Below are 72,089 nucleotides of genomic sequence, written 5' to 3'. Positions count from 1 at the left end.
AAAATACATTCTCCGAAGTGAACACTAGGATACCGAGAACCACAGGATAACCTTCGCAGCCAAGAATGCTTGATCAAGTGTGAAAGTAGTTTCATTAAGCCTCATGACCCATGTCCCGAAGAGATTATAGACTTGACGCCAGCCTTGGTGTTAGTCGAAGGGTTATGTAGGAACATGCGCTTTCCGCACTAGAATAAACCAAAGTCTTAGAGATTCATTGGATCATTAGGTGTTCCACGAATACTATCTTGCGCAGAAATAGTAGAACCACCTCCTGAGGTAGTCCAACACTCGGCTAGTGAAACCCTATCTCCCCGACCCTAAGGGTTTCTGCATCTCAAGATTTGTTAGTGCAGGTTCATTGTTCACGAGCTTGAGATAGACACTCTACAACAGACAGATAACCGTAGATACGCAACCATCCGATGACCTAGAAAGCCTCTAAAATCCAATTGACAGGATGCATGAAACCAAAGACAACCCGAGATTGTAAGAACCAACCTGAAGGACTACACATTCAGTACGAGTGAGAACGTTAGGAACTTCAGAATGGCGATCACACCAGTGATGATCTTGCCATAGAAGTACACTATGTTCTAAGTACTGAAAAGCTATACCCTTCCGAGAGCTTAGGACCATCCAAGAATCCTCACGGAGATTGGTCCAACACTCGTCAGACCACTACTACCTTCGGATATTCCACAAGATTCACACCCGATCGATCCACTTCTTAGACCTAATACGTGATTACCCGACGTCACTCTTCGTATCTCACTCATCCTGATAGAAACCATTGAGAACCCTAACCTTGTAGGTACACCAGTCGGAACCCACTAACTACACGAGACAGAGTCCACATCCCGTAGGTGAAGGTTTGTTGGAAAGACAAACACAGACCAGAGATCACTTGGGAATGCGAGGCCAAACAGAATAGGAAGTACTCTCTTACCTCTAATTGGCCATTCATACCTACTTCCTTGCCTAGACCTGAATTTCAGGATGAAATTCCCTCTAACGGGGGGATGATGTGACAACCCAAGTTGTTACGTTACATTTCCCCGTTACCGTTAACGGAATATTCCAGTTTATAAAAGTTTCGTTAATTAGAGGTCGTCAATTAAATAAACATTTCATTTGTTTATATTTAATATGTCGTTAAGTCGTTATAAAAGGAAATAAAAACACATAACACACATATTCCATTTATTCGGAAAAAGTTAGTTTTTATTATTACAACCACTAAATCGAGTGCGACCAAAAGCCCCGTTTAACGGTAGTATCGGGTAGAATTCCACTGAGCTCCAACTCCCACCCATATATAAGGGGGAGTAAACTCCATTTGGAGCTTTTCCACCCTCTCTCTCTATACTCTCTCTAGACTCGTTTTCGACCTGAATCCACAACCATCCGCTTCCAAATCGTAAGTCCTCTTATCCTAACTTGTTCTAAACATTATGATTCATGTTTATAGCTTAAAATCGGACTTGGAAGCTGTTGAAAAGGAGTTTACGGCCCAAGATTCTCCTTAGGTCGTAAACCCCTTAAATGAGGCCAAAAAGACCCTAATTTGTCCCTAAAAGCTTGAAAATAAATTGAGGATTTAGCATAGGAGTGTTTGATCAATTAAAACAATCATTTTGAGGCATAAAAGAGAGTTTACGGCCTAGGCATATGCCAAGGCCGTAAACACCTCTAAACCTTGTTAAAATGCCCCCAAAACACTCCCAAATCACCGTTGGACTTATTACATGATTTAGTGACTTGATATTTCGGTCTTAGATAAATTAAACACAATGAAATGAAGGGGTAAAAGGAGTTTACGGCCCAGGCATGTACCAAGGCCGTAAACACCCCCAAATGATAGTTTTAATTACCCCAAATGGCCTCACACTTCATTATAAATTACTAGAAGGGTATTAAGGGCTTGAAACTTTAATAAACTCAAGGAATGAGAGTTCACGGCTGTGAACTCCTTTAGGGATGGTTCATGGGCCGTAAACTTCCTAATGAAGCCCTTAAAGACCTTAAACTCACTCATGCCTTTTAGATTTGGACTTAGAAAAATTCCACTAACAAGATAGAGCCTTAAAACACACTAGAACCCCTCACCATGAGTTTACATCCGTAAACTCATGGTGAGATGTCACTGGGCCGTAAACTAAGCTTTGGGAGTTTACTCTCGGAGAGTAAACTCCATTCCTAAGCCATACACACCTTTAGACGCTACCCAGGACACCCCAAACATTTAACCAAAGTGTTTTCCACTCTTTAGGGTGCGTATACCTTTTTAATTAGTATTAAATATACTAATTGTATGTGAACATATGTTATCATATGTTAAATAGGTCACTAAGTGTGTCCAAGTCTTTACTTGACACCGAGCACCCAACCGACGCCTCCATCGGACCTACTTACACCAGGTGAGTTCATACCCCTGAATGAACCTTTTAAATGTTTTTTTACATGTTTTATAGGGGGAATACAAGTTAAACATGCCAATTATCATATCAATCACATGTGATTGATAACCCGCATGCACGAGATTTTACCACACTGTACACTGTTTTACCGAGTAGGATACTATAATGGTTTCAAAAAGGTTTTCAATTGTTTCAAAAATCTTATTTGTACTGTTGTATCTAAAATCATTTCAAACTGGTTTATAAAGGTTCCAAAGATTTCTACAGGTTTTCAAACTTATTTTACCAAAGAATACCAAAATGTGATTTTCCCAAGTATAAAGGTTTTCCAAGGTTTTCGTCAAATTTCTCTTTCACGTCGTATACTTATACTTGTTAGTTACCGCTGCTTCGCTTTCACTTATTGTAAACTCCTACTTGATAATGCATTCACTTCCTGATACGCTTATACTTGTTATTGCCTCTGTTTCGCTTATACTTGTAGTCACTTATACTTGTTAGACGCTTCTACTTCATCAGTTGTCGTTTCCACTTCGTGATACACTTATACTTGGTACACTTATACTTCATGATTCAATTATCCCACACTGTTGATTTACACTTTACGATTTGGTCATTCCACACTATTTATTCACACTTGACGATTTAGTTATTTCACACTATTCGCTCACACTTTATGATTCAGTTATTTCACACTATTTGCTCATACTATATGATTTAGTTATTCCACACTATCCGCTCACACTGTACGTTATACATCACGATTCGGTTATTCCACACTGTACGTTTACACACCACGACCCAGTTATACATCACGATGCGTTTCCACTTGTTACACACTCAATCGTAGTTAGATGTATGTATGTACTTGTATAGGTGCATATAAATAATGATTGAAGGACTTAGGAAGGCTTGTCCGCCCTATATCCTTTTCTTTGTTGAGATGTGGTCTGGTTGGATCGGATGGCCGTCCGAAGGTCATTGATTCATTAATTGTATGTTATGTATGCAAGCATAGACATATACGTTTACTCTAGTCAGTCCAGTTATGAGTCTCTACCCCTAGTTCAGCACTTACATATGAAACCCCCTACCCACTATTTGGGATGCATCTTCGGGACACGAACTTCTCCGTCGTTTAGTTGGTAACCAGAGTCTCCTGTAGAGAGAGCGGACATTGTGTGAATAGATATATACGGGATTGACCCCCCCGCTCCCTGACTGCTACCTACAGTCCACGACCCACCAAGCCAAGGGGTGACAAATGTCATATTTATAGACGCTTGTAGGGCGTCTGGAACTCTAGTCAGTATGGTTACGAGTATCCTGGGTTACCTTATAATTCATGGCCTTAAGGTAACAATATTTCACCGGCAATTTACACTGTATGCTGGTAACTCATTTTCAGAGTCACACTGTTTTGACCTTGCAAGATGTATATTTCATTTGATACTATCTGCGGTCTGTCTTCTCTGTTTTGACCTTGCAAGATGTATCTTTCATTTAATACTGTCTGCGGTTTGTATTCACTGTTTTAGACCTTACCAGTTGTACCTTTCATTTGGTACCTTCTGAGGTCTGTGTCTCCATTTGTTAGACGGAACCAGGCGTGTCGATCGTTTGATATTCTCCTGGAGTCTATAAATTCCCTTGCCTTAGTCAGCAGTCCTCACTGCTGAGGCATATGTTATTTCCCTGACTTCTCTTGCTTCCTTTAATAATCAAATTCAGTATTTTGATAATGACAGCGATTAAGGGAAAACTACTTTTTACCACATAACTCCGTCCAGTCTTGGTAGAAGGCTGCTTTTATTAAAGAAAATATAGGATTTTCTGGAAAGAACTCTAATACATTGTAAACTCTTAAACTACTACATTATAAAGTTATTTGAATAAAATGTCACTAATTACTTATGAACTCACCAGCATTCGTAAAAATGCTGATACTCGTTTTTCAAATAACTTGTATTCACAGGTTAGCATTAGACAGGTACATCCCCGGAGTTGTTGATGAAGATAGCTTAGTACCATGTTGTTCCTATTACATTTGTCTGTATTACTTTGATACCCTGTTATGTAAACTATGTAAAACTATTACTATTAATGCAATGTTTTGTTGTACTTTGATTACTGTAATGCATGTGTTGTGATACTTGACATGACGTCATCCACCCTAGAACGTTTCCGCCGTTCCGGTTTTGGGGTGTGACAGGTCTACACACTCTATTCATAAGGTCTGTGAATGCTCTTGGGGCATTGGTGAGTCCAAACGGAATCACCACAAACTCATAATGCCTATAGCGAGTCCTAAATGCCGTCTTCGGTATATCCTCATCCCAAATCCTCATCTGATGGTATCTTGACCAAAGATCAATCTTGGAAAACAAAGATGCACCGTGTAGCTGATTGAACAAATCATCGAACCTAGGCAACAGATAACAGTTCTTCACCGTTAGTTTGTTCAGCTCCCTATAATCGATGTGCATCCTGTGCGATCCATCCTTCTTTTTCATGAAAAGGATTGGTGCTCCCCACAGGGAACTGCTCGGATGTATGAACCCTCAGTCTAACAGCTCCTGAAGCTGCATAGATAATTCTTGCATCTCAGGTGGTGCCAACTGATATGGTGCCTTTGCTATTAGAGCGGAACCAGGCACCAAGTCGATGCGAAACTCCACCTGCCTCTTCGAAGGCACTCCAGGTAATTCTCATGGAAAACATCTCTAAATTCCTTTACAACCGGCACATTTCCCACATATGTCGTGGTCTCCATCCTCATATCTGTGATATAAGCCAGAAATCCTATACATCCTTGCTGCAAAAATCTCCTCGCCCTCGTAGCCGAACAGAGGGTCGGCGCCTGCGAAGCCCTCTCACCATGAATAACCAGTTCTTACCCACTTGGTGTTTGAACCTTAATCAACTGGCACTCGAAATCAATATTGGCCCCATTAGCCCCCAACCAATCGATCCCTACAATCACCTTCAGCCCTCGTAAAGGTATCATAACTAGATCCACACGAAACCCTTTGCACAACACATTCAAGACACAATCCAGATACATCCTCACAACACTCACAATGTGATCGTCTGCAATCTCCACCTCGAGTAGGGAATCCAAAGTTCTTGGCGTATCCTGGAACCTCTTGTTGAGCGCAAGCGACATGAATGATCGGGTAGCACCCGAATCAAACAAAACATGAGAAAACATACCATTGACCAAACAGGTCCCTATACAAGCATATAGTACACATAAGTCATAAAATTAATAAGAACATAGAATAATACCAGTCACAAAATCTGGACGTTGCCGGAGCCTCCTCGGTAGTCAGTTGAAAAGCATGGCTCTTTACCGTCGGGGCATCCGCCTTAGCAGGGCGGCCATCAGTGATCCTCAGAGTGGCGGGTGCAAGCACCATCAATGCTCTTTTCCCTCCTTGCAACTTCGGACTGTCGGCCATTTTATGGCCTGTCTGGTTGTAGTGAAAACATATCAAGCCCTTCCTGGGGTAGTCCCTGCTCATGTGGCCCAGCTGACCACATGTATAACACACCGAGTTCGACCCCCGACAAGCTCCCCCATGAGACCTCGCACACTTGGCACACCGGCCACAGCCCTACTGATGCTTACTAGATGAATCTGAGGTCTTAGGCTTTTTAGCCTAACCTAATGCTGCCTGTACCTGCTCAGGCATCTACTTGGTGCGGAAGTCTAACTCTATCTCCCGCTCACATGCTTTCTCCACCATCTCATTCAGAGTTTTGCACCCTGTGAAGCTCATAAACTCCCGGATATCATCCCTTAGCATGGAATGATACCATGTCCTCCTCATGTCCCCATCAGTAGCATACTATGAGATCAACAAGGCTCGTTCATGAAACTTTGCGGTAATCTCTGCCAGAGTCTCGGTGGTCTACTGAAGGTCATGAAACTCCCTCACAAGTCGTTACACCTCAATAGCTGGTGCAAACTCCAAGTGAAATCGCCGAAAAAATTTGGCCCAGGTCATCTCGGCCATACCGACTGCTCCTACCTGACTGGTCACCTCTGCCCACCAATCCCGGGCTCTGTACCTCAACATACAGGATACAAACCCCACCTTCTCCACTTCAGGGCAAGAACTCATGCGATGGGCATTTTCTATGTCCGCCAGCCAGCATCGGCTGACGACGGGGTCCCTGACCCCAAAAAACTCTGGCGCTCCACACGCCTCGAACTCCCGAAATAAGAGAGTTCGGGCCCCGGCCTGTACCGCAGTATTCTCAGTCTTAAACGACCTGAGCCTCTCCTCCATGATCTCCATTATACCCTCGTTGACCTTCCCAAAGATCACTGGGGTAGCATCAAGGAAGTCCTTCGTAACCTCTGCTGCAATGATCTCGTGCAACCTCTTATCCATGGGCTCGACACTGCTGCCCGATCCGGATCCAAATCCTGATTCCGATCCCGATCCCCGTGTCACCACCATGTTGAACTGAAATGACATAAACTATAATAATCAGGATATATATATACACACACACACACAAGGGATCTTGCTACACTGGTCCTCCTTGGAGCTATCAGATCTAACATTGGTTCGGGTCCAGGTCCTGTGCTTTCAGTAGTACGAGCCCAATACAACCTTCCACACCTACATGTACCTTTCCCCAATGCTCTACCTGATAACTCCAATTCATTCCATAACTAAACCATATCTCACAAATTACTGCATACATCAAATCTCAGGCTGTCCTAAGATTTAATATACTCATATCAATCAAACCAACCATGTCAGGTTGCCTTTATGCATGCAAATTATACAAAAAAAAGGATCATATAGACTTTCAAATAAAAAATTCTACCCTAGGCCCACAACCAAACAAGGAACATGAAGTAAGGCCAAATTGATCATTCTGAGGTTATAAGCTCCTAACCGTATACTATTTTGAATGCATACACATAGCAAGTTCAGCAAAGCTCAAATATCAGCATAACATGGCTAACATATTTGGGAGACTACTCACTTGGCTCAGCTGATCACGCGCGTTGCACTCTTATCTTTTCATTTCTGAAAACTTTTTACGTTATTTTTGAAAACAATTTTACCGTTTCCTCAGTTTGTGTCCTGACATATTCGAGGGTGTGTTCGGATCCCTCAAACCAAGGCTCTGATACCAACTTGTAACGACTAAATTTTTAAAAGAAAATTTCCAATTTTTATTTATCCAAAATGTATGCTCGTCATCCACAAAACCAATTACAATTGTTTTCAAAACCATATTCATTACAACTTCATTTCCAAAATATCAGAATGTCCCATAATATGTCGGTGAGAGAGTGCATGTCGCGCCATCACTCCTTGCCCTTGGCCTTAGGCTCAGATGTACTTGAAGCAAATCCACAAACTATAAGCTAATGCTTAGTGAGTTTCCGCAGAGAATACCCCACACACAAACCACATAACACATATCAAATTAGCTATAAACTACACATATCACATATGCCATGCATACAACATATAAGGAAGCCCTGGAAACCCTCCAGGGTCTTACACTTAATGCCACGGGAACCCCTGCGTGGTCTTATCTTCCATGGGAACCCCCACATGGTCTTCTTGTGTTGGGAACCCCCGCAAGGTCTTCCTACCTTGGGAACACCTACAAAGTCTTCCTACTAAACAAGACATAATGCAAATTATACAAGCAGATATACAAGGTTGCCATGGAAATCCTCCAAGGTCTTATACCAAGTGCCATGGAAATCCCCACATGGTCTTTCATGCCAATTTCATATTATCATATCGCCTATTCAATCCATAATCTACATAAAATGGGTCAGCCTTAGTGCCTTAGACCCATCGGTATGGTGAGACGACTCACCTCAGTCTGTTGAATGTGAAAGCTGCTCTCCTAATAGTCGGTAAGCTCTCGTGCTGAATGATAATATTAACCCATGCTAGGACATCACAATAAAAGGGAAAACTCAAACCCTTAGTCCCTCCATGATGGCCCAAATATTCTTTCTTTTGCTAACAGGCCCAAAGTCGGTGTCCAAAAATTATTAATGGGCCTCTTGGCCCAGTAAGACCCAATCATGACACTAATGTCCCAAACAGATAAAATGGCCCACCATTCTCAAAATGCAAAAAAGCCCAAAAACCAAATGAGGCCCAATAGTCCAAAAGCCCAAAATAGAACCAAACCCAATTGTGATGCGTACGCTTAGTGTAATATCCTGGTACACCCATTGTACTACTGTTCTGGGGATTACGAAGAGCGTACACTGGGTTACACCTAGTGTACTAACATATTAAGAACTTTTTTCCAATAAGTGCTTAATACTCGATTCTTTTACGTCAAAAAGTCAGAGCTAACCATATTAAGACGACCTAAGGCATAGAGTTCGCAACTGTATGCCTTTGCATGTCCCATAAGCTCCCAACACCATAATTAAGATCTTTTTAAATCTCTTAATCCATGCATGAGGTCAGAATACCCACGAAGACTCCATTTTTATGTTGAAAAGGGATTAAGGGACCTTAGATTTGTCATTTCCATCCTCTGGAGTTACTTAGCTCACAAGAGGAGGTCCAAAACCAATCAAAGGGAAAAAGTTAGAAAACCTAACTAGATCTAGTGATTTAAATGGAAAGGTGCAAGCTTTATAACTCCAAAAGCTCCTCAAGGTCGATAATATGAAGGTTCTTGAAGCCAAATGATACTCCAATCTTCCTTGACAACTTCTTCTTTTTGTATGAACACTAAAAGGACCAAAAATGCCCTCTTGAAGCTCAAAATGCACTCACAAATTATATAATGGTTTTCAGAGGTGTTTGAAGGTGAAGGAGGCTGGTAAGGGTGAGGCTCAAAAGAGTTAAGGGTGTTTAGTGTACTCCTGGTACGCCCATCCTATGTGCTGCCTCTCTGCGATCCTCCTTGCCAAGTTTGCTAAGCGTACTCATAAGTACGCCCAACGTATTTAAGGTCCTTTTATGATATAATAGAAATACTTCAAGGGTTACAGGGTCATACCTGATTAGGAGCGTTACAACATCAAACCAAATAAAATCTAAAATGAAACCTAAAACAAACTTACTGAAATCAAATTCATGTAGGCGGAAAAGCACCGAAAGGATTTCAACCAAACTCTACAAAATCTGAACTTGCAAATTGAATTCCCAAAAAAAAATTGGGTTCAACAAGAAGGACTGGCTTGGCAGTAGGAGCTGGTAACTGGAGTAGCAAATGCTGGTGATGGAGATAGCAAAGATATTGGCCGAAGATGGGGTATGCGGATTGAGGGGGACTGGAGATGAGTCGAACATGGCGTGAGTAGCAAAAAGAAAGAGGGGAAAAGAAAAGATGTATTTGATTGATTAGCTGACAAAATGGGTAAATGGTTATCTTTTAGGATAACCGGTGGGACCCATGTAACATCCTAGGTTTTCAGGTATTTTCAAATCCTTCCTTTGGTGAAACCCTAATTTCTAGTACGCTTGGCGTACACATATGTACGATGGGCACACCCTAGTACGCTCGGCATACACATATGTACGATGGGCGTACTAATGTCAAGGTGAAACCCTAATTTCTAGGGTCTAAGGAGTATTTAAACACCTATATGGATCATTTTGCCTCATCCTTTCAGCCTCCAAGTCCTTGAGTCGTTCTTAGAAAACCCTAACCCCATAAGAGAGTGTTTTGAGCTTAAAGTGTGTTATTTTTGCGCTTAAAGGAGAAGGAAGTGCATCAAGGAGTCTAGGAAGGAAAGAAAGCTTGTAGATATTGGATCATCATCTTCTTAGGAAACTCTATAAGGTAAAAAGTTGCTACCTTTATGATTGGTTTGCTTAGATCTCATCTTGGTAGCTTTATGTTGTTTTGTGTCCCAAAAAGTCCTATTGTTGTGCATGCTTTGTGTTGGACGTTTTGGGTTGTCCTTTCAGACCCTAGGAAGGGTTCTAAGCAATAAAAATGAGGTCCCTTTAGCTAATTTGGCTCCATGCTTCTTGTAGAAGGCCTTAATAGATTAAGACCATGTATTAAAGACTTTTTGGACGTCTAAAGTCATAAAGTTGAAGACTTTATGACTCTAAGGTGCATTTGGACCATTGATCAGAAGTTTGGGCTTAAGTGCTTAAGCCATTAAGCACTTATTGAAGTTTGGACTCTGTGAGGGTATGCCCCGCGTAAGGAGGAGTACGGTTGGCATACTCGATCAGTCACGCACTTGTGGGTCAATGTGAGGCTCAGTGTACGCCCTATGTAGTGAAGGAGTACGCCTCACGTACACCTTCTGTCGGATGTTAAATTTTGGGCTTCGAGCTTTGGGCCACCTTTTGGGGTTGAATGCTTGAATATTGGTCTACCTACGTTGATGTGTGTGAACTCAACTAGTTTTAAACCTACTTTTAGTTATAAAATTAACACATAAAGGCAATGGACCTATCAATTGTGGTAAAGCTAAATAAGTAGGGTATCGAACACAGGAAACGTTAATTAAAACTAAAAACTAATTTTATCTAAATCTAAATAATAAAAGGTGTTTTCTTTAGTTTTACAAGACTAGAAACTTACTAACTATTACTTAAACTAAGAACTAGAAAAGCAAAGATTAAACTAAACTCAATGACGAAGGAGGGTATTAACCCTATGGTTGATATTATGGTAATATTGCAATGGATTAATTCTTCTATTGGCTACCGATTCAAGTGATTAGCTTCGCGCTCACTGCACTAATCCTTAGAGAACAAACTAACTCAAATAGTGATCAGTTGTCTAATTTAATTTAATTCACTAGGTTATTTTTTCGGGTTAATTTAGACTTGTATTAGCTAACTAATTTGGTCCTTTAGCTCTCTCCTGACTTTGATTCGCAGTTTGCCTCTCCCCAAGGGTTCCAGAGATTTTTATATCGATCTGGAAAGCTATATATATATATATATATATATATATATATATATATATATATATAGATTCGAACTGACTCGCCGAGTCCATGTCCGACTCGCTGAGTCTATCACTTGATTCTTGTGCACGGTAAGTCTTAGAGTTCTTATCTTCTCCTTATCTTCTCGATCCTTCGACGCGACTCGCCGAGTAGTCGACCCTACTCGTCGAATCCAATATGTTTTTAACATTTCTTCTCATTTGTTCAACTCTCGAGCTCCCAACCGCTTCTCCTGCATCCTTTGGCTCCAATGCTTTGCTTTTGGTCTGAAAACACAATTCAAACACTTTTAAGTATCTTTTATCCATAATATGCAATAAATTAGCTAATAAATGATAAAAATCTATGCTTAATATAAGACTAAATATGCAAATATCAAAATACCCCACACTTGAATTTTGCTTGTCCCCAAGCAAAACTGAATTTTACACATTAGAATCATATAAGACAACTCCAATCGAACCCAGCCATTATGCCAAGACCGCAACGCATGCATTTGTGTCTAAAATTTTCCTAATAACCCCCCATACTCCAAATACTCACAATCCTCATAAACATTCTCCCACTTTTTCTGAACAATGCTCATTTTATGCATCCCTCCGAATCCATCCTCAGAAAACCTCTTAACCTCAAGGTATTTTTGGTTGAGCAACCCAAGCATACATAATCTAGACTATTACAATTTATGATACCACTATGGAGCTCTTTGGAATTCCTCACTTCTTTGACATTTAATCTTTGATTTCTTTGAATTCACCACTTTGTTGTTTGATTTTTGGTATCTTCAACTTTTGAATTCCGTCAGAATTTTTGATCTTTGAACTTCGTACTTTAACTTTGATGCTCAAAAAATTCTTCAAACTTTTTCTTGTAATTCTCTCTTTTTTTAACATGTAACTCACTTTATTCACTCAAAACCTACATGCTTAAGCAATGGCGCTCAACTTCAACCTTTATTGGCTAAAATTAATAATGTTCCTGGATACATTTCTCGTACACGATGCTAAACATATTGAATCCTTCAAACTAAGCGAGGTTGTGTTCTTGTCCCATGATTTCACTGGAATAAGGAAGTCACAAATACACTAGAACGTATATAGGCTCAACAAAACATTTGGGTTTTCATGCAATCATCAACATAATTCTAACATATAATCCTAATTACTTTTTACCAAAATTTTCTAAATTAAGTCCTAAGTAACATTTTTGGTATGCAAGAGCGCAATTTTTTTTTTAAACAAACCTAATTTAGGATAAAAAAACCCTAATTTAGGATATTATGATTCTAAATTTACTAAGATGACATACAACCCCCTACCCTACACTTAATTTATGCAATGTCCTCATTGCATGTTATGCATGAAAAATAAAAACATGAAATATAGAGAGAATTGGAACAAACTCCCCTGGGGTAGCAGTTGCTAGGTCGATATCTCTTCTCTTCAACTCCATCTTCAATCGACTTTATCCATGGAAACAACGGATCCATGTTTCGGACATCAAATCTCATTTAGGTAGCGTCAAATGTGCAGGAAAAATTGTAAAAAATCTCCAGGAATTGATTGCAAAGAATACATGGTCAAGTAGTGTAGCCACCAACATCGAATCAACAGTCTTCTTGGTATACAAATAAGTTACTCGTCGAGTCATATAAACGACTCGTCGAGTATAGTCGTGGAAAGCCTCGAAATTGTAAGTATAAAGTGCGAATCATCGAGTGGGTTAGTTGCACTCGGTGAGTCATCACTGGGTGAAAAAAAATAAATTTCTGCACTTTTTCCAGCTGTTGATAAATCTCAAGAACTTCCCATAACTTCTAGAATTATTTACTCAATCCCCTTAGGACTGGACTCGACACCTTAGCTCCAAACTTCTCCCTTTCTTGACTCTCTTCCACTTTTTTTTTCTTTCTATCAAACTCTAAACCCTTTATGCAAGCATTCCTAACCCAAAATCTGAAAGTCACCAAGGCAAATAAAACATCAAACACATAACTTAAAGTCTCAACCAAGAATTCAAAACACACCAAACAAAACAAAAACACAAATAAATTGAAAATTGTTCCATAAGACATAAAAAAACTAATCACCCTCTTCCTCATCATTGCCATGTGCAGCCCTGCTCCCACCAGCTCCACTTCGCCGTGTATTAATGATCTCATCCCACGAATGAATGTAGGGAAATCAACCCCCATCAATGTGTGGAATATGGAAATGGTCAAAAAGCCGCATGTGGGATTCGTTGCTAAAATTAATACCCCTCGCCATTTGATCTTGGAGCCTCCTCGTCTCGACATTGTACCAATCCATTGTTACTTCATCATTGTCCACCGGAATCACCGGCGGTTCCTCCTCCACTTCCCGCTCATGTCTCGATCTAACCCTCCTTCTTCACTTCCCGCTCATGTCTCGATCTAACCCTCCTTCCCAGTGCCTTGGGCCCGATCACCGGATCGTCACATGGGATAGCATAATGACCACCGCTAAAGTCTTCAATAATTCTTTCCCTCCGAAAAAGAATGGGATTAAAGGGAGGGGCAGGAATCGTTGTCATCAAATTCCATGCACCGCGGGTCATCAACCCATATGAGCTGGCTAGTCGGGTCACGAACATGCCACCGTTTATTTTGGAGGTTTTGCGATCCTTGACCGCACCCTACGACAACTAAGATGCCAAACACCATGGAATGTTGTAGAAAGTGCCGGGTGTGATGATACTCCAAAGATAAAATACGTTAAGGTTGGACACCTTGTCATCGTCCTTCCTTTGATTGATTGTAGTGGATATAAGACGGTGTATGAGGCGGTGTGTGGGTTACCTAATGCTCCATTCTTGAGCCGATTTCGGAATATATACTTTGTTGGCGATTGTGTTCCACCAACCAGTACTTGTAAAACCGTCGGGAAACACCTTATGAGATTGTTCCAAGAAGGCGCGGAAGATAGAAGTAGTAACCAATGGTCGGTCGTAAATCCCCAACCGACATGCAAGATCAATGAGAAAAACATTGATGGAATTCACCCCGAAGACAAAAACTCAAAATCGTGGGGTGGCAACAATCATCTCCTCATCGGAAAGATACTGTGGTGAAAAATTCCCAGCAGAGTTCTCGAAATACCGGCTCTTGAATTCTGAAAACCCAGCTCCATCCATCACATATAATTGTCTCCCCTTCGTAAGTAAATTCCTTCAAAAGGTAAGGCGCCAACTCTTCTTCATACCAGACATTATGTAACCAATCACAATCAACCCTATGAGGTACATAAACCTCCTTCTTCCTGACATTAGCCAACCTCTTCTTCCATCTTATCATTATTGAAGCAAATTCAATCGGAGGGAAATTCAACCAAGGAAAATCTCCTTGGTTTCCTCTTGAAAACATGATCCCTGTAAAACAAAGAACAAACAACCTAGAAAATACAGAAAAACATTAAAACAGAATTCGTCTGGGTCCCCGACTGGACTCAGTGAGTCCGTGAACGACTCGACGAGTCGTATGAACTGTGCGAGTCAGTCGACGGGTGGAGCAAAATTCGACCATAAAATCTCGAAATTTTTTCAAGGGTTTTGTCCATGGACATTCCTAAGATGTATTAGTGCAAGAATAACCATCGAAAACAACACAAATAATAGTAAATCAAAACCCTAAAAATTCACTAAACTTCAAAATCGGGTATTTGATGAAATTGACAACTTAAAACATCTAGAAATCATGGCTTTAACAAAATTATGGAAGAAATTAAGTACCTTTGTTGATAGAATTCAAGAATTTTGAAGAAAAAGTGAATAAAGTTGATGAGTGCTTGAGAGAGAAAAAGCAAGGGGCACACGTCGAGTAAGGAGGAAATACGATCTCAATAGGGTTAAAAAGCCTAATTTTACTATATTTAAAAAGTGATTTTTAATTAATTTTTTTCTTCTGTAAAAACGACTCGTCGAGTCAGGGTCAGACTCGGCGAGTCAACTTCAAATAATTCAAAAATTATAGCAATTCTTCATTTATTCATAAAAATTCCACACCACACTTAGCCCATACACACTCTCAAGCAGTCATGTCTGATGATTTAGAAGACGAAAATAAAATCCTAAAAAAATAAAAATCAAACTAAAAAGAGAAAGATAAAAGAAAGCAAACTCTAATAACGGGTTTCCTCCCGCCAAACGCTTCTTTTTAAGGAGTCATTAGTTGGACTCCTTCTCATCTACGTTTCTTCATTTCCTTGCATCGGGAATGCACGCCTAATCTTTTGTGGGTTATACTTTGTTTTGTAAGCGTGTATCTTCTTCCTGTAAGACCGTCTCAATTCTTCTCTCCTTTTCCTTGTAGCATCATCTTCAACTGCATGAATTTCCATTTTCGTCACCTTCTTCTTCTTTACCCCATTTTCTTTAAACTTCATTACTTCATAGTTGGTGAAAATTCAGGCTCGAGGTTTGGTAATACGTGACTCAATGAATGGGTCATCAGCATCATCTTTTATAACTGTTGCATTTTCCTCTTCTCCAAAGCTTGCCTTCTCTTCAAGTGGACTGTCTTCATCTTCTTGCATTATTGTATCGAGGCACGCCACTTGAACGTGTTGAAAATCACCATATGCTTTAACAATTTTGCTTACTGCTGCTTGATCTTCTAAAGATTTAGAGAAAATCTTCATGTCCAAAACATGCAAGGAGCTGGTAACAAGCAGATCAAAATCATCCAAGTTGCTGTGATTTTCGACTGGACTCGTCAAGTCCATGAAAGCGACTCGGCGAGTCAGAGCGTATTCCTCACATCCCAGTGTGTTTCCTGAATCGGTTCCTTGCAGCAACTTTTCTATCTCCTCCAAGTCTTTGTCAACATCATCGTTTCCTCCAGAAGATAAAAACTTACTTGGATCTTCTTCTTGTAAGAGTGCAAGTTCTTTTTGTAGTATTTCATCACCCAAATCAATGAAGGAAACTTCTTCTTTTCTTCCTTCTTCTTGCTTAATCTCTGGTAGAGCTTTAAACACTGCTGACTCATCTCTTACCCTCGATGTTAGTGTTGACTCGCATACATCTATTAATGCACCCGCAATATTCAAGAATGGTCTCCCCAAAATAATTGGAATTTTGGGGTCTTCTTCCATACCGAGCACTACAAAGTCCACAAGGAATATAAATTTATCCACCTTGATGAGTTGATCTTCACAAACACCTCTTGGACTAATAATCGTCTTATCCGTCAAATGGATCTTCATATTCACAGTCCTTGGCTCTGGTAAATTCAGCTTCTTAAAGAAAGAAAAAGGCATTAAGTTAATACTTGCACCCAAATCAGTCAATGCTTTAGTAGCAAGTGTATTTCCAAATTGACAAGGAATTGTGATGCTTCCCGGATCGCCCTTCTTTTCTGGTAGCTCTCTCAGTACTATCTCCGTGACTTCACCCAAATCTTTTCTAGCAGCAAAAAGACCCTTTAGCAAGTTCAAGTATTTGGGTGTTTGAAGCATTGTTTCCACAAATGGGACCTTGACTTGAAGGGCTTTAACGTGTTCCATGAAAGCTCTATATGCCTTGACCCTTTCATCAGGTACGGTTCGGATTGGGAATGGTAAAGGAAGGTTGTAAGGCTTTAAGGAAACAACTGATTTGTGATCAGGGCATGGACTAGTCGAGTCCATTAGAGGGAGTCGGCGAGTCTGGTCGGGTTTAGCTGAACTCGACCCTTCTGTCTTTTCTGCATGCACAGTGGTCATAGGAGTGAAAATTTTTCCATAGCTAGAGGTTATAACATTCACATTCGCCATTCTTGGATTAATCTCAGTTTTACTCGGAAGTTCACCCGGTCTTCTCTCATTCACTTGATGTGCAATTTGACCTAGTTGTTTATCAATGTTAAGAATAGATGCTTGCTGATTCCGAAGTATATTTCTGGTCTCATGTATTGCAGCATCATGATCACTGTGTCTTTTCTCGGATGCAGTTATGAATCTTGTGAGCATTTCTTCTAAATCAGTTCTTTTTTCCATAACCGGTTCTTCCTTTTGATAGAAACCCCTCTCTTTTTGCTTTTATTTCTCTTCCTTTGCCTTTTTGCTTGTATTTCTCTTCCTTTGTCAATTCTCATCGTATCTGTCCCCACTTGAATAGAAAACTTGCGCCTTTTTGTTTCCATTATCATCCAAATCACAGTCTTTAGTTATGTGCGGTCCCCTACAATATTCACATCCCACCCGGATAGCGTGGATTGTTTGATCCATTTTCTTCATTCTTCTGTCTAAACTATCTAGTTTCACCATCATTGCCGCCATGCTGTCGTTGACCGTGTTCACCACCCCCCTACTTACATCATTTCGTGGGTTGTGGTATTCTCTAGAATGTTTAGAGATTTCTTCAATTAATTCTTTGATTTCCGGGGGTGGTTTCCTTGTGAGCGGGCCTTGCGAATCAAGGAACTGCCTTATGGTGACATTGACTCTGTTGGCTATTAAGGTCATGGTGCGGGCAATTCCTTAGCAGGCTATTGTACCTCTCCCACGCTTCATACAGTGACTCTACAGCTTGTTGTTCAAAGTTAGCAATGGGCTTATTTAACTTGACTATTTTAGAAGGTGGGCAGAAGTGCCCTATAAATTCTTCTTTCATCTTGGCCCATTTGGTGACTGACCCGGGAGGGAGTGACTTGAGCCAGTCTTTTGCAGCACCTTTGAATGTAACTTGGAGCATGTGAAGTAGCTGAGTCTCGCGAGGCACGTTTGGAACATTAAAGTAATCCGCTACATCATTGACTTCTTCCAAATGTTTGTAAGCATCTTCGTGGTCTTTTCCATAGAAAGGAATCTCCTTAATTTGAGCGAGTATGTGGCCGTTTAGTTCGAAAGTAGCAGTAGCGGGAATTGCGGGTTGCACAAGTCCCGGTTTGGTGTCGTCACACATCCTCTTCTTCCATTCCCCCATGGGGATTTCATCAATGTTAGCGATGACAATGGCTAATTCGTCTTCAAAGTCGGATTTGTGCCCGAAAGTAAGATATTCTCCTCCCTCAGTCTTGTACGTGGCGTCTTCTTTAATCGGGTCTTCGATTGCTAAAGAGGCGTTGGATGCTCCTAATTTGCTGCTCTTCTTCTTGCTGAAAACGGACTTGAGGTTCTTTAGTGGCGAGTTCTTTGAAGAAACGGATTCTCCAACAGCTTTTCCTTTGTTCTTCCTTAGTGCGGATTCCGGGTCTTCTAGAGGAGGGACCACAGGTGTATCAGATCCTCGGGTCATGAAACAACTGCAACCAAAACAAGAAAAACATGTAAAAAGAACAAAAATAAAATAAAAATTAAAACTGTGAACAGCGATGGACTCGCCGAGTTGTCATGAGTGCACTCGGCGAGTTCAAGGCAAAAACAGAAAAGTTTTCTAATTAACCTACTAAAACAGATATTTATTAAAACCTTTACTAACTACCAAATTACCTAAGAATTAACTTTGTGTGAGATAAATCCCACACAAAGGATCGATTAAAATAGAAATTAGTGCTAATTTAGAACCGCTCATTGGCAACGGTGCCAAAAACTTGATGTTTGTGAACTCAACTAGTTTTAAACCTACTTTTAATTATAAAATAAACACACAAAGGTAGTGGACCTATCAATTGTGGTAAAGCTAAATAAGTAAGGTATCGAACACAATAAAATTGGTAAGTGTTGCATATCAGGCTCTTGGTGCTTGTTTTAACCCATAAACTGCTTTATCTAACACATAACAATGATCAGGAATTGAGAATTGATAAAACATGGTGGTTGTTCACCGTAAAATGTTTCTTTGAGAACTCCACTAAGAAATGCACACTTCACATACATTTGATAGACATCAAAATCCTTGTGTGCTGCATAGAGATCAAAGGTTTCTTCATAATTGTTACCTTCTTGTTGCGAATAAACTTTAACTACAAGCCTAGCTTTATTTTGAATAATATTGCCTTCTTTATCAGTTTTATTTTTGAAAATCCATTTTAATCGAATCAAAGATGCATCATCTCGTTTTGGAACTTATCTCCAAACTTTATTTCTTTTAAATTCAGCCAACTCAGATTGCATAGAAACAATCCAATCTGGATCTTCCATAGCAATCTTGACTGTTTTTTGTTAAATATTAGAAATAAAGACATTAAACATACAAAATTGTTGATGAATTTTGAGCAGCTCATTTTTAGCACGAAGTTGAGCTCTTGTAAGAACTCCATCTTGAGGATCACCAAGAACTTGTTCCATTGGATGATTTCTCATCCATTTTTCTAATGGTGGATATACTGGATCAAAATCCAATGGAGCATCTTCGAACATATTATCATTCTCTGAAATTGAAAGAGAAAAATTATCATTAACATCCATAAAAGTTTCATTTGGATTATTATTCGACACATTAACCTCCCTCTCGACAATTTTATTTGCTTATTGCTCCCCATCAACATTATCATTCATTCTCCTATTATCGCCCTCGAAAGAATCCTCCCCCTCAACACGAGAATTCATATGCAAGTTCTCCTCCTCTACTTGATTATATGGCATGCTTTTGTGAATTTCAGGAGAATGAGATGTCGAATTTACATGAGTAGCTTCATGAGTAAGTGTCGAAAAGTCAGAATGCTTGGTTGATTCATCAATTGATTATCATCAACATTGATTTTGCATCAGCCACCCTATCTGGAACACCAAAAATTAAATCAAAGTCAAAATCAGACGGATTGACACTTTTAGATTCATTAATAATTATCTTTTGGTCGAAACATTTTTCAACAAATTTGATATAATAATCATCAAAATTTAAGTTGAATGTCATTTCAATTTTTTGTGTTCGTCTATTCAAGACCCGATAGGCAACTGAATTCTAAGAATATCCAAAGAAAATTCGTTCATCAGCTTTGGATTAAAATTTCGAAAGATTATCCCTGAGATTCATGATAAAACACCTGCAGCCAAAAACATGAAAGAATTTGACATTAGGTTTTCAATTATTGATAATTTCATAAGGAGTAATATTGAATCATCGGTGAATAAATGAGCGATTTTGTGTATAACATGTAGTAAAGACTGCTTCAGATCAAAGGTATTGAGGAAGATTCGTATATGTAAGCATCATTCTTGCTGCTTCACAAAGAGAATGATTTCACCTTTCAACAACACCATTTTATTGAGGTGTGTAAGGTGAAGAAAAATTGTGCGAAATTCCTTTGTTAGTTAAAAATGAATCAAGAACATTGTTCTTAAAATCTAAACCATTATCACTCTTGATTTTTCAAACTTTCTTCTTCAAACTTGTTTCGATTTTCTTGATAAAATCAATCATGACTTGAGCAACTTCATATTTTAACCTAAGAAAATAAACCCAAGTAAATCGAGAAAAGTCATCAACGATAAAAAAAATGTACAATTTCTTGTTGAGAGTTTCAACAGTCGATTATCCACAAAGATCAATGTGAAGAAGTTCCAATGGTTCAACAATTTTCGAATAAATTACAATTGGAAGTCTATGTCGATGTTGTTTTCCTTGTTCGCAAGCTGCACATAAAGTATCATTATCAAATTTTAAAATAGGTAAACCTCGAACATGATCATTTACCACCAAGTTATTAAGATTTTGAAAGTTTAAGTGTGAAAGGCGCCGATGACAAAGCCAGCTAACATCTGAAGAAGCTTTCGGAAGTAAGCACACCGAGGGAATTCCATAAATCGGTTTGACCCTAAAAGTGAACATATCCCCATGTCGTTTGGATTTAAGTAGAATTTGGTTTGTGTTGAGATTCAAAATTATACTTCCTTATTCATTGAACACCACTTGATTGCCAATGCCCACAACAAGTTGCGAAAAACTTATCAAGTTATGTTGAAGACCTTCAACATAAGCAACACGATTGGCAGTAAATTTCCTATTTGTTACTTTCCCATATCCTTTAACTTGACATTTTTTTATTAGGACTTTCTCTGACTTTCATCTTTTGCTTTTCAAAACCGAACGCCACGCCTTGACTGAAGATATCGAATCTTTTGACAATGAACTAACATTCGACATTTCGTTCAAATACTTGTCATAGCCATTTTTGATTTGTTCTTGAGAGAAATTTCCTGTTTGATAAGATTTCCCTTTTCCTTCAAGCCAATGATCTATGTTTTTCACATTTGATCGACCCTTGGTATATGAGACTTTCAAGGCTTGTTTGGCAGGAGGATTAAGAAAATTTGGTTGCCAAGGTGTGTATTTTGGATTCCATTTTGATTGTAATTTTTCAACATTTTTCTTTTCATCTTATGTTCCAAAACCTTGTGGTGTATGATTTCGAAATTGATAAGATGTTGAGTTGTTTTGGGATTAAATTGACTTTGAAAACCCAATATTGAAAACCATTTGATTTCTTGTTTGATTAGTAGATTGAAACTTCTTGAACGATTGAAATTTTGAAACTCCTTTCCTTTCAACTTTTGATTATGATTTTATGAAAAAAAGAACGTTGTTTCTTTATTTTATATTTTTGAAAAATAATTTTGTGATGTTGATTTAGACTCATTTTTTTAGACAGAGCCGGATTTTTCTTGTTAACTGACGTTGATCAAGATTTTGTCTTAAGCTTTTCAAACACTTTCTTTTTAGCTGTTTTCTTTGTCAAATCATTTAGTTTATTTCGAGACTCAAGCATCTACCAAAAAAATTTCTTTCATGCTTGTCTCTTTGAAATCCCATTTTCTTTTGAAAATTCGGCAATTTTCGCTTTAAACTCTTGTGAATTTAAGTTATCTTTTGAAATCACAATTTCAACGTCAACTTGTTTCTTTGAAATTTTTGTTTTTTCAATCCATTTTCTTTGTGGTTTTTGTCTTTGAAATGTGTATCAATTCTTTGTAAGATTGTTTTCGACAATGATTTGATTAGAAAAGAACACTTCATTCGATGTTTTCTTATCATCTTCTTCTACCATTTTTTTAAACACAGGTTTGATCTGATCAAGATTCCTAGTTGTAACAAACATTTGATTTGGAAAGATAACATAATCGGAACACATGAAATTTGGATACACAACTAAACGTGTTTCTAGGAAATGGGCACCTTTTTCATTCATCACTTTGTCAAAAAATTTAGTTCCACCGTACACCTAATCTACAACAACTCTTGGTATTTCAGTTTTTTTTCGAAATTTCATCAATATCCTCCTCATCAACATTGTTGTCAGTTTGACTATCTCTGACACTTACATATTCATCATCACAAACTTTCGAAGTTGAGGGTTGGTCAGTGTCACTATTGTCTAATGAATAATTACATTTTTCATTGCCTTGAGCTAAAGATGTGACATTAATGACAGACAACTGAGAACAATCGATAGACTCTTCTTGCTCAATTTCACTAATTACACTAATATTATAAGAATTATCGTCAATATCAACAAAATTAGATTAAGTGTCAGCTTTCGAAGTCTCAGTCCTTTTCAAAAACTTTTTTTGTTTATTCTTGGTTAATGTTTCATTCACAATGTCAACTAATTCATTAGCATCCAAAAATTCATCTATTTTTACAATTCCATAAGCAAATATATTATCAGGCACTTTATCAAACTCAGCTATTGTCTTTTCGCAATCATAAGACACACAATCAATCTTTTCTCTTTCAAAAGCTAATAATGGTAATAACTTCCTATGTTGCTCTTTGCTTATATTAGAAGAGTGATGTAAAGCAGTTAATTTTGCATAAAGTCTCTTAGCAGAATTACAATATATGTTTCTTTGTGGTAATAACATGCAAACTTCATTATTCAAATTGTCCCTATCACACATAAGATTGGTAATTCGTAACTCAAGATATTCTACTTTTCTTTTCTTCGAATCCAACTGCTTCTGAACTTCTAGTAACTGAGTACTAGATTTCTTAGCCTCATTACTAGCAGAGATAACCAAATTATCAAAATAAGCAACAGTATCATCAAAAGCAATTAATTGAGAATCATAAGCACTTAAAGGAACATTGAAACATTGAAGAATACAATGTACCTTCGTTGGCATTCGTGATTTGTCTCCATTCTAGGTCATAAAACAACAACCAATCACCTATTCTTCCTCATCTTCCTCAAACTTATCATACATTTCCCCATGTGTAGGATTACGTATCCCTTTGTCATCGGAGCCAGAACACCAAATTTGATACGTTCCTTCATCCTCACCTTCTCCTCTTGCCACCAATGACAAACCTTTTGCCTTTGCTCTCACTTCTTCCAAACGTTCGTGTTGGTGCATGGAAATGCTCCACAAATAATGAGTGTTTATTAGGTTGTATTTTCCTATTATTGTATTTATGGTGTAGGTACTCTCCCTCCTATATAAAGGGAGATATGGTCATTTCTTACTTTAGCTAGCTCATTTTTTCTTAGTAAGTGATTAGAAATGCACTTCTCAGCATGTAATCTCTAGAGAGAGAAAGTTGGTGTGTTCTCCCACCGAGGAGAGTTTCTCTCCCACCATGTTCTTCATCTAATATTATTATTATTATCTCTCTTTGTTCTTAGCCTTCTTCCATGAACTCATAATGTGTTCTTCGTGTTCATACTTTCAAAAACACGATTACTCTCAAGATATCTTGCTTCCGCATTCACCGTTCGTATAAAAATGGGTCTCAACAATTGGCATCAGAGCCGTACCTTGAATATCTCATGATTAGTTCAAGGGAATGACTCCCGTTCGGTGATTATCTTGTGATTTTTTCGTGTTTCTGCAAGAAAAATTTTTGGGTTTCAATGCACCACAAATAATGAGCATTTATTAGATTGTATTTTTTTTTTCCTTTATTGTATTTATGGTGTAAATACTCTCCTTCCTATATAAAGGGAGAGTTGGTCATTTCTTATTTTTAGCTAGTCCACTTTTTCTTAGTAAGAGATTAGAAATATGTAATCTCTAGAGAGAGAAAGTTGGTGGGTTCTCCCACCCAGGGAGAGTTTGTCTCCCACCATGTTCTTCACGCAATATTATTATTATCTCTCTTTGTTCTTAGCCTTTTCCATGAACTCATAATATGTTCTTCGTGTTCATACTTACAAAAACATGATTAATCTCGAGATATCTTACTTCTGTATTCACCGGTCTCAACAATTGGTATCAGAGCCGTACCTTGAAGATCTCACGATTAGTTCAAGGAACGATTCCCGTTCGGGCATTATCTTGTGATTTTTCCGTGTTTCTACAAGAAATTTTTTTGGGTTTCAAACCGAAATTTTTTTTATGAAGTTCGTTCTTAGTTCTATTTTTCTAGGGTGATTCTATCTTAGTGAAAATAAAATGTTGCTGCTGCTGCTCATTCTTTTTTCTGCTAGAAAATGATGTTCTTGAAGTTCTTAGTATTTCTCTGTTGAAGAAACGAAGAAAAATGGGAGAAGAAATTATTTTTGTGGTCTCCAAAATGTTGAAGAAATTATTCCGGGAGGTATTTGTTCATGGAAATGAGAAGACACAATTAATGGGCTTATTTTCTTTGAAGTGGTGCTTTTTTTCCCAGCAACTTGAAAATCTTCTTTTATTCCTCTTTATTCTTGCTCTGAATCTTAATTTTAAGAAATCTGGATGTAATATGTTTTTGTCTAAAGCACCTTGTCCTTATTACTCTTTTGGGTAAAGAGTACTCCACTATTTGCTCCCTCAAAAATACAAAAACCCTGTGACATTGTGCAATCTCATCACCTTTTGTCTTAAAACCCACCTGCACACTCTTCTTTTTGTCTTCCCAATACCCGCTTGTTGACTTAAAATGCTTTAAAAATATTCCCCTCAATAAAATATGAATAAATATGTAATCTCTAGAGAGAGAAAGTTGGTGGGTTCTCCCACCCAGGGAGAGTTTCTCTCCCACCATGTTCTTCATGCAATATTATTATTATCTCTCTTTGTTCTTAGCCTTCTTCCATGAATTCATAATACGTGCTTCGTGTTCATACTTACAAAAACACGATTAATCTCGAGATATCTTACTTTTGCATTCATCGTTCGTATAAAAATGGGTCTCAATAGTTCAACATAATACGCTTCGTCTTTGATATTTCTTTTTCTTCTCCTCTTTCTTTCGAAGCATACAGTTACTTGCCATATGATTTGCACCATGACAATAGTGATAGTCGACACCTGCATCACCTTTGAGCTTCTTTTCAACTTTCGAATCTTCAGTCTTTGATTCTATCTTCTCGAACCTTGTCTCCTCATTCACTTTTCCAGGAAATCTCACTTCGTCACACCAATCCTCACTTTTCAACCAAACGGCTTTTTATAAAATTTCTTTACTTTGATGTTGGAGTAAAAAGCAATGGCTTCGTCATCTGAATTAACAACCACACCTTCATCATCAGTACTCTCTTTTTCAGTAGCTTCTTTCTCAAATACTTTCGAAACTAAGGCAAGTCATCCTCCCAAGCCTATCTTTTATTCTTCATTCCTTTCGATAACCTCTGGCTCATGAGTTTTTAGTTGATTATAAAGATCATTCAAAGTTGAGGTATCGAAGCTCTGTTGAATTTTCTCCATGAGACTAACATTTCACCATTCTTTTCTTAATCCCATAATGAATGTGGGATTAAATTCCATAATTTTAGTTGTTATTCCATTATGAATGCATTTGTAGATGAGTTCATTCAAGGGATTGTAATAATGTTCGATAGATTCACCTTCCTTTTGCTTGAATTCTTTCAACTCAACCAAACAAAGCTTGACAAAGTTGATTTTCGTCTTTTCATTCCCTTGAAACTTCTCTTTGAATGTATTCCAGATCTCTTTTTCCGTTTTACAACTACAAACATAGTTATAAACAACAAGAGGAAGTGCACCACGAAGTTTCCTCATACATCTTTTCTTATTCTTCTTCATCCTTGTTGATTGATCTGTAACATATGGTGTCGAATCAGATGAACTAATTCCTTGAACATTTGTAGGAGAGATTACATTGCTTTCAATACATCCCTAAAGCTCTTCATCCAGTCCCTTCAAGTATTCTTCCATGCGATCAACCCATTGAAATTTGCATAGGAATCTTTGTTAAAGATCCTAATATATGAGCAAAAGACGTCATCGTGTTCATGCTGAAATTTTCCATTGATGTACGGATGAATTCTCGGAAACTTCAGAAATTTGAAAATTAATGGATGAATTGATCAGAAAAAGCAATTAGAACACTCGATTAAACAAAACTAGTTGTAGAATCGAATCACAACTAAAGATCAAGGATGATTTTCACTATCAAAAGTGTGGAAACTTTTGAATCCAATTACGAGATTCAAAATACAATTGACACAAAATGAAAATCAGGTCATTGCAGTATGATTATTGGCTCTGATACCAAATGAAGTTGTGATTTAATTGAGAATTGAAATGAGATTAGAAAACAAACAGATTCAAAACAATCAGAGTAAATAAAATCTTGTTTCAGCTCATATTATGCTTTCCAATACAGAGAGAGTCTAGACAAAAATGATGCAAAATTTGTAGTCTATCTACTGTACCTTCCCTATTTATATGAGAAAGAAAGCATGCAAAAAATACAAAGGACTTGACCATTAAGTTTCGAAACAACTATGCCTTTGTAAATAACATTACCTCACATAACGAACTATATTACAATTTTTACATCTTACTACTAACTTCGACTCCTACAGAAACCCTAATTTTTAGGGTTTGATGAGTATTTAGACACCTCTATGGATCATTTTGTCTCATCCTTTCATCATCCAAGTCCTTGATTCGTTCTTAGCAAACCCTAACCCTATAGGAGGGTGTTTTGAGGATAAAATGTGTTATTTGTGTGCTTAAAGGAGAAGTAACTGCATCAAGGAGTCTAGGAAGAAAAGCAAGATCATCATCTTCTTAGGAAGCTCCAGAAGGTAAAAAGTTGCTACATTTATGCTTGGTTTGCTTAGATCCCTTCTTGGTAGCTTTATGATGTTCTTTTGTCCCAAAATTCCCATTCTTGTGCATGCTTTGTGTTAGACATTTTGGGTTGTCCTTTCAGACCCTAGGAAGCGTTTTAAGCCATAAAAATGATGTCCCTTTAGCAAGTTTGGCTCCATGCTTCTTATTGAAGGTCTTAATGGACTAAGACCATGTATTAAGGACTTTTTGGAATTCTAAAGTCATGAAGTTGGAGAATTTTTGACTCTAAGGTGCATTTGGACCATGAATCTAAAGTTCGCACTTATGTGCTTAAGCCATTAAGAACTTATTGAAGTTTGAACTATGCGAGGGTACGCCCTGCGTACTCTGTCAACCACCGCGCGTACGCCTTCTGTTGGATTTTAGATTTTAGGCTTCGAGTTTTGGTTCACCTTTTGGGCTTGAATGCTTGGGCCCATATTGGTATACCTGAGTATGAGTGTTTTAGGCTAAGTGAAGAGTTGGACGTTAGGATAAGGCCCAATAAGGAGTTTGGGACCAATTTGGAAAATTTGGTTAATCATGGGCCTTGTATAATTTTGGGCTTTTGAATAAAGAATTGGGACTGGGTCTTGGTCCAATTATGGATAGGGTAAAGTGCAATTTACTCAAAGTTTGGGTCATTAGGTCAGGATTTTAGTGGGCTAGCAGCCGGAGGTTTTCTGTGTAATTCGTCACTGTGAGGTGACTATTCCTCACTATACTTTTGGGTTGAAGGCACCAAGGCTAGCCCCTTTTGGATGGTTATCCTGTTTATTGCATGATTGAGAGTTATATTGATATATTAGATATGTATCATTGTAGATAGGATGATGCTATGCTTAGTGATATGTAAGATCAATCTATTTCTTATTGGCTGGTTAATTGAATGATTACCGATTATATATATATATATATATATATATATATATATATATATATATATATATATATATATATATATATATATGTCGACACGGGTATGAATGGTTGGGTTGAGGCGGACCTGCTTTGTGCAGAAGACCAACAGACCCAGTACGTCCTAGATAGACTAAAGGCCAGTGGGGGCGTACCAGTTAGCCCGAAGGCGCGGAGAATGTTCCAGATAGGAAGAACGCTCGAAGTGGTGTACCAGTTATGCTGAAGGTTCTGTGAGCTTGCCAGATAGACAGTAGGCCGATGGGGCATCCCAGTCAAACTGAAGGCTTTGTATGCATGTTCTTTATTGTATTATTTTGGTTTTATGATGTGTTGGTACTTTGGGTGAAACTCACTAAGAATTGGGATTACAGTTTTGGATTATATTTTAGGTACCTCAGAGGATTGCGGAAAGGGGAAGGCGTGATCGTGCACCTCCCCATGTTTTGTTTTGGGATTTTAGGAAAAACTCTGATGACAAACATGTTTTGAAAACTATTATGTAAACAATTATGTTTTTTGTTTGGTTTAGAAAAGTTTATATTTTTATGAAATTTTATGAATGTTACAACCCATTTGATTTGTTAAACAAATTTTTTGAACAGTAGATAATTATTAAATTATAAAACAATTAAAAAGGACAATAGAGTGTTTTTAGGTCTTGAAGGGTCCAAACGTTCAATCAAAATAGGGAAATTAAGTAATTTAACCCTTATAAACAACCATTTTAAAACAATTAAAAGGGAAAATAGAGTCTTTTTAGGTCCTGTAGGGTAAATAGGGAAATTGAGTAATCGAAGCCTTATAAACATCCATTTTAATAAAAATAACAAAAAATATATTTTTCTTTTGGAAAAATGACCACTTGAACCGAAATACGATATTCCGAAGCACGAAGTTTTGTTCAAAAGGTATGATCTGGAATACAATATCCCAAAGAATTCATGATTTTGTATTAGAGTGGGTGTCAGTTGGTGGGGATGACGTCTGGAATCTGACATGTTGTACCTTCTAGAATGAAAACGGGTCTTCCGGTTCTGGAGTGGTATTCCGAATAGCTAGAATTAGAGTTTTTCTAAAAAAATTTCTTCCAAATATGCAATACATTTGTGTTTTTAATATATTTGTGTGTTTGATACATTCTATAAATGTTCCAGAATGAATACGTATACGGATTATTTTTCCCGAGTCAAGTTTCTAGTCGACCGAAATGGCAGCGTATCGACAGATGTATGTAGTATCTTGCTCTAGATTACACATGGTTTGGTGTAGATATAAGAAATGATATCAACTAGATTAGGTTAGTTATGTTGGAAGCATCCAAGTCCAGGTTACATACTAATCAAAGTAATTTATATTTTCAATGTCCTTGATCAAGTATAGTTACTTAGATTCTTGACGATAGTGATGATAGATACTTTCTTGGTTTTGTTACTACCATGCCACCTAACACAGTACAATTGTTTGTTGTTAATAATGCTATAGAAAGTGGTAATAATCGATTTCCCGTGGAAAATCATTCTGTAAATGGTTCGTCTGGTGCTAGAAGTAACCAAATTTGTAATTTATTATCTATAACAACCAACCATGTTCCTTCTTAAAATCATTCGGTAAGGTTATTGTTCACGTTGACCTTACTGTTGATCTTGATGAATCTGCAAATGATGAGGCAAAACTAATGATGTTGGTTGATGATGGTAATATAATTCCACATGGAGAGCCAGTTGAACATTTTTCAGATTTACACTGAATTTAATGGGGATGAACATGACGATGGAGAAGAGGAAACCGATCCCTTACAACCCCGAAAATTAAAACTGGAAAAGTTTGCTTTTTATTTTTTCGATTCTGAAGAAACACAAACCAACCATTGTTTGTATTACTGATGGCCATTAGGGAAAGGTAGAGACACCTTTGGTGATGACCATAGAATTTTGGCTAACCATCCGCGAGGCTCGTGCAACACCAGATCTGGTTACTAGTAGGTGACTTTATCATATCTCTTACTGCTTTCTTTATTCTTGCTCAATATATATATATATATATATATATATATATATATATATATATATATATATATATATATATATGATCTTATATAAGGACCTTTTTCCTAAATGGTATGCTTGCGCATGTGTTGTTTGATTCGAGTGCTATCCGATCCTTTTTATCTCTTATGCTCAACAAGAAGTTAATTGATGCTCATGGGATTCTGGATTATCTATTGGACGTCAATATTGGTAATGATAATTCTATGAGTGCTTCAAGGATTCATAGGGGGTGTATCTTGAATCTGTTCCACCAGAGATATGCTATTGATTTGGTGTCGATTCCTCCACGAGGGTCGAAGATTATGATAGCCATGGACTGGTTAGGTCCCAATGGGGTCATGATTGACTGTGAGTGCCAAATAGTGATATTTTGAACCCCAATTGGGGGATTAATGGTTATTCCCAGTGAGGGAGGTTCGCATGGGCCAACACTCTATTCAGCTGCGAGGGCCAAGAGAATTCTACAGCAGGGTTTTATGCGTTCCTGGCTTATGTGGCATATCCTCAAGTTAAGGGCTCCATGGCATTGAGTGAGGTGCCCATTTTTCGGGATTGACCTAGTTCTTGATGCAACTCCAATAGCCAATGCACCACATTTCTTAGCAGTATTGAAGCTGCAGGAATTATCTATGTAGCTTCAAGAGCTGCTAGACAAGGGATTTATTTGACCGAGTAGCTCGCCTTGGGGAGCATCAATCCTGTTCATGAAGAAAAAGGAAGGCTCACACAAGATGTGTATCGACTACCGGGAGATGAATAAGCTAATGGCGAAAGACATTACCCACTCCTGAGGATCGATGAGTTATTGGACCAGCATCAGGGTGCGTATTGGTTTTCCAAGATTGATTTACGATCATGCTACCATTAGATGACAGTCATGGATGCTGATGTGCAAAAGATGGTCTTCATGATTCTTTATGGTCATTACAAGTTTGTGTTGATTCCATTCGGCGTCACCAATGCACCGGTAAAATTCATGGGTCTCATGAACAAAGTTTGCAGGCTGATGGTGGTTCGGTCGGTGATAGTGTTCCTAGATGATATTCTGGTCTACTATAATACCAAGGAGAAGCATAAGGACCACTAGTAGGAGGTGTTAGAGACCCCGAGAAGAGAAAGGTTGTATGCCAAATTCTCCAAATATGAATTATAGTTGCCCGAGGTATAATTCTTAGGGCACATCGTCAACCAAGAAGGTTTCTTGGTCCATCCAGCCAAGACCGAGGTCATTATGCGATAGGAAATTTTGAGGACTCTATCTAAGATTTGGAGCTTACTAGGTCTCGCAGGGTACTACCAGAGAGTATTCCATGAGTTCTCCAAAATTATAGTACCATTGACCCGCTTGACGAAGAAGAATGTCACTTTCCGATGCGGGGCAGATCAACAGTTGGATTTTGAGACGTTGAGACAAAGATTGTGCAAGGCCTTGATTCTCGTGCTCCGTACGGTATGGATGATTTTGTGGTTTACTGTTACACCACTATACCAGGTTTAGGATTTTTTCTTATGCATGGTGGTCACGTAATTGTTTACGCTTCGAGACAACTGAAGTTTCATGAGACAAACTACCCTACACATGACTTGGAGCCGGGGGATATGGTTCCGACCCTCATGATTTGGAGGTACTATCTGTATGAGGTTAGGTGAACTATTTAGACTGACCACAAGACTTTGAGGTACTTGATGGACCATCTAAATTTAAATATGTGACAATGGAGATGGTTGGATGTGGTAAAGGAATATGATTGAGTGATCCTGTACCACTGTGGGAAGGCCAATATGGTGACAAATGCCTTGATCCATAAGGAAGTGAGTACTCTGATCGAGGATATTTTTCTGAAGATGGTTATTATTTTGCCTTTTTTGGATATTATAGAGAAGGTTCAGGTAGAGGGACTGAAAAGGGAGAATTGGAATGCAAAGTAAATCAAATGTCAGATTTCTTTATTTTTTTAGAGACACTTGGGGGTTGTTCACTCAGTGTGGTAGATTTTGAGTTCTAACTACTGGTGGGGTGAGACAAACAGTTCTAGGTGAGGCTCATAAGTCAAAGTTTTCGATCCATCTGGGGGCAATGAAGATGTATTAGGATCTGAAGCTAAGTCATTGGTAGCCTTATATGAAAAGGGAGATAACAAGGTTTATAGATCGGTTCCTGACTTACAGGAAAGTCAAGGCCGAACATCAAAGACCCCATATCAAGATGAAAACACTACCCACTCCCATTTGGAAATGGGAAGAGATCACCATGGGTTTTATCATAAACCTACCGAGAACGACATGTGGAGTTGATTCTATCTGGGTCACTATTGATAGATTGACCAAGAGTGCGCATTTCATACTGATTGTCGAGAGTATATCCGTTGAGAAGCTAGCTAACATTTATATTCCGAAGGTGGTGGTTCGGCACGAGCTGATAGTTTCAGTATTTTCATATTGGGATGTTCGATTCACCTCCAAGTTTTGGAGTAAGCCTCATTGAGGAGGTGGGTACTAAATTGCAAGCGACCAAGATACCAACTCCAGACCGACAGTCAAAGCAAGCGAACGATTTCAATGCTCGAAGATATGCTATGAGCATACATGTTAGATTTTGTAAGGAGTTGGGATACTTACCTTCCACTGACAAAGTTGTCCTACTAAAACAGTTATCATGCCATTATCGACCAGCCACCTATTGAGATGTTGTATGGGAAGAGATGCAGGGGCCCAGTTCATTGGGGAGAGGTCAGGCATCAGGTCATGGGGAAGAGTTATGCAAACTGGCGACGATCGGACATCAAGTTCCATGTAATGGACTTGGTGCTTTTTAAGGTGTGACTTTGGAAAGGTGTCATTCGAATTCGGAAGTGGGCAAGCTGGGCCCCAAATTATTGGTCCGTTCAGGATTTCCGGCCGGTTGGGCAAGGTTGCAGACCATCTTGATTTTCTTGATGAGCCCAGTCAAATCCATAACACCTTCCACGTCTCTCAGTTACGGAAGTGTGTAGACGATGAGTCGGTGGTGATCCCTTTAGATGATATTCAGGTCGATCATTGCCTGAACTATGTTGAGAGACCGATTATGATTCTTGATAGGAAGACTATGAATCGGTGCAAGAAAGTAGTGAACCTAGTGAAGGTGTGATGACGATACTGGAAAGGCTCAAAATGGACATAGGAGCCTGAGGATGAGATGAGGGAGCATTACATAAACTTGTTTGCAACGGTGAACTTCAAGGACAAAGTTTGATTCAAGTGGGGGGGATTTGTAACACTAGTTTTCTAGGTAATTGTCCTTTATAGCTTCATTTCTTAAAATTTGAAAAAATTGGTCCTTGCGTTGGGTATACAAGTGAGGTACGCCTGGTGTAGGACCTTTAATTGTAGGTTTTTTCACACAAGCCTTTAGGTCCAACAATGACTCTTCGTTGTGCATCTTCTAGAGGTATAAAGCTCTAACCCTTAGCTTATTTTTTTAGATCTTGTTAAAGCTTAGAATTATACACCTTTTTGTCAAAAATCTTGATCCTTATGAGTATGGAATACTCCAAGACCTTTAAGTTGTCCTTCCAGACGTTTTAGGGTGCGTTATGTCATAATAATGCAATCTTGGAGCTTGTTTTTCTTCCGTGCAAGAGTATTGGAGTTTGAAATGGTTGAATGAGTTAGGGCTTTGATTTTGGGCTCCTTGTAGCCATGCACATGCATATAAGGCTGCAACTTTTTTGCCTTAGTCATTTTATTAAGCATGTATCTGAATTTAGACGTGATGTCTTAATGTATTAAGACCATTTAGTGAGAGTTTGGACATCATGGTAGTACATTGGGAGTAATGTCCTCTAAGCTGAGTATAAAAGGTTGATGCCTTGTAATCTCCCCTTCATGAATCAAGCAGTATGTGGGGTGTAAGAGAGAGTACATCGGGCCTATTCTCAGAAAACCTTTTTGGGCCATTTTTGGGCCTTGGGTCTTTAGGGTTCTGGGGTTTACCTAGTTGAGTCATGAATAGGAAGAGCAAAATGGTTTTTTCCCTTAGTTAGACATCAGATGAGTTAGAATTTCGTTTTTGGGTTACTCCTAATTATTAATTAGGGTTATTTTTGGGTTATGTTATTGTCACGAGCCATGTCAACAGCAGCCCAAGTGTGCGATTCAGTCATATTCAATTAGAGGTGAGTCTCCTCACTGTATCCATGGGTCGAAGGCACCAATGTCTGCATATTATTCAGTTATGTAGAACGCTAGCTATTCTGTGACTGGTACATATATGTTTGTATGATCAGATAGAATAAAGCCAAGGGCGGGACCCAGTATTGTATGATCGGGTTGAAATAAGCCCTAGGATGGGGCCTATTTTGGCATGTTCGAGTTGACATAAAACCCAGGGTGGCGCCTATTATTGCATGTTTGGGTTGAAATAAACACAAAGGCGTGGCCCACTGTTGTATGATCGAGTTAAAATAAACCCTAGGGTGGGGCCCATTACGGCATGTTCGGGTTGAAATATATCCCACGGTGGGGCCCCAGGGCTGGGCCCATATTTTTTTATAGGTTCGGAATATACCCCAAGGCTAGGGCAAGTCTATATGTTTGGTATGTGGTATTTTGGGGGAACTCACTAAGCTTTGGGCTACCAGTTTATGTTTATGATTTCATGTACTTCTAGTATAAAAAGGAAGAGCCTGGTGTGATGGTACATCATCCTCCCCTCATGATTTTCACACTTTTTGGATACTATTACTCTAATATTTTGGGTATTGTACACTATTATTAACTTCGACCTATTTGATGATTGAAACTATTAACTTTTAAATGAAAATATTCTTCATGGTTTTTGGATTGTTATAAGTTATGAAGGGCTAATATATTTGGTTTGGGCTAGGAATTAATGAATGGATGGTTTAGGGTTGTTATTAATGTGTTTTGGACATCTCTTGTGTTTGCTTGAGTTTTCGGTCTAGGTAGGTTTTCGGCTAGGATTTGAACGAAAACCTATTTTCGGTCTAATGTGTATTGCTAAAAATTATTGTCAAGTTGTCAGAGGCAAGTTTAGTTGTTCTAGCTGGTTTTCGGTCTATCCAAGTTGTATACGACATTTCATGGTTGAATTCTATGGAAGGTTGGTTGTTTAATCTTCTGCTTCTTCATTTCTATAGCAATTGATTGATCATTAGATAGATCCCACTTATTTGGTACCTAACAATTGGTATCAGAGCACTTCTAGTGTCGATCAATTGTGTTTTCTGTTTTCAGTTCATCAACAAAACCGTGATCTTCATTTTCGGTTCATTGGCAAGTTTGGATTTGCTTTAGTTTGAAGACTGGATCGTTGTTTGCTTTATCAAATTCAAGATTTGCATCAGATTTAAGTTTGTGGTGGAATTCTTATAGTTTTCGGTTGAATTTACACAGACTGAAAACTCATTGTCAATTTTGTTCAGTTCAGATATGTGTATTTGGAAACATTTTTGGAAGTTTTGGTTGTGTGAAAAATAGTAATCGGATCAAATCAACATTTTTACTCGAAAAAAAATCCCTAGTTTTCAGTTTATCTTCAGAAACCAAAAATCCAAACATCTTCAAAAACCGAAAATCCAAGTATCTTCTATAACCGAAAATCCAAGCATCTTCTGTAACCGAAAATCCAAGCATCTTCAAAAACTGAAAATCCAACCATCTTCAGAAACCGAAAACCTTTCATCAACCTTAGGAAATTAAAAACTCATTTAATCCTAGTTTTCGGTCTAACTTTTCTACCGAATATCGGTCTTTGATCAATTTTTGTTTATCCATTTCATTAAAAAAAATTAAAAAAATAATTAAAAAAAAAAAAGACAAATGGATTCTCAACGCATGACAGTACATCAAAAACTTGACACCATCATGGGAAAAACTTCTCGGATTCCCCGACTCTTAAATGCTGAAGGCTTTCCGGAATGGAAATACCGGATTGAGAAGTATATTAAAATGAAAGACATCAAGATTTGGTGCAGTATACTTAGGGGAAGAATTCAAATTACTAATGTAGTGGATGACACAATTGTCAACAAACAGGTTGAAAATTATACGGATGAGGATTTTGAAAAGGTCGAAGAGCAGGAGAAAGCCCTTGCTACGCTTACAATGGCATTATCTTCAGAAATCGCTCAGGGTTTTCGTGAGTATACATTTGTGAAAGCACTTTGGGAAGCATTAATAGAAGTATTTGAGGGTAATGAGGATATGAAGCAGAGTCTTCAGGACATGCTTCGACAAAAGTTCAACACGTTCAACTATGTCCTGGACGAAACTCTTGAGAACCAGCTCCAGAGGTTCATTACTCTCACCACAGAAATGAATTTTGCAGGTGTTTCAGTAACAAGATCAGAAATCAACAAGAAAACAAATCTATGGACGAAACTCTTGAGAACTAGCTCAAGAGGTTCATTACTCCCTTCCAAGATCCTGGGATATGAATGTCTCAGTGATCAAGAAAACAAAAGACTTGAACAGGCTGAGTCTGGCAGAAACTATGGCTATCATCAAGGCTTGTGATCTTGATGACAAGCAGAGGAGGATTAATCATGTAAATTCTTATTCCACTGCAAATCTAGGGATCCAAGCCACAAAAACAAGGCTTTTCAAGCTTCACTGTTGCGCAAGCTCCTCAAGTTACTTTAACTCCACATGTTCCACAGGTTCAACCTTTCAGGACTCATCAATCGATTCAACCTACATCCTATGTTATCCCTTCCATGCAACAAGTTCAAGTTCCTCAACCTCAGATCATTTCTCAACAAGTTAATCATAGTGTTGGTTCTTCTAATGTTGTACCTCCTAAGTTTTAAAATCAATGTCCGCTTCTGAATAATAGTTTCAGTCAAGTCTGGCAAGACCAGTCAAGACTGAATATGAAAATCAACAAAGTACTTCAAGTATTAAATATGAAACTATGAATATGATCAAATTAAAGACAATAAATGAACATAATAAATGTTTGAAAGAATGATTTGAGAAAAAGGTATAAGTGAAGTAAATGTGAAAATATCTATCTTTGGAGAAAACAATCTATCACATGGTTTTGTCATTGAATGCTCCATAAATAGGAGAACAAGTTACATTGTACTAACCAAAAACATACATAGGACCAGATAATAGAGTTACTCATGACACTCTGATTATCTAAGTTGACAAATGAGATTAAGTCCTATGATACGTTACATTAAACTAAATGATAACAGTAATTAATACAGATGGATAAACTGATTCGGAAGCATACACCATCTCGGAACATCAACACTTTAACATTTTCTTTATTCCTGACACCAACTTGACTCCGGATCACAAGTTGACTCTGGAAAACCATTCTCTTTGGAACTGAATAACTTTAGAACATTCAAAAGATAGAGATTCCTAGAGGTTCACTTTTAGGTTCCAACAAATTTATGACCCGAGGATCAAAGACACCAATCATACCACTGTTTGACAATCCTAAGTGAAAAATACATAAGAAGAGGACAACCAAACTTGGAGAATCAAGCAAAAGGACTGTAGAAAGAAAATTTGAAAGTTTGAGAAGACTCCTAAAAAACAAAATCAGGTTACGAGCCTGAAATCGAATCCAAAATAGACAAAGTAAGCAAACCTAAAAGCGAGCCCAAAACCAAGAGAAGACATTGCTGACATGAGAATGGAGGAATTCAAGAGACAGATGCGTGAAGACACACCAAGACTTAGGCAACCCGCAATTCCCAATACAACTAGCTTTAAGTTAAAAGGACACATACTTGCTTAATTGAAAGACACACCATTCCATGGGAAAGACCATGAGGACGCTTACAAACATATTGATGAGGTCAATGATATCGCCGACTACTTCAACATACCAAACATACCACATGAGACGGTTTTACTAAGAATGCTCCCCATTATTGTTAAGGGTGTAGAAAAGGATTGGCAGAAGGAACTCCCACCGGGCACAATTACTACATGGGTGCAAATACGTTAAGTGTTCATCGAACAATTTTTTCCATCATCAAAGGTTTCCAAATTTTGAGCAAAACGTGGGAGAATCTTTGTATGAGGCATGGGAGAGCTGTAAGGGATTGCTTAGAAACTGTCCCCAAAATGATTTAAATATCTAACAAGAAGTAGCAATCATTTATGATGGGATAAACGTAACGACTAGGCAACTCCTTGATTCTCAATGGCGACCCACAAAGAAAGCATTGCGCGTAATCAAGGAACTAATTGAGGAATTCTCCAAACATTCAAGAGAATATCATAACCCTCGACAATATGCAACTAGTGGAATCGTGAAGTCTACTTCAGATGACATGGAGACAGTCTTAGAAATGTTGCATAACATTAAGAGAGGGATGACAAAAATGGATCAAACAATCCATGCAATACAAGCGGGTGTAAAAACTGTAATGAGTCGCATTTAACTAAAGATTGTGATCTTGATTAAAATGGAAAACGAAAGGCCCAAGCTTGAAATTTGAGCGGTGATCGTTATGAAGAAGACTAGACAAATCCCAAAAAGAAGCGTTTACCTTATGATGAGTAAAAGAAACCCAAAGAAGACAAATACGAACAAAAAGGAAGAGACTTCTACCAAAAAGAGGAACCGGCCCCCGAGAAGAAACCCGATTTAGAGGCAATGCTTGCTTGTTTTATTGTCGCATCAGAAAAGAGAGATCATGATACCAAATTAGCACTTAGAAATCAGCAAGCTGTAATAAAGGACATTGAGCAAATAATCAGGAAACTATCAAATAAATTCATCTAAAGATTATCGGGCACACATCCAGGAAACACTGAACAAAACCCAAGAGGAGCTCACATCCAGGCCATTACAACGAGAAGTGGAAAATTGCTACCCGTTTGACTCCTATTACTAAAAATAACCCAAATGATGTGCAGGAAGGGTGAGAAGCAAGTCAAGAAAAAAATCATTGAACAGTCACCAAAACATGGCGGGGATCTAAAAATAAAAATTATGACCCTGTTAAGCCATACCGTCCACTGCTTCCCTTTCGTAGTCGAGGAAAGCAAGATAAAAATGCTGAAGACTACCAGAAGTTCCTAGAGAACATCAAATCCCTTCAAATCAATATCCCATTCATTGACACCTTAGCTCAAATTCCAAAGTACTCAAAGTTCATTAAGGATCTCCTAAAAAACCGAAAGAAGATGGGGGGTGTCTAAAGTAGTACTAAACAAAACATGCTCAGTTGTTAGGTTGAACATGCTAACAAAGAAGAAGGGTCATCCGGGTAATTTAACACTTCCATGCTAATTTGGAAATATGGACACAAGTTACGCTCTAGAAGATTTGGGAGCAGGTGTTAACCTAATTCCTTTTTCATTCTTCAAGAAGCTTGACCTCCCGTAACCAATACCAATTCGCATGGCTATCTACTTAGAAAGCAAAATGGTGACCTTTCCAAGAGGAATTAGTGAAGATATATTAGTTAAAATTGACAAGATTGTTTTTTCCTGTATATTTCATTGTTCTAGATATGGAGGAAGATGATCAAGTGTCAATTATTCTTGGAAGGCCCTTTTTGAGCATCTCCCGACCCTTGGTAAATATAAGGGATTCCAAACTCACTCTTCGAGTTTCAGAAGAAGGTGTAATTTTTGGGGTTTATGGAGAAATAAAACATTCAAGAACAAGTGATGACATGGATTTTTTGGTAGATGTGTTCAATGACATTTTGGAAAAAGAACTTGGGGGATGGAAGGAAAAGGAAACTGATGGTTACATGGTTCTACAAGAAGGAGATTTTGATGTTGAACGTGATTTGCAAGAAACAGAGTAGCTACTTGAACAAAGTGGTTATAATGAACTGAAAAAGTCAATTGAAGATCACGACATGGTAATAACACCACACTGTGGCATTATGATTTTATGTGATTTGACAAAAAAAACTACAACACCACGATGTGGTCTTTGATTAAAAAAAATCGATGTAAACACTTTGCCCAAACATCTAGAGTTTGCATTCTTGGAAGAAAATGAGCAAAAGCCAGTCATCATAGCAGATGATGTTATACAAAAGGAGAAGGAAAGCCTAGTTGGAGTAGTCAAGAAACGAAAGAATGACATCGCATGGAAGATCACGAATACTAAGGGAATTAGCCCCTCGTATTGTTTGCATAAAATTAATTTGGAAGAGAGAGCTAAACAAGTGGTGCAACTCCAAAGAAGATTAAACACAAACACCATAGAAGTAGTCAAGAAATAGGTAGTCAAACTCTTGGATGCCAGAATTATTTACTCAATATTAGATAGTCAATGGGTGAGTTTGGTGCACGTGGTACCTAAGGAAGGAGGCATGATGGTGGTGACAAACAATGAGAACGAGCTTATTCCTACGAGAATGGTAAACGGTTGGCATGAGTGCATTGATTATCACAAGTTCAACGATGCCACTTGCAAAGACCATCTTTCTTTACCCATTATTGATCAAATGCCCGAAAAATTATCTGTTCACCTTTATTACTACTTTCTAGTTGGTTTTTCATGATATTTTCAGATCCCTATTGATCCTCAAGATCAAGAAAAGACCATGTTCACTTGCCCAAGTGGGACCATTGTTTATCGTTGGATGTCATTTGGGTTATAGAACGCACCGACCACATTCCAAAGACGCATGATAGCTATTTTCCATGATATGGTTGAAAAGTTCATGGAAGTCTTCATGGACAATTTTTTTTGTTTTCGGGTCTTCTTTTGATGATTTCTTGTCCAACATCTACTTGATGCTTGCAAGATGTGAAAAGACCAACTTGGTCTTAAGTTGGGAGAAGTCTCATTTCATGGTCAAAGAAGGGATTTTCTTAGGACATAAACTTTCAAAATCAAGGATAGAGTTAGACCACGCAAAAATTTGACACTATAGCTAAATTGCAACCACCAACAAATGTGAAAGGGGTAAGAAGTTTTCTTGGCCATGTGGGATTTTACCGCCGGTTAATAAAAGATTTTTCAAAAAATGTTAGGCCATTAACCCAAGTTCTTTTAAAAGCTGCCACATTCTAATTTTCAAACAAATTTCTTAAAAGAAAAATTAACCAATACCCCGATCATGATCACCCCGAATTGGAACCTCCCATTTAAGCTCATGCGCGATGCTAGTGATTTTGCAGTAGGAACGGTCCTTAGACAAAGGGTTGATAACCATTTTCAACCTATATATTATGCAAGCAAAACACTAAACCCGACCCAAGAAAACTATACTAACAATGATAAAGAAATTTACGCCGTTGTTTACGATTTTGACAAATTCTGCCCTTATTTAGTATTGTCCAAAACAATTGTCATTACTAACCATTCTGCTCTTAGGTATCTATTTGCTAAGCTGGATGCTAAGCCAAGATTGATCTGATGGGTACTACTCTTGCAAGAATTTGACATAGATATTAGGGACAAAAAAGGTATGGAAAATGTAGTGGACGATCACCTCTTAAGACTGGAAAACCTGGGAATGTAAAAATTGGAAGTACAAAAAATTAGAGACGATTTTCCCAAAGAATATCTAATGGTGATGGTAGGGGAGGAGCCCTGGCATGTTGATATAGCCAACTATTAAGTTGTTGACTATTTTCAAAAAGGATTGACTCATAAAAAAAAAAAGAATAAATTATTTTTAGAATTCAAATACTACTTTTGGGATAAACCATATCTCTTTAGAACCTGTGTGGATGGAATAATATGAAGATGCATACTCGAGAAAGAAAGTTCAGAACTTTTGAAGCATTGTCATAACGGACCCATCAGAGGACATCATGGAGCACATTATACAACAAAGAAAGTATTTAATTCAGATTCTATTGGCCCACAATTTTCAAGGACACCACCAAATTTCTTAAAGAATGTGATTCGTCCCAATGATCGGGCAACATTTCTTCCCGAAGCAAGATGCCCCAAAATAGCATCCAAGTCAGTGAAGTATTTGATATTTGGGGTATCGATTTTATGCGACCATTTCTCGCTTCTCAAGGGAATAAATACATACTAGAGGCAGATGACTATGTCTCAAAATGAGCGGAAGCACAAGCCTTACCAACAAAAGATGTTCGTGTGGTAGTAAAATTCTCAAAAAGATTGTTTTCTCGTTTCTGTTACCAAAGGCACTAATAAGTGATCGAGGAACTCACTTTGCAAATGAACAACAAGCCAAAGTGTTGCAAAAATATGATGTACACCATAGATTTGCAACACCCTACCATCCATAAACAAGTGGGCAAACGGAAGTCACAAATCGGGCGTTAAAAAGGATTCTTGAATGATCAGTCGGTAGCAACTAGAAGCAATGGTAAGGAAAACTAGATGATGTGTTGTGGGCATTTTGAACTGCATTTAAAACCCATATTGGTACTACACCTTATACGATGTCTTTGGAAATATTTGTCATTTGCCGGTTGAAATTGAACACATGGAGCATTGGGCTTTGAAGACTTGCAATTTTGAGTTGACCGAATTAAAAACCAATCCTCTAATGCAAATGAATGCCCTAGAAGAATTAAGAAATGAAGCTTATACAAGCTCTTTGATCTTCAACGACAAAACAAGTGAATTGCATGATGTTAGGTTAAGAGGACGTAAGGACTTCCAAGAAAGGCAAAAGGTTCTCCTTTTCAATTCAAGAATGAAGCTTTTTCCCAGGATATTACATAAATGATGGAACAGTCCTTTTATTGTGTAGCAAGTATTTCCACATGGAGATATAGAGTTAATCACAAAAGATGGCACTACTTTCAAAGTTAATGGACATCGGTTGAAACATTATGAAGAGAGGATGCCAAATGAGGAAAGAGAAGGAGAAATTTTGAAATTTGCGGTAGCCGCTACAACGTAGAGCGGGAAGGACTCCGGCTCACGACTCCCTAAAAAAAGCGCTTGCAGGAGGCGACCTATGATTTAGAGTTTGTATTTTTCTTTCCTTTTTTATTTGATTGTTTTTTGTTTTTTTTATCTTTCACTTCTCTTAATTTATTTTCGGATCTTGCTGAGAGGACAAGCATGTAATAATTTTTGGGTGAAAGTTATCATGAAATTTTTTTCAAGAATAAATTATTTTTGTTCACCACAACATGGTGATTTCACATTAAATCAAGAAAGTATTAATCATAGACCACGATGTGGTGACCTGACCACAACGTGGTGCTTTAAAAGCAATAATTTTTTTTTAGGGTTTTTAACCCTAACCACAACGTGGTGAAAGTGAAGTATCATTGGTTGAAGTCTAGTGTATGGGTAGCTTTTGTTTTTTATGTTTTGACTGGCATGGTAGTATACGTTATGTAGTTTGGTCCTTTGTGTTAGAAATATGGTTTAGTGGCACTTGGAAATCTGAGAATCGTGATAATCACTTTCAAATCGAAGTATTTGGGTGGTACTCCCAAATCCTCAATTGGATAAGACTCAGATAAAATCAAAGAGAAAGAAAGAGAGAATGAGATGGTGTAATTTTCGTGAGTACCAGAAAACTGACTAAAATTGTTTATATACATTCCTTGTCTGAAAAACTGTCAAAACTGTCATATAACAGTTTTCTCAACAGTCAAGACTGTTACAAATCCGGGTTTGGTATAAGGATTAATGCAAAGTCAAAACCGGGTCAAATATTCAAAATTTGGATTTTCTGATGCATTTTTTAATACAGCTCGATCCCAGCCAGGGGCTCTGCCCCTTGGACCCCGCCAGGGGCTGCCGCCCCTTGGACCCCGCTCCCAGGGGCGCTGCCCCCGGACCCCCGTTCGTTCAGGGGTTTCGACCTTAAATGACAGTGTACTTTGATACTTGATCAAACTTAAACAAGTGTGTACTCCACACCTTCCTTACTTGTTTAATATTTATCAAGATCATTTTTAGTCAACAAAGTAATCCCATTACACTTAAATAACATTGATGATAACAAATCACCAACACTTTGTTTGTCTGTAACAGCTACTGTATGTTGTATCAATCTAATGCTTCTCCCTTTTTTGTACTTCCTTCTTTGGCAACAACTTATGGTATTGCACTAAAACATTCTCATCCCATAATGGCTTACTTTTTTTTTCTTTCTTTTTGTAATTTAAAAAAGCATGATCGTCGAATCCTTTTTTTTTGTGAGACTTGAACTTAAGGACTCGAACAGTTTAGCATCGGGCCTACTTGTTCGAGCTAAAGAATATTGTGCTTATTTATCATTTTGAAATAATGATTGGATCATATTGTCAAAATCTTCAATCCGAGTAGAGTGACGTTATGCGTCAATCTAAGTAATGTAATATAATAAAATAATATTATCACCCCATAAGGTATGAACCTATGGATGATTATGGCGATGGAATAAAATAATCTAACAATAAGGTGTCAACTTATGGTTCGAGTAGTTTAACAGCGAGCCATAATATGGAGGAATATGGCGATGGGATAAAATGATCGAACCATAAGGTATGAACTTATGGTTTGAGTAATTTAACATTGAGCTATAATGCAGAGGATTATGGCGATGGATCGATCCATAAGGTATGAACTTCTAGTTCACATAATTTAACATTGAGCCATAATGCGGAAGATTATGGCGATGGAATAAAATGATCAAAGCATAAGGTATGAACTTATGGTTCAAGTAATTTAACATCGATCCATAATGTGGAGGAAAATGGCGACGTGATAAAACGATCAAACCATAAGGTATGAACTTATGGTTTGAGTAATTTAACATCGAACCACAATGCGGAGGATTATAGTGATTGAAGAAAATGATCGAACCATAAGGTATAAACCTATGGTTCGATTGATTTAACATCAAACCATAATGCGGAGGATTATAGCGATGGAATAAAATGATCGAATAATAAGCTATGAACCTATGGTTCGAGCTAGTAATTTAACATCGAGCCATAATGTCGAGGATTATGGCGATGGAATAAAATGATCAAACCATAGGGTATGAAACAATAGTTCGAGTAACTTAACATTGAACCATAATGTGCAGGATTAAGGAGATGGAACAAAATGATCGAACCATAAGGTATGAACATATGGTTCGAGTAATTTAACGTCGAACCATAATGTGGAGGATTATGGTGATGGAATAAAATGATCTAACCATAAGGTATGAACCTATGGTTTGAGTAATTTAAAATCGAGCCATAATGTGAAGGATTATGGCAATGGAATAAAATGATCGAACGATAGGGTATGAACCTATAGTTTGAGTAACTTAACATCAAACCATAATTTGTAGGATTATGGCGATGGAATAAAATGACCAAACCATAAGGTTTGAACCTATGGCTCGAGTAATTTAACATCAAGCCATAATGTGGAGGATTATGGAGATGGAATAGAATGATTGGACCATAAGGTACGAACCTATGGTTCGAGTAATTTAACATCGAGCCATAATGTGGAGGATTATGGTGATGGAATAGAATGACCAAACCATAAGGTATGAACCTATGGTTCGAGTAATTTAACATCAAGCCATACTGTGGAGGATTAGGCGATGGAATAGTATGACCAAACCATATGGTATGAATCCATTGTTTGAGTAATTTAACATCGATCCATAATGTGGAGGATTATGGTGATATGATATCGATTTCAACAATAAAGGTTAAAGAACGAAAATATTGTTTTCAAAGTTAATAATCGTTTTACATACAAAAAACGATTCATTCCTAATGCTTGTCTGAGCATGGTTCTTGCTAACACCTTATATTTACTTTTCTAGATGATGGTTTGAGAAGTGGAATCATTGCACATATTCCATGTTCAAGGAAAGTGGATCATTTCCATCGTTGCTACAACGTCTGACCCGTTGAATCTACCCTCAATCACCAAGTATGGCCCCTCCCATTTTGGGCTTAGCTTGCCGATGTGTTCTTGTCAAGTAGCCTCGTTTTTTCAGAGAACCAAGTCGCCGACCCTGAACGCTATTCCTTTGACCCTTGCATTATAGTATCATTCAGTCATGGCTTTATAACTTGCCTAACGTATAGTTGCTTGTCCTCTTTTTTCTTCTAGCAAATCCAGGTTAGTTCGCAGTTTTCCCTTCGTTAGTGCATACACTATTGTTCGATATGCCCAAAGCCCATCGATTTTGCTAAGTGAGTTCATGTTGGTGATGATTTGGGAATTTTAGTTGACATGACATATGAAATCGGCTACAGTCGGTTGGGATGACAAAATAGACAGGTTGATATGTTCTTTAATCCCTTAAAAAACAAGAAATTAAATTAAGGTGTTGAATCAACCAAAACCCAAAATATCATAGGGCTAAAACCCAAATATTATAGGGCTACAGTTACATTTACTTAAAAGTTATTTTAGTTTATATAGATAAATAAATGAAAATTGGAAAAATTAAATTTATTAAATTAATACATAGATTAGTTCGAATAAGTTTGGTGTCATATAACAATTTAAGGCTAAATGGATATTCTAGGTTTTTTATGAAAATAAACAAACAATTAGAAAAACTATGTAGGATACGCAAACCTACATTTTTTGGCTCAATTTTTTTTGAGTAAATTACACGAATGATGCCTATGGTTTAGTGTAATTTCTGTATTCGGTCCATAACTTTTATTTTTAAATTAGAAGGTTCCTATTGTTTGTTTTTGTTACGCGCTTAGTCTCTATGTTACCTAAAAAGACTATTTTATTCTTGATTTTTTAATTTATATTAAATAAACACAACCCAAAACCCACCCCTCACTTTACCATACCTATCTCACCATTTTTTTCTATTAAATTAATAATCTTTTTAGGTAAAATAGGGATAAAATGTGCAAATTACCCCAAACCATAGGGATTATTCATGTAATTTACTCCTTTTTTTTTTTTTTTAAATCTAGTGTATAAATATTTGTTATTCGAATAGATTAATTTACAATATAAGACGTAAGACGGACTTTTGATTTATAATATAATTGGAAATGACTTTTGATTTATAATATATGGAGAAATCATTTATAATTGGAAAATGACTTGCGTTGGCTGTCAATGTAACCGGCCGACCTTGTTGGCGTCGAGTGATATCGTTTTGAAAAAGGAGGGGGTAACTGTGGCCATTTCTCAAATGATGGTGGCCCCCTAGGTGCTATCGTGATATCCAACAGCACATTAATTTACGATATAGACAAAATTGAAAAAATTGTTTTTATGGTTGTAAAAACTTTAAGGTTTTTGTTCAAAATAATTAGATGATCCAATTTTTAATATTTTTAATGGTTTTGGTCCTATACGTTTAAGCAAAAAAAAAAAAAAAAAAGATGATTATGCCCATTGTATTTGTTTTTTTTTATTTTTTTTTTATTTTAATGGTTTTATTAAATATTTAAAAAAAAAAAAAAAAAAAAAACCATATCTCTCTCTTTCAACCTATCTACTGAGAGAGAGAAAAAAAAGAAAAAAAGAGTTAGGTTCAAATGTTTTTATTATCTATTATGTATATGTAGGATTGATTCTGAACCACCTAAACCTAAAACACTTTTATTACTCATTGTCAAGACACTTGTTTTCAGCCTCCGCAATAGGAAAATGTCATCACCACCGCCAGACGCCGCTCAGACACTCGTTTTCATAAGTGAATAACGAATGTACTTTACTAAAAATTTAATGGATTTTTATTCACTTATGAATAATGATAAGTGAAACTATAAAAAAAACAATTAATTTATCTTAAAACTATATTAATATTGTTAGGGTGCAAAGTTATGCATGATTGACTTTATAAATGTTTGACTTTTGTAAAACCCACTTGCATGTAGTTCATTAGTCTTTAGACCCATGTGTTAATGAGAGTAAGAGAGAGACATGTAAACAACTCTATATAATGTGAGTTTGTCCAATTGTAGAGGTGTGTTTGAGAGATATAGTCATAGTGATTAGTGAGTGACATATTTATGAAGCTCTAGACTAGATCTGTTTTTGTACTCATTTACTATGATCAAATATATCTTTTAGCACCCAAATTATCATGTTTAATTGTGCAAACTTTAATTCCGCATGTCAAACCATGTTCTTTGTCACTACAAATATGGATGTCTATTTATAGAAAATAAAAAATTATTAATTTAGATATATTTAAAATTATTTTTTTGATAAAAATAGCTTCTTAAAAATTAAAAAACCAAAAAAAAAACTATATTTTGTATATATTAAGGTAATTATTGGCATAGTTTAAGAAAACATGTTTTGTTGGATAACACATGTGTATTCCTTCCCCATTTCTGCATGTACGATGAAAGTTTTTGCGACAAAAATAAACGAGTGACTGAGAATCATTCCCACATTCTCAACCTTTTTTATTTTTGTAATTGAATATATATATATATATATATATATATATATATATATATATATATATATATATATATATATATATATATATATAGTGAGGCTCAATAGAGTACCATAATTAACAAGGAACCATAGAACCAATCGTGAACATGAGAAATCATAATGAACAATGGCCAACGAAATAAATTTAAATTCGTACATTGGACGTACACCAGATTATACAAAAAAATTCATCTCTTTACAAAAAACTCACTTTTTTTCGTTTTAAATTTATTTAGGCCACATTTTTTTTCGTATAAAAAAATTATAAAAAACCACTTCATTATGTTATTTTTTTTTAATATTTAAGTTTATTTTTATTAAAAAAAACCTCATTATACCAAAAAAATTAATTTTTTGTACTCTATTAATAAACATAAACACCGAGTAAAAAAACCTTGATGAATGTAGATTTACACTGTGAATCTAAATTGTAAATATTTTAATTTTTAACATTTACACTGTGAAAATTTTCGATTAGTTCAGATTCACAATACTTACTATTATGCACACTGTAAATCTGAGAGAGTTCACAATGTAAATCTGAAAAGGTTCACAATGTGAATCTGAACATGTTGAACAGGTTCATAATGTGAATTTCAGTATGAACATGTTGAACATGTTCATACTGAAGTATCAATTTTTTTTTTAACATCAATATAAATTTATGTTTAAATAGTACCAAAAAGTATGAATATTGATATATTTATTAATTTTTTTTTCTATTAAAAAAATAGACCTATTTTTCAACAAATAAATAAAATGAAAAGGGTTTTGTTGAAAAAAAAAATTATATTTTATATATCGATTTCGTCCTCTATGGAAAGAGGACGAAAAATCACGAACAATGGTATATCTGTTTTTTTTTTTTTTTGATAAAAAACATGGCCTAAGAAAATTAAATTACAAAAAAGGAAGTGGGTTTTGTTATAGTCTAGTGCTAGTGTATCCATTGTAACAGTCTACAACCCTTCTTTTTACCATTGATCGCTATAAATTTCGACGCTTTGGATTGCTTCCGTGGTTCCTTTATTATTAATGGTTATGTGTGTGTGTGTGTGTGTGTGTGTGTGTGTGTATATATATATATATATATATATATATATATATGTATGTATATATAGTTAGTTAGTTAGTTAGTTTATTGTGTTTTTTATTAACTATTATGTACCAGAATGCACAGATCTGGATCATCATATGAAATAGAATCAAAGTTGATCATCTAAGAGTCTATGATATTACAATATGGTAACATGTATCATATAATCATATAAATTTCAACATAATGTTTTTTTATCAAATAACCTACATTAAAAAAGAAATTTTCGGATTTTAAGGGATAATAAGATCTCTTACTTTTAAACGTTTGTTTTTTAATTCATTCAAATTTAGTTTTAATAATGATATTAATAATAACTGATTTTATTATGTCATAATGACAAAGTCAACCATAAACCAGTAAAGAAATTTTCGATTTTATTCTTGCAGAATATGGTTATATTCAAGATATTTTCTTATAATTAATATGCTTAAAAAATTGTACAACATTTTTTCAAGAATAATATTTTCTAAAGAATACGAATTTTATTCTTTAAGAATCATTAATTACATTAATTCATAAATAATAAGACTATAAACAATTATTACATTCAATATGAAAAAAAAATATAACTAGTAATGGTTCAAGAATTTCATTTATTCTTAAAGATTAAAACTAAGAATAGTTTATATATATATATATATATATATATATATATATATATATATATATATATATATATATATATATATATATATATATATAACGAAAACACTAATCCATTCTGAAAGAATATTATTCGACAAAGTAACACTTTATACATTGTGACAAAATACATTCTGATAGAATACAGTCTCGTTCTCCATGTTTTCTTTCTTTTCCACATCAATGATAGCCTCTTCAAAACCTAAATCCACAATGAAAACATAATCAACTATAAAATATTAAAAAATCCAATGCAATCTTATAGAATAAATATAAATTCTAATATTAAATAATTTTAATTTATTATGATATAATGTAATCCTCAAATCAGTAGATTAGAAAATAAAGTGTATGAAGAAGTGTGAAGTTGTTCAACGATTTTGATAGAATGTAATCCTTGAATCACCAATTTTTAATCGAAAAAAGACACAAAAAACATAAAATACACCAAATTAAAGAATCTAAATTTATCTAAAAAAAAATAATTAATGGCAAACAAAGATTCTATAATAACAAATATATTTTTTTCTAACAGAATATTACTTAGAATCTAATAGCTATCAAGAAACATATTTATTCTACAAGAATGATACTGTAAAAATTCTCTAAGAATGGTTTTAAATATTCTTAAAGAATTTGTATTATCAAGAGTATGAAATAAATAATCATAATAAAATTAAATCATCATGTTTATGGAATAACTAATCATAAGCAAAATCAAAATAAAGAAAATAAACACTTCATTAGACCAACACCAGACCAGATTAAAAAAAAAAAAACTACATTGGCTAATTTTCAAATTGGTATAAATACTTATCAGTAGACATCATGTTTATGGAATAACTAATGATAAGTGATGAGATTAAACAAACCTTTAATCTATAAAGATCGATTAGATCTTGAACAAGTAAGTAAACAAAGACGATAAAAACACAATAATAAGAACGAGACAAGATTGAATCAAACGTGTCGAATGATTAAACAAAATCCTCAGAAGAGCTCGATTAAGAACATCAACTGTAGAGGATTGGAAGGTTACAAGAAAGATCAAAGAAACCTTTTGTCGTCTAGATGAATCGTTATTTTCAGATCTCTAAAACCTTAACCTAATATGCATGCAAGCGTAAACATATATACAAAACATAAAAGGTTCACGGTTGGACAGGCCCAAACCGGTACACAAAAAGCCTTATGCTTGTCGCCCCTGGTGAACATAACTGTCAGATTGGAAGAATCAATTTGCCCCAACTTCATTTTATGAACATCTCCGGTCTTGGAAGTGGGCTTGACAGTGGGTTTCTTGTTCATCACTTTTGCTATTTCCTGATCCATAGTGGCAAGCTCATGGACGTAGGAAGCCAACATTCTTTTAAGATGAGAAAGAATTGGTTCATACTCTCTCTGGTTGGAGAGAAGAATGTTGTATAGCAAGATCCAATCGTGGGGGTTCAGACTGGGAAGATCTGCCAGAGAAATAAGATGTTTGGTGTTGGCCGTTCCTCTGTTGATTTTGAAATTGACGTTCACAAATTTCCCAGCCTGGGTTGGTTTCAGTACCTTGACTTTAATAATTTTCTGGGCACTCCATGTCAAGTACTGTGGTTGACCGAATTTCAAATAGAAATCGATGAGCTCTCTGTCAACCTTCGGGTTCGGATGAGGGACATTGGCAGTGACATCAAAGCAGTGAAATGTGAAGGCTTTGTGCGTAATGGGCATGTCGAACTGCGAGTCTCTTGAATTTTCACACTCAAAAGATGCAATCGGTTCCAACCAATAAATAGAAGGAAACTCAATCGCTTGAGTGATGAGTGTGTCTCTGTCCCAATCTGGGAACAGAGTCTTTTTAGCTTGAATAGCCTCCTCATCCTCCCTGATTTTCCTTTCTCTGGCCTCGGCCTCACGAGCTATCTTTAACGTTTCATCAAGCTCTTTGTCCCTTTTCTTGCGTTGAAGAGCTTCAGTGATGGTTTCGTCTGATTCTGATTCGCTCTCAACTAGGACTTGTTTACCAGAACCCGAAGCTACATTACCCTTCGGTTCTGTTTTGGACACACCTTCCTCTCCCCCTTGTCTCGGAAGAACAAGCTTCTCCGAGACACCCTTCATTTCACTTAAGAGAGTAATTGCAGGAAGGAGTTTTGCCTGGAGATGCTGACGAATAGTGAGGGTTAGGAAGGGATCATGTGAGTCAAGAACGCCTGTTAACATATTTTTAACATCACCAGCGCAACTTTGAAGAACTGCCCGCTGAGTTTGAAGCAAAGTTATTTCTTATTGTGCCTAGGCCAGTTGGATCTTTTGTAAATCAATAGTTGCCTGGTGTTTTATAAGTTCTTCCTTCAGGGTGCTCTCGGCTGCCAGAGAGGCAAAACGTGAATCCAAAGATTTGAGGAATGAAGTGGATTCAGTTTTGAGGTCAGCACGCAGAGCCTCAAATTTGCTAGTTTCTCCCTGAAGGGTAGCTGAAAAAGAGTCCACTGACGCTTGAAATTTGGAAGCATTAGAGTCAGCATGAGCCTTGAGAGAATCAAGAAAGATCTGAGTTGTATGAACAACCTCAGAAACTTCCTTAGTAGCTTTGGAGCATGAGGCCGCTGAATTAGCTACGGCGTCAGTGGAACGATCCAAGGCTTCGGTGTAAGTCTGGATCGCAGACTCTATAAAGGCTTTCAGCACAGCACCCCCATAGGCTTTACTGTCAGCCAGCAGACTGTCAAGTTTGGCGTGAATTTCCTGAAGCTGCTGACTTGACGCAGGGGTATCTGCATCGGTGTCGGTAGGTATCCGGTAGGGGCTGTAATAGATGGAATCGAAGTCTTCATCATCACCCCCTAAGGTAGCACCGGAGTTGGAAGATGGAGAAGGGGAGGAGGGAAGGTTGATGACTGGGGTTTCAACCACAGAAGCAGCCCCCGTATCAGATACGTTGACCGTTACTGGTGGTTGGGTAGTGGTGATGGTAACAGATTCGGTGATAATAGGCTTGGAGATAGAGGATGAAGGTTGAGAAAGAGAGAAGGGAATATTAGGTTCTGTTGTGGTTTGGGGGATGGATGATGGAACAGAACTTGTGACTTTCTGTTTGGGTGATTGGGTTGGGGTTGGAAATTTTGGGGAAGTAGGAGGAGAAGGTGATTTGGTTATTTGGGGAGAGTTGGGAATACGAGGAGAGACTGGTGAGGATGGTTGTTGTGGAGACGAAATAGGTGTAGTTTCGGTTTGAGGATCAGCAGCTTCTGTTTCGGATGGTCCATTCGGTTCTGATTCAGAAGAAGGAGATCCTTTGGCTCTTTTAGCCATCTTCTTTACCTTTTTCGATTTGGATTGAGAAGGTGCCTCTGCCTCGGATTTGCGTTTGGAGGACCTTCTCTTTTTCTCCTTTTGTGGTGCGGTTTCTTTCTTCTCCGCCTTCTCCTTTTTGCTCACTCTCTTGCCCCGGTTAGCAGGCTGATCCAGGGCCTCAAGAGCAGCACGTTGTTCCTCAGAAAGAACCCTAGGAGGCAAGGGGGTCCTTGAGCTGTAGTCCGCCATGATCTTGCTGTGGGGCGTGACGCATCTATACATGGACTCAGGGATTAGTCCATAGTGAAGGAACTTGCTTGGATCTGAGACTATAATTTTCTTGGTGTGGTAAGTGGCAATTGAAGCTGTAAGAACATCCTTCATTACTGGGATGTCAAGAGAATCAATAGCCCTTCTGGTGATAAGGGTCCAAAACCTGCTGCAGGAAATCTCGGAGTGCCTGGCAGTAGTGTTGAGACTCTGCACCACTTGAGCCCAGATGATAGACCCATAGTCAAGATTAATGCCATTGTAAAGACCGTACAGGATTGTTAGAAACCCTTTGCTGGTGGTGTCGGAACCACCACATCTCTCCGCTAAACCCTTAATCAAAAGGGTAAGCAATCCGTTCCACTGAGATGGAAGACAGGATTTCTTGACTTTGGCAATAGATGTTAGAACATATGTATACCCCATCTCATACATCATCGTAAATATCTGGGCAGTGGTGATGAAGTCCGGTGAGATGAGAGAGGAGTCGACGGCAAGCCCTAGAAGAGAGCAAAACCGTGTTTTGGATACTGAAGTCTTCTTGTCGTGAATAGTGAAGAAGATGCGGTCTTTGTGCCTGTCATAGCTGGCCGTGGTGTAGACTTGGGAGAGCATGGACATAGGAACGGCCTCCACTTGCGTAAGTGCTAACACCAATGGGGAATATTTGAGGCATTCCACCACGTATAGCATGTATGAGTCATAGAGGAATGGAGACATCTCTATGATCATGTTCTGATTTGGTTTGATTGGGAGTAAAGAAGAAGAGGCAGATTGATCGTGAGCGGAAGAAGAAGTCGCCATTGTTGAGTTTTGGAAGAAGATGAACAGTGGTAACGTTTTTCAGAGAGATAATGCTTGAGAGGTAACTGCCAAAGAACACGATCACGTCTTATTTATACCGTTCACAGGAGAGAGAAAACCATGATCATGAAAAAACCAAAACGTCGCCTGAAAAAGCGCGATTGGAAGTTATGGTGTATCCCAGGAATACGTCAGCACACGTGGGTGTGAAATGAATCCTTTGCACGCGCCCAAATCTTTTTTGTACCGTTTGAAATTCCTTGTGCCCTTGTTTGGTTACAACTGAAACTTAGAACCATGTGCCAAACAACAATTAGAATGTTGGAAAAAAAAATTCCGTGCATAAGAGTGTGAAAGACAAAGAAATAAATCAAATGTGTTTGGAAGTGGGTGTTGTCTAGATAGAAGACAGAAAGCAGAAGATTCCGGGCAAGAATCGCTTCCTTCAAAGCCAAGAGTGACCTGAAGTGTTTGTGTGGTTTCCCGAGAAGTACGATCAGTTGTCTTTAAAGAAACAATGAAAGGCATCTTTAGTTGATGGCTAAAGGGTGGCTGAACTCAAACCAAACATTAAGTCTTGACATAAAACTGAGTGTTGGTAGAGTTACCTGTGAGACCGATGAGATCTGTTGAACAGGTAGGTGGGAAGTATTTCGTGATAAGAATGATATAGACAGAAATCTCAAAAAAAAATTAAACTGGACCTCTTTGGGAAGAAATGTCTTAGGACGAGACAATTTCATAAAAGATCACACATAAAGAAAAAGAGATTTCCAAGTGAAAGCTTGAATTAATTACTCACCGTCAATTCATTTTAGGTGTTGGATTTTGGGTTTCACTTAGAACGTGGTTAACGAATCTAAGATCATAAACACAGATTTTGTGCAACCATAAGCCTCAGTGGTAAAGACCGAGAGCATCAAGGGTTACTTTGGGGAGCGAATGCAAATGAAGAAGTTGAAGTGATGGTTAAGAGACCGAACGTACCTTCTGCTACAGAAATGGGACAAAGCAGAGCAACTCATGGTTCAGATGAGTAAAAGAAGGTAGCTCTAGACCGAGTATGAGAGAATAGCCTGATTGGGAAGAAACGATAGGTATTGATCGAATCATTAAGGCATGCTCGAGGTCATAGAGGCTTGAGACAACATACAGCAGCATGCATCTAGGGACGTCTAACTAGTCTGATAAAAATAAAACATACCTAGATGAACATTACATAAGGAGATGCTTGTATTCATTCGTGCAAAAAGTACACATACTAGAAATATGAAATGTTTTTGTAGTTTTGAAATTTACTTAGAGATAAATAAATACTAAAAGACAACATATTTTTGTAATTTTGGAATTTTCTGAGAAATAAAGAAAAACAAAAGGATAAAATATTTTTGTTAATTTGGAATTTTCTGAAAAAGAAATAAAAAACAGAAAGATAAAATTTGTACAAAAGAAAGAAGCAGAGATAGACCGAACGATCTGAGTATATCGGTGATGGTTTTACAATCAGGAAGAACCGAGCGGTCTGTTTGGATTGGATCCGTGAATCTTTTAGAACAGAGAGAGACCGAGCCTTCTGAGCGCCTTTAGATTGCAGAAACAGAGAGGGACCGAGCAGTCTGGTTGTTTCGGTTCCGTTATTTCACCAGAGCAGAGAGTGACCGAGCGGTCTGGTTGGTTCGGTTCCTTTATTTTACCAGAGCAGAGAGTGACAAAGCGGTCTGGTTGGTTCGGTTCCTTTATTTTACCAGAGCAGAGAGTAACAGAGCGGTCTGGTTGGTTCGGTTCCTTTATTTTACCAGAGCAGAGAGCAACAGAGCGGTCTGTTGGCTTCGGTTCCTGATTCTTAAATAGAGACTTGAGGATTTGGGACCGATTATGCAACCATCATACCTAAGCCTTGCAATATTTGATTGAATGATGCTTCAGGAAGAGCTTTTGTAAAGACGTCAGCCAGTTGATCAGTGGTTCGTACGAAGTGAACTTCGACGTTTCCATCTTCCACGTGATCTTTGATGGAGTGATACCTCAGTGCTATGTGTTTGGTTTTGGAGTGTTGCACTGGGTTATGACAGATCCTAATTGCACTTTCAGAGTCACAATATAGTGGGATCTTCTTCATATTTAGTCCGTAATCTCGAAGTTGACTTTGGATCCAAATCACTTGTGATGTGCAGGATGCAGCTGCAATATATTCCGCTTCGGCAGTAGACAACGACACACACGTTTGTTTCTTGGATTGCCAGCTGACTAGCTTCCCGTCAAGAAATTGACAACCCCCAGTTGTGCTTTTACGGTCAAGTCCACATCCTCCGAGGTCAGCATCAGAATAGGCTTGAACAAAGAAGCCTGAGTTGGATGGATACCAAAGACCTAAGGAGGTGGTTCGCTTGAGATATCGTAAGATATTCTTCACTGCAAGCATGTGAGGTTCACGTGGGTTTGCCTGAAATCGAGCACAATAACACACAAAAAACATGATATCAGGTCTGCTAGTAGTTAGATAAATTAATGAGCCAATCATTTGACGATAGAGCGTGATATCAACAGGCGGTTTGTCTAGGGATGGGGTAAGCTTGGTGCCGAATGCCATTGGGACTTTAACTTTTGAGTCTCCCATCATACCAAACTTTGCTAGGAGAGTCTTCGTGTAAGCTTCCTAATTAATAAAGATGCCTTCGGGTCCCTGTCTTATGTTTAAACCAAGGAAAAAGTTAATTGGACCCATTGAGCTCATTTCAAACTTAGTCTCTATCAGCTTTCTGAATTCAGCCGTTAAGCTGGGATTCGTGGAGCCAAAGATGATGTCATTGACATAAATTTGAACTATCATAAGGTGGTTACCTTCCTTTTTGCGAAAGAAGGTTGGGTCAACCGAACCTTGTTTGAATTTAGACATCTTTAAAAATTTTGTAAGCGTTTCATACCAGGCTCCCGGAGCTTGTTTAAGGCCGTACACAACTTTATCCAGAATATAGCAATGATTTGGATGCTTTTCGTTCACGAACCCAGGAGGTTGCTCCACGTACACCGTTTCTTCGAGTTCTCCATTGAGAAATGCACACTTGACGTCCATTTGGAAAACCTCAAAGTTCTTGTGAGCAGCATAAGCCAGAAATATTCTAACAGATTCTAGCCGAGCTACTGGAGCGAAAGTCTCTTCATAGTCTATCCCTTCCTCCTGACAATATCCCTTTACCACCAGACGAGCCTTGTTCTGTATAACATTACCTTCCTTGTCCATTTTGTTCCTAAATACCCATTTGAGACCAACAACCGAAGCATCTGGAGGAGTTGGAATGAGGCGCCTGACTTTGTTCCTTTCAAATTCGTTCAGCTCGTCTTGCATTGCTTGAACCCAATCAGAGTGATCGAGGGCAGTATTAACTGTCTTTGGTTCAACTTTTGATACGAATGAGTTGAACATGCAAAACTCAACCTTTGAAAATAAGGAAGTCTGTTTTGCTTTCAATTGTGATCGGGTCAAGACCTTTTCAGAGACATCTCCAACTACTTGAGAAACAGGATGATCTCTGGTCCATTTGATAAGAGGAGGGTAATTTGGATCAAAGGTTGGGTCTAGTTCAGCATTAATTATTTCGTCAGGCTCAGATTGGCTATCGTAACCGAGTGTCATATCATTATGTTCCCCCTCAGTTGATGAGCTTTGAAAGACATGAGGTTCAGGTGTTTCGTGTGATTCTGAGCTTTCAGGCGTTGAGACCTCTTTGGTTGAAGTTGTAGAACTTGGCTCCCCCTGGACTTGAGCGCTTGGCTCCCCCTCGACTTGAGCACTTGGCTCCCCCTCGACTTGAGCGTCGTTGGAAGGAGAGTCGTTAGACATTGATGCTTCTTCATGCATTCTCCTTGCAGCGTCTTCGACAATCTGCTCCATGTGATCAACTTTGTTGTCTGCTGCACCTGCTTCTGAAAGTGAAGCGTTCTCCGGTTCGTCAAAGATGTCCATTAATGTCTCGAATAAGTTGGCGACCGAGACTGTAACCTGGCCATTTAGAGGAAAGATTTCCCCAGTGATGTCTTCTTTAGCCTGTAGCTTCTTGACATAGTTGTCGTCAAAGGTCACATAATACGTCTCTTCAATCTTTCTCGAACGCTTGTTTAGGACCCTATATGCCTTGGATGTGAGCGAGTAACCCAGAAATATTCCCTCGTCGGCTTTGACATCAAACTTGTTGCGGTGTTCTTTAGAGTTGAAGATGAAACACCTTGAGCCGAACACATGGAAAAATTTCACATTTGGCTTCCTGTTGTTCAGTATCTCATATGGAGTGAGTGCGAACCTTTTGTTGAGATATGACCTGTTCTGTGTAAAACAAGCAGCAGAAATAGCGTCAGCCCAAAAATAAAGAGGTAAGGAAGCGAAACTTAGCATAGTTCGGGCAGCTTCACACAAGGATCGGTTTCGTCTTTCGACTATTCCGTTCTGTTGTGGTGTGTAGGGAGCTGAGAAATTGTGACTGATTCCCTTTTCTGCAAGAAATTCTTCAACCTCCCTGTTCTTGAATTCGAGACCATTGTCGCTTCTGATGTTACGAACAACCTTCTTAAGCTGTACTTCAATTAGCTTGATAAACACTTTCAGCTTTTGAGTCGCTTCAGATTTGAGCTTTAGAAAGAACACCCATGTAAATCGTGAAAAGTCATCAACAATAACAAGAATATACTTGCTACCACCGATGCTTTCGATAGATGAAGGACCACACAAATCGATATGAAGTAATTCGAGTGGTTCAACAACTTTTGTGTTGATTATAGATGGATGACTTTGACGACTCTGCTTTCCCATTTCGCATGCAGCACACAGATGATCCTTGTCGAACTTGAGCAATGGAAGGCCCCTTACATGACCTCCAGTAACAAGACGGTTGATATCTTTAAAATTAAGATGAGATAATCTTTGGTGCCACAGCCAGCTTTCGTCGGATTGAGCTTTTGACAACAAGCATATAGCTAGGTTTCCTTTGATAGGTTTGATGTTTAAGGGAAACATTTCACCCTTTCGCTCTGACTTGAGAATCACTTTATTTGACTTTTTCTCTATGATTTCAGACCCTTCATCATCGAACGAGACTTTGAGACCTGTACCTCCAACAAGCTGAGATACACTAATGAGGTTGTGTTGGAGTCCTTCCACATAAGCCACCTTCCTTATAGTAAAGTCTCCATTTGTTATCATCCCGTATCCCTTTATAGTGCCAAAAGAATTGTTTCCAAACTTGACGTTGCCACCATTTGCAAGAGATCTGTATTCCCTAAGCTCCTCTTTCCTCCCTGTCATGTGACGTGAGCAGCCACTATCGATGTACCATTCTTCATCGAACTGCTCGTCACTTATAACCTGCAAAAATTAGACAGATTTAGGAACCCAAAATTTCTTGGGTCCAAGTGAGCTTTGCATGGGAACGGGAACAATAAGAGAGACATCAACAAGATAAGTTCGTTTTATAAGAGTTGTTGCATCTTTCCTTTTAATGGTGTAAACCTTTATTTTGTTAAGATTAGGTGAGTTAGATTTGGACTCTGGAGTGGATTTATTGACCTTCTGCTTCCACTTTTGCTCAGCTGAAGAATGAGATTTTCGAGAACAAGAAGAATCAGATTTAGAACGAGATTGAGATAAAACAGTGGGTGAGGAAGAGTTAGAAGAATGAGAAGAATTAGAGGGAGAGGAAGTCTTGGAAGGAGACTCTAGGTGACCCTTTTGTTTTTGATCATTGGAGAGAACGACCTTAGAGTTTTGTTTTCTTTTGTCTTCAGAACCGAACCTTTGCGTTCGGTTGGAGCTGTCTTTGAAACCGAACCTTTGGTTCTGGTTGAAGTCCTTTTCAGAACCGAGCCTTTGGTTTCGGTTGATTTCTTCTTGTGAACCGAACCTTGGCTTTCGGTTTTTGTGACTTTCAATCTTTCCTCCTGGATTGTTTTCATACTTCAGATTCTTGTCTTGATGAGTGAAATATGCATTCTGGGAATACCAGAATTGTTTCCTTTCCGAAAGGTTCTTCCGGTATCTGTTGTTTCTTTCTCTCTTCATGTTCCTTATCTGAGAAGGTTGATGATGAACATTTGCTTTCGTATTCGGCGTCTCCCTGGCTAATTCCTTTTGAACTGTAGGAGTTTTACTTTGAGCTGAGGAAGCAGAGGGAACGTCTTCTTTTGCCGAGTGATCATTCTTCTGAGGAATATCTTTTGTACCACTGGTGCTCGGCTCATCGAAGTTGTTCGGTTTATTCAAGGGCTCAGGTATGTATCTTCCTTTGCTCTTCCGGGAAGTTCTTTCAGATAAACCAATGGTTTCGTCTGCATTATCAATTGGAGCTTCCCAGAAGTACTCATCACAGCCATCAGCATTGTCTTCGTTGACAATGGCTACAAGTTCAGCTGTTTGATGTTCAGTTACTCCTGTCACCTTGTAAACTTGATTTGGAGTGGTCCTGACCTTTTGATACACAACAGCTTTCTCAACTAAGTTTGGGGACTTTTGATGGGACAACCGAGCGAACTCCACTGAATTTTCAGAAATTAGATTCTTGTGATTTTCAGGCTCGGTTTTAATAAATTCTGAGCAGTCAACCGTGTCCTCTACAGAAATTTCGCTCATGTTATCGTCCTCGTTAAGCTCAGATGCATTTTCAACATCAATTTTGTTTTCTGAGCTTACGTTGGCGTTTAAAGAGTCAAATTTTTGCATGGTTTCGGTTCTCAGTTTAAGTCTGTCATTTTCATCCAAAAGATTTTTAAGCATGTTCTTGTGGTCTTTGGATTTAATGAAGGACTCAATCTTGTCCAGTCCATACATGTAGGTTGGATTGACATCATCAGACGATATCACACTCTCACAATTATAGGCTTCGGCATCGATTTCATCTTCCTTAAACTCTAGGAAGGGCAAGATCATGCGGTGGATCTTTTGTCCTATTTCACAATCCAAGTGAAGCTGAGTTATATTAGAATACAGACGTTTAGCAATTAAACAAAAAACATTTCGTTGTTTTAACAATTTCAAATTGTCTCTTTGCAAATAAATGTTTTCATCTTTAACTTTGACTAATTCCGACTCCTTTAACTCTATCCACATTCTCCGCTCCTCACTCTTCGACGCCACCCTGCTCAATTGATCAGTTAGGTTAGAATTTGTGACTCGAGTTTGAGTTAAGCTACTATCTAGATGAGATATTCTTGTATTGACGTTTTTTAGTTCTTTCTCATAAGAGGATGATGGTACTTTGCATGAAATAAAAACAGATTGTACCTTCTTTATCAGTTCATTGAGCTCATTGAACTGCTGGCTGAGTGGTTTGGCCGTAAAGCACATATCCTCCTTTGCCTTCGGTCCATCACTGCCTCCATCGGTGTTGTATCCCCTCATTTGAGATACATCAGAAACCATGAGGCATTTTCCACCACTGCTTTCTTCTTTAGACAAGTAGGCCTTTCCATGAGTAGGCTGCCTCACTTCCTCGTCTTCTGAGTCGGTAGACCAAACTTCCGTGCTACCGAACTCATCACCTAGAACAGAACCCTGCACAATAAGAGCATTAATAGGCGGGTTAGCAGCAGACTTCTTTTTTCTCAACTCATCCAATCTTTTCTGCAACACGGCTTCCTCGTCGTTCCCATCATCTTTTTCAGCCATTTTCTTAAGGACACAGTCCTTAGCATAATGATTTTTCCCACCACAATAGAAACAGCTCACTCCAGAGTCGTCATCCACCTTCGGTTCCTTCTTGTGCTCCTCAGCTTTCGGTTCATTAATCACCTTTTCAGAGCTGTAACTCCCCTGCCAGTTTCGGTTTTTGTTGCTGGGGAATCTCTTCTTTATGAACCTTTTGGGATTGGATACCATCAAGGCATAATCCTCTGATGTGAGATCATATTCTTCCAGGTTGAGGTCTTCATCCTCCATAACAGCTTTACTTTTTGACAGGAGGGCCAACGAACCGAGACTGGAAACGACGTTCTTTTCTTGCAGCACAATCTTCTCTTGGGACTTGAGAATACCCACCAGTTTCGCCAAGGAGTATGATTTAAACTGCTCATGGGCTTTAACTGTGGAAACCACTGCTCTCCATTCAGACCTCAGACCATTCAGGAATGTAACCTTCTGTTCGATAAGCTTCCTTTCAATATCGTGTTTGATCATCTTGCTGAGAAGATGATTGAAGCGATCGAACGTCTGGGTCACAGTTTCTTCAACCCCTTGCCTGAATTCTCCAAACTCAGATAGGAGCAAGGTTTGAATAGAATGTTCAAGATCCTCGTCTGTAGAATACAGTTCGCGAAGTCTATCCCAAACATCCTTTGCCGTCGTGCATGAGCTAACCAATCTGAATGTATCGGACTGAAGGGCGAATCTGATCAACCTTAATGCCTTGATATTGCACTGGAACTTATCCTTTTCATCTTGTGCAATATCTTTCACGTCCTTTAGCAGATCATTGTATTCTTTTTGAGTCTTGATGATTCTGGACGTTGCAGAATGAGAAAACGGTCCATTGGTGATGGCTTCCCAAATCAGATACCCATTCTCCTCCGATCCAATAACATAGTCTTCGAAGTGATGTGCCCATACTTCATAATCATGGGTGTATAAGATCGGAATCTTTGTCGTCGAACCAATGTTGTTGGAAATATTAATAAGGTTTGATTGTGTCGCGTCCATTATGATCGTAAAAACCTGTTCAAAGATCAGACTTGTAATAAAGCAGATTAGGGCAAAGTAATAAATATCAAGATACGTCAATAAAGAGATGACGGCTCAATAAATATTGATGATTGCGGAAAAACCCTAATGGAAATCTTTTTCACAGAAAAGATGTGTATCAATTACACAGCCTCCTGCTCTGATACCAATTGATGAGATTAAACAAACCTTTAATCTATAAAGATCGATTAGATCTTGAACAAGTAAGTAAACAAAGACGATAAAAACACAATAATAAGAACGAGACAAGATTGAATCAAACGTGTCGAATGATTAAACAAAATCCTCAGAAGAGCTCGATTAAGAACATCAACTGTAGAGGATTGGAAGGTTACAAGAACGATCAAAGAAACCTTTTGTCGTCTAGATGAATCGTTATTTTCAGATCTCTAAAACCTTAACCTAATATGCATGCAAGCGTAAACATATATACAAAACATAAAAGGTTCACGGTTGGACATGCCCAAACCGGTACACAAAAAGCCTTATGCTAAGCGAGCCCAAAAGACGCAATCTTCAAAGCCCAACAATAAGAAAAGTCAAAATAGCGAAATATAAAGACCTCATTAGGCCAACACTAGACCAGATTAACAAAACTACATATTCTAATTTCCAAATGGGTATAAATACTTATCAATGGACATCATGTGCAAGTGAATGGATAAAATATTTGATTCAAGCATTTTAACAAACAGTTGAAGGGAAAAAATTAGATGCCTTCTGAATTTTAGAAATTATAGTAAAAAGAATGGTGACGCTGATTTAGCGATTGCTGATTTCAAACTTTAGCAACGATTAGACATAAAATAGATACTTAATTTTATAAAATATAAATAATTAGGGTTATAGTGAGACAAATTAATCCTGAAATGAGCAATAAAAGATGCTAAGATAAGCCTCGCCATACGTCAATTTTGCATCAAAGAGGTCGCAAGATACATTGGCGATGGGGAAGGATGTGATCATCTTGAATATGGGCGATCAATATTCTTACCATTGAAGAAGATATGGGATAGATTGAAGGAGTTATATTCCACTGATGAGGATCTTGAGCATTCTATCCAAACTTTACTGCTTTCAGAGTTTGGGGACATCAAGCAAAAACCAGAATAGAAGCTCATTCAAGCCTATGATCGTTTCAATCATCTTCTCAGCAAAATGATAAAGCATGGCATAGAAAGGAAGGTAATTGAGCAAAAGGTCACATTCATGAATGGCCTTAGAATCGAATGGATGGAAGTGGTGTCCACAGTAAAAGCTCATGAACAATTCAAAGCTTAATCCTTAGCAAAGATAGTGGGGATTCTAAAATCACACGAAAGTGCAGTGACCAAAGAAACGAATGTGGTTTCAAGCATGGGATCTTTAGATCTCATATCAAAAGGAAAGAACGTGGCTAAAGAAGAAGAAGATTTAGATCTATCCGAATTTGATCTAACCTATGAAGAATATGCTTTGATGGTATCTAATCCAAAGAAGTTTGTGCATAGAAAGTTTCCTAACTCCAAGAACTGAAACTGGAAAGGAAGCTACAGTTCGGATAAAGCAAAGGAGGAACCGAAGAACTCTCTTCAGCATGAAGAACCGAAGAAGGATAGTATGCTTGTTGGTGACTCTGGATTTGATTGTCACTTCTGTAAAGGAAAAAATCACTTTGCCAAATATTGTTTCTTGAGAAAGATGTTAGAAAAGAACGAGAATGAAGACAATGAAGCCTACTACCTGTGAAAGCTAAAAGAAATGAAGAAGAAGAAAGTTGCTGCTAATAACACTATGAATGCCTTAATTGTGCAGAAAAATCTCATGGATGGTGAGTTTGGTGGTGTAGAAGTCTGGTCTACAGACTCTGAGGACGAAGAGGTTTGTAAGCCCACACGTGGTAGGGCTTTCGTGGTGAAAGAAGCTGAAACTGAAGGTGTAGTGAAGTGCTTAATGGTGACTATTGGAGTGTCATAGATGAGAGGCTACACTATTGATGGGGGTTGTGATGAAGAAAAGGAGAGAGAAGACAGGTGGTTCGCTACCAAACCAGTTGGTGAGCAGATCAACGAATCCGACCAGTTGATTAAGAAGTTACAATCACTTCTCGAATCATTAAAAATATCTATCACAAACTATGAAAAAGAACTGAATGAATTAAAATTTAAATTTTCTAGTTTAAGTGGTAGTTTAGCATAAAATTGCATCACAAACTCTAACCTAACTGATCAACTCTGCAGGGTGTCTTCGAAGAGTGGGGAGAGACGGATCTGGATAGAGCAAAAGGAGAACAACTTAGGATTAAGGATGAGACAATTTATTTGCATAGGGATAATGAAGCTTTTAAAATAGGGAAATGTTTTTTGTTTAATTGCTAAACGTTTATATTCCAATATTACCCCATTGCATATAGATTGTGAAATAGGCTAGAAAATTCATAGTATGATTCTGCCCTTCCTTGAATTTAAGGAGGATGAAATTGATGTTGGTGTATATAACTGTGAAGTTGTTTTATCTTCTGATGAAATTTCTCCAGCATACAGAATTCGTCTTGAAAAAATAGAGTCCTTCGTCAAGTCCAAAGATCATAAGGACATGCTTAAGAACCTTTTGGACGAAAATGACAAATTAAAAATTAAAACTGAAACCATGCAAAAGTTTGACTCGTTGAATGTCAAGTTAAGTTCAGAAAATAAAATTGATGTTTAAAATACTTCTGAATTTGATGAGGATGATGATATGAGTGAAATATCTGTAGAGGATGAGGTGGACTGTTCTGAATTTGTCAACAGCGAACCTGAACCTATCAAAAATCTCATTTCTGAAAACTCCATTGAGTTCGCTCATTTGTCCCAAAACAAATCCAAAATTCTGAAAGAAAAGGTTGTGGTATATCAAAAGGTACAAACGGCACCAAATCAGGTTTGTGCAATTACAGGAGTTACACAGAAGCAAACAGCCAAATTGACAGCAATAGTGAACGAGGACAATGTTGAAGGCTGTAAGGAGCATTTTTGGTCAGCTCCAATCGACAATGTTGATGAGACGGTGGGTCTGTATGATAAAACATCATGGAGGGTCAAATGAAGATATGTAGTAGAACCACTCAACAAGCCTACACGTTTTGATGTGCCAAGCACAAGTGGTAACAAAAAGATTCTAAGAGAAGTAGTCAAGGCGACAAGCGAAACCTCCTCGCTAAAGAGCGAAACTCATAATAAAAGACTGAAACACAAAGTTAACATCCATAAAACTCCAAAGCAATTGTCATAGTAGAAACATCAACGTAATAGGAGATATAAGAAGAATCTCTTTGAAAGGAAGTAGTTTTGGAAGTCCCAAAACCCTAATTACATTCACTCAGACAAGTCTTCATACCTTACAGAAGAAGCAAGATCAAAAGGCAACTCTACACCTTGTACTCAATGCCATTTTTGCAGTCAAGAAAACCGAAAGAGTAGTTTCGGCTCTCAAAATGGAAGCAAACGAAACCGAAGGAGTGGTTTCGGTTCTCAACCCAATAGCGAAAAGAACCGAAGGGGGAGTTTCGGTTCTCCATCTTCAAACAAAAAGATCTGAAAGCAAGGTTTCGCTCCTAAAACTCACCCATCTCACTCAAAGCAAAATCCAAAAGTGGATGAAAAGGGAAAAGGGAAGCTAGTCACGGAAGATGAAAAGAAGACAAAGAAAACAACTGCTAACTCTAGGAAACAGAACAAAAAGTTTGTGAACAATAAAAACGCAATTCCAAAGTCTGAGGCTAAAGAAACAAAACCTAACAAAATCAAAGTTTTCACAATTAAAAGAAAAGATGAAACTACCTTCATAAAACAAACTTGTTGGTTGATTATTCTTTTACTATTCCCTATTTTGTAAAAGGATCACAAGGACCCAATAAACTTTGGGTTCCTAAATGTGCTTGATTTTTGCACGTTATACATGATGAGCAGTTCGATGATGAATGGTATATTGATAGTGGCTGCTCATGTCACATGACAGGGATAAGGGAAGAGCTACGGGACTTTTAGGCCATGGAGGATGGTGGTTGTGTCAAGTATGGAAATAATTCTTTTGGCACAATAAAAGGCTAAGGAATGATCACAAATGGCGATTTCTCGATCAGAAATGTGGCATATGTAGAAGGCTTACAACACAATCTTATTAGTGTTTCACAACTGGTGGTGGGAACAGGACTGAAGGTTTCGTTCGATGATGAAGGGTTAGAAATAATAGAAAAGAAGACCAAGAATGTTCTGCTGAAATCTCAAAGAAAAGGTGAAATGTATCCATTGAACCTTAATCCAATACAAGAGAATCCATTTGTATGCTTACTAACAAAAGCACATTCTGACGAAAGTTAGCTATGGCACCGAAGGCTCTCGCACCTCAACTTCAAAGACATCAACAAGCTAGTTCTTAGTGATCATGTGCGAGGAATTCCACTTCTCTAGTTTGACAACGAACATTTGTGTGATGCATGTGAAATGGGAAAGCAAAGCAGGAAGAGTCATCCAACTCGTGTCAACACAAAGATCATCGAACCGCTTGAGCTACTACATATTGATCTGTGTGGACCTACGGCTATTGAAAGCATCGGTGGTAACAAGTATATTCTTATCATAATTGATGATTTTTCTCGTTTCACCTGGGTTTTCTTTCTTAAACAGAAATCAGAAGCAATGCCTAAGCTCAAAGTCTTTATAAAGCAAGTTGTCTTCAACTGCGAAAGATGCTTAGAAACATTCGCAGTGACAATGGGTTGGAATTCAAAAACCAAGCATTTGAAGATTTTCTTGCTGAAAAGGGAGTGTCTCACAATTTCTCTGCTCCATATACTCAACAAAAAAATGGGTTTGTTGAAAGGCGAAACTGGTCGTTGTGTGAAGCAGCCCGAACCATGCTCAACTTTGCTTTGTTACCCCTGTATTTCTGGGCTGATGCAATTATTGCGGCTTGCTACACCTAGAACCGGTATTTTGTCAACAAGCGATTCTCAATAACTCCTTATGAAATTCTAAACAACCCGAGCCTAACGTCAAGTTTTTCCATGTGTTCGGTTCAATATGTTTCATCTTCAATTCTAAAGAGAACCGAAACAAGTTTGATGTGAAGGTAGACGAAGGAATCTTTCTTGGGTATTCGCTTACTTCAAAAGCGTATAGGGTTCTGATAAACGCTCGAAGAAAATCGAAGAAATTTATTACATGTCGTTTAATGATAACTACGTGAAGAAACTCAAGTCAAGGAAAGAACCAATGGATGAAATCTTTCCTCAAACAGGTAAAGTCTCAATTCCCATCTCCAACTGCTATTCTCTCTGAAGCGAAAGCGGCTGACAACAAAGTACATAATCTGAAGAAGGTAATTGACGAAGCTGCTAAAATCATGGAAACCAAACCTTCAAGTTCAAGTGGATCTCAAGAATTTGCCAAATCTCAAAATCCAAGTGAATCTTCCCATTCTACTATCCAGGGGAGAATCCATCAACCACCATACCCAATAAACGTCCAATCGAGGGGAAAATTCTGAGCGTGAAGCTGAAACTCTTTCATCATTCGAGGGGGAGAATGTAAATACAAATGATGATAATGATGATACACAGTCAGAATTCAAAGTAGAAGTAAATGCTGAACTGGATCCCTCCTATGATCCAAATTACCCTCCCCTCACCAAATGGACAAAAGACCATCTAAAAACCCAAATCATTAGTAAATCATCGGAAAGAGTTCTCACATGTTCTCAACTGAAAGCAAAGCAAACTACATTATTCTCTCAAATGAAATTTTGCATGTTTAATTTGTTTGTCTCCAAAGTTGAACCAAAGACTGTTAACACTACACTCGATCACTCTGATTGGGTACAGGCAATGCAAGACGAACTCAATGAATTTGAGCGAAACAATGTATGGAGGCTGATTCCTACACCAAAGGATGCATTTGTGGTTGGATTGAAGTGGGTTTTCAGAAACAAGATGGACAAAGAAGGGAATGTGATTCGTAATAAAGCAAGGCTGGTTATGAAGGGATATTGTTAGGAAGAAGGAATTGACTATGAAGAGACCTTCGCTCCAGTAGCAAGATTAGAATCGGTACGAATCTTTTTGGCCTATGCTGCTCATAAGAACTTTGAAGTATACCAAATGGATGTCAAGTCTGCATTCTTAAATGGAAAATTAGAAGAGATGGTGTACGTAGAGAAAGCACCTGGTTTTGTGAACGAAAAGTATCTAGATCACTGCTATATTCTGGACAATGCGGTTTATGGTCTGAAGCAAGCTCCTAGAACCTGGTATGAATCACTTACTAAATTTCTAAAAATGTCTAAGTGTAAACAAGGTTCTGTTGACCCAAACTTCTTTCGTAAGAAAGAAGGTCACCACCTTATGATCGTCCAAATTTATGTCGATGATATCATCTTCGGTTCCACGAATCCTGGCTTAACAGTTGAATTTAGGATGTTGATGGAGAATAAGTTTGAGATGAGTTCAATGGGTCCAATTAACTTTTTCCTTGGATTGAATATTATACAGGGACCCGAAGGCATTTTTATTAATCAAGAGGCTTACACGAAGACCTTACTAGCCAAGTTTGGAATGACGTGAGAGTCAAAAGTGAAGGTTCCTATGGCATTTGGCACAAAGTTAACACATTCTTTGGAAAAATTGGCTGCTGACATGACCCTCTATCGCCAAATGATAGGGTCTTTAATGTATCTAATAGCTAGTCGACCAAACATATTGTGCCAGGTTTCAAGCTAATCCACACGAACCACACATGATGGCTGTGAAGAATATTTTTCGATATCTAAAGTGAACCTCATCTCTCGGTTTATGGTACTTTGGCGAAATCAGGATTCTTCGTACAAGCATTCTCTGATGCCGATCTAGGTGATTGTGGACTGGACCGAAAGAGCACAACTGGAGGGTGTCAGTTTCTTGATGGCAAACTTGTTAGCTAGCAATCAAAGAAGCAAACATGTGTATCTCTTTCTATAGTCGAAGTCGAATACATATCCACTGCATCTTGTACCTCATAGGTCATATGGATACAAAGTCAACTCAGAGACTATGGCCTGAACATGAAGAAAATCCCTGTGTATTGTGACTCTGAAAGCGTAATAAGGATGTGTCACAATCTAGTGCAGCACTCAAAAACGAATCATATAGCACCGAGGTATCATTTCATCAAGGATCACGTGGAAGATGGTAATGTCGAAATCCATTTTGTTCGTACCACTGATTAACTAGCTGACATCTTTACTAAAGCCTTACCTAAAGCAAGCTTTAACAAAATTTTACAATGCTTAGGAATGATGGAAGCTGAGTCAGTACCGAAATCGTTTTCGCCTCAATAATAGTTGGAAAGCGAAATAGAGCGAACACTCGGTCTATTTCGGGTCCGAATTTTTTAGGAACCTAAATAAACTGAATGCTCGGCCCATTTTGCCTTGTATCTCATGGTGAAGTTTCGCTTGTATCTTTTGTACACTATCTTTTCCAGTAATTTGTTTCTGTTTTTAATTCTTTTTAGAAAACATCATAAAATTCAAAAATATTTTCTTTTCTGTTTTTATTTCCTTTTCCGAAAAATCAAAAAGTTTCTTTTATATTTTAGCGCCTTTCAAATTATAAAAAAGTTCAAAAGTACTTACGTTTGTCGAGTCTTGTTCTAATACAACTTAATGGGCCACTTCTTGTGATGGAGTTAGGATAGGTATAAGTCTTGTTCTTTATATTAGTTAAGTCTCCCTAGAAGCATTCTAATGCATGTTGACCAAAGGCTCCAAATACTCTGAATGAAACCTTAATGACTTGATATACACAAATCATGTTTTCTGTCACACCCTAAACCAGAATGGCAGAAACATTCGGGGGTGGAAGAGTTCACGTAACACCATAAAAATTGAATATCGTAAATAAAGTAACACAACCATCATACATATAATAAAAATGTACATTGTTGCATTATACATGTTTCCAAAAGAATATTACGATAAGATGGTTTAAAAATGTTTGATAATAAATGCCCATAGCGTTCCTTCTTCAAAAGCTGGTAGTTACTTGTATTCCTGATTCCCTGAGAAATACAAGTAGTTTCGAAAAAGTGTCAACAATAAAGCTGGTGAGTTCATAAGAGTTTTTGTATTGAAAAGTATGTCATTTTGGAAGAAAGTAGATGAATGTAGTTTCCAGAAAATCCAATATTTTCCACATATAGTTTGAAAAGTTCCTAAAGTTGGAGGGCGTTAGTATATTTCGTACTTAAATGATAAAGATAAATCTTGTGCTCAAAATAAAGTAAATACTGAATGCATTTATGAGTCTCATAAATCAAGTTTGTTTTTGTACTTTCGTGTGAGTTTTATAACCTTACTATCGACACAGACTGCTTGTAACAACATTCTTCAAGTGTTGTAGTGTTATGACATTTGTCACCCTAGACCTACCTGTCTAACTGTAGCTAACAGTTTAGGTGCAGGGTTGTCAATCCTGTATAGATCCATACACAAGTATCACGCTCTCCCTCCAAGATATTATGGTTTATAATACAGTACTTGAAATGCATACTAGAAAGTACATTGAAGTTGAATATCTCACATCACTTAGTATAAACAGATTCACGATAAGAAAGTCTTTGTTTTACTTTAGGTGAAAGTATTTCGTTTTTCAATATGTATACGTAAGAATGTATGAATAACTCGCAAACTATACCCATTATAGTTTTTCAGAAAGTATGTTCCATTTGATGAAAATAACTTGGTAAAATACTAA

General features: G+C 37.7%; 1 protein-coding gene and 2 non-coding genes across 3 annotated transcripts; 2 read left to right on the top strand and 1 right to left on the bottom strand.

Moving 5' to 3' along the window:
* Window positions 1-17,806: 17,806 nt before the first annotated feature.
* Window positions 17,807-17,913, top strand: LOC144999203 (small nucleolar RNA R71). The gene has a single exon (XR_013660722.1). It is a non-coding gene; the product is annotated as a small nucleolar RNA R71 (small nucleolar RNA).
* Window positions 17,914-38,197: 20,284 nt separating this feature from the next.
* LOC144999252 (small nucleolar RNA R71) lies at window positions 38,198-38,300 on the bottom strand. Its single transcript, XR_013660769.1, has one exon. It is a non-coding gene; the product is annotated as a small nucleolar RNA R71 (small nucleolar RNA).
* A 4,312-nt stretch (window positions 38,301-42,612) lies between these two features.
* LOC145045983 (uncharacterized) lies at window positions 42,613-43,035 on the top strand. The gene is made up of 2 exons (XM_078994272.1): window positions 42,613-42,804; window positions 42,883-43,035. Exons 1-2 carry the CDS (start codon window positions 42,613-42,615, stop codon window positions 43,033-43,035), a joined length of 345 nt encoding a protein of 114 aa, XP_078850398.1.
* The last annotated feature ends 29,054 nt before the right edge of the window (window positions 43,036-72,089 follow it).

Source organism: Lactuca saligna, chromosome 5 (genome assembly GCF_052625555.1).
Source record: "Lactuca saligna cultivar CGN05327 chromosome 5, ASM5262555v1, whole genome shotgun sequence".
Lineage (NCBI taxonomy): Eukaryota > Viridiplantae > Streptophyta > Magnoliopsida > Asterales > Asteraceae > Lactuca > Lactuca saligna.
This window is presented reverse-complemented; position numbering and strand designations above follow the sequence as displayed.

Excerpts from the sequence above, each read along its gene's own strand:
- LOC145045983 (XM_078994272.1), top strand. The coding sequence starts at position 42,613 with ATGGAGCATTGGGCTTTGAAGACTTGCAATTTTGAGTTGACCGAATTA. Across the intron at positions 42,805-42,882 it reads ACTTCCAAGAAAGGCAAAAG|CAAGTATTTCCACATGGAGA; the intron begins GTTCTCCTTTTC and ends TTTATTGTGTAG.